We start from the raw sequence: 72,089 nt of genomic DNA, 5'->3' as shown, positions 1-72,089 counted from the left end.
CATATGAGCTTGTGCCCGAAGCTTATAGGCAGAGGTTTCGCAGTCACAAGAGAGCTGTCAACCAGACCTTTGTAGAGTTTGCTAGAGAGAAGGGAACTCTCTTTGATAAATGGTGTGCAGCAAGCAAGGCCTCAGATCTTAACTCTCTCAGAGAACTCATTCTATTAGAAGAGTTTAAGAATCGTTTGCCAGAGCGTATTGTAATTTACCTGAGTGAGCAGAAGGTGTCCACTCTGCAGCAAGCTGCTGTATTAGCTGATGAGTTTGCGCTAACCCATAAAACTGTGTTTGTAGATAGGCGTGACTCGTTTCCCCCCCATGATTTCTCTCAGAGACCTTCTGTCCCCAACCATTCAGAATTCACACACCCCCGACCAAAAATGTCACCTCCACGCTCAAAAGATGAGCGGACATGTTACTACTGTCATAAATCTGGTCATGTTATTTCTGACTGTTTAACATTGAAACGTAAGCAGCAACCGTCCTCTCAGAACTTTAGGCAACCCAAAGGGGTTGGTCTGATTAAAATGGCACCTGATTCTGATCAACAGATGCACAATGATCAGGATGTTCTCGATCCTTGTTTCAGGCCATTTACTTCCAAGGGTTTAGTTTCCTTGACAGGGGATCCAAAAGATCAGTGTACAGTTCAGATCTTACGAGATACTGGAGCCTCACAATCCTTTATCCTCTCTGATGTACTACCTCTGTCTGAGAAATCTTCCTGTGGTTCTAGTGTCCTAGTTCAAGGTATTGAGATGGGTTTTGTGCCAGCCCCGTTACACTGTATTCATGTACAATCTGATTTGGTCACTGGTTTCTTTAAAATAGGGGTGAGACCTTCCTTGCCAGTTAAAGGCATTTCCTTTATCATGGGAAATGATTTAGCTGGAGGACAGGTGAACGCTGTGCTGGAAGTGTTGGATCACCCAGACACAGATTCTCTGCCTGATGACTTGTCACAGAACTTCCCTGAAGTTTTTTCTGCAAGTGTTGTCACTCGGGCTCAATTGAAAAAGAGAGGTGATGAAATTAATTTGTCTGACTCTGTTTTTGCTTCAGCCTTTGTCAGGGAGGAGTTGCTGGCTCCAACTTCTGATACCGCTGACAAACCACCGACTCATAGTAAGGTACCCCCACAGACAACTGTAACTAGTTCCGACGCTTTGAAGTTACCCGTTACTCGTGAAATGCTAATTACTGCCCAGAAGGCTGACCCTTCTCTTGCAAAATGTTTCTCTTCTCTTGAAACAGAACAGAGGAGAGAGTTGCATTCTTATTTTGTGGATGAAGGAGTTTTGATGCGTACATGGAGGTCCCATGGTACTAGACTGGCAGAGCATGCACAATCGGAGATAGGGCTACCAGATCAGGTACCAGACTGGAGCACTGTTTATCAGATTGTTGTCCCTGCAGTTTATCGTCAGCATGTACTGTTCTTGGCCCATGACCACCCTTGGTCTGGACACTTGGGAGTCACTAAAACATACAACAGAATACTTCAACATTTCTTTTGGCCCGGTTTGAAGTCCGATGTAGCACAGTACTGTCGTACCTGTAGTACTTGTCAGATCACCGGAAAGCCAAACCAGGTAATTCCACCTGCTCCCCTCTGTCCTATACCAGCGGTCGGTGAACCATTTGAACATGTCATAGTTGACTGTGTTGGTCCGTTGCCAAGGACCAAAGCCGGCAATCAGTTTTTGTTGACCATAATGTGTACCGCCACCCGTTTCCCTGAGGCTATCCCTCTTCGCAGAATTACAGCGCCTGTAATAATTAAGGCTTTGACGAAGTTCTTCTCCACGTTTGGACTGCCTAAGGTAGTACAAACGGACCAAGGCACCAACTTCCTGTCTAGGTTATTTGAGCAAGTGTTACAGTCCCTGGGTATCCGACATATAGTGTCCAGTGCCTACCACCCTGAAACTCAGGGGGCTCTAGAACGTTGGCATCAGACCTTAAAGTCCATGCTGCGTAAATATTGCTTAGACACAGAGAAAGATTGGGATGAGGGTGTCCCCCTTGTTCTATTTGCTGCGCGAGAGACCATACAGGAGTCTCTTGGTTTCAGTCCTGCTGAGCTCGTTTTTGGGCACACTGTTAGAGGGCCTCTGAAAGTTCTTAAAGAACGGTTCATGTCAAAGGGTGCCAGCACACCCACTAATGTGCTAGATTTTGTTAGCCAGTTTCGAGAGCGACTGCATCAGGCGTGCTCTCTCGCAAAAGAAGCGCTCTCTTCTTCCCAGAGAACTATGAAACGGCGCTATGACGAGAAAGCTGTTTCTCGATCTTTCCAGCCAGGTGATAAGGTTCTAGTCCTGTTACCTATCCTTGGTTCTGCTCTTTCCGCTCGTTTTTCCGGACCGTATGCAATAGACAAGAAGATAAGTGATACAGACTATGTGGTTCGCACCCCTGATCGTAAACGTCACTCTCGTGTTTGCCACATCAATATGCTTAAACCATATTTTTCCAGAGATAGTGTGCAGGTGAAGACCTCAGACCAGACAGCCGGACTGGCCGTCTCTGCTGTTGCCTCAACTCCAATAGTTCCGGACTCTCCTGACGTTAGTGGTGAGGACGTAGATGGCTTGGAGTTGCGCAATGCAGCCCATCAGGGTGCTAGATTGTCCAACACTGAGATGTTATTGAACCTGCCCACTCACTTAGCACACTTACCTGAGGAGCAGCGAGAGGACATCACAAATTTGATTCAGGCCTACATGGCTCTGTTTGGTGATGTTCCCTCCTGTACTTCTGTATTGGCCCATGATATTAATGTTAACAATGCTGTGCCTATCAAGCAACAGGCATACCGTGTTAACATCACCAAGAGGGCCATGATGCAACAGGAGGTTGACTATTTGTTAAAACATGGTTTAGCCAAGCCAAGTTGCAGTCCCTGGAGTTCACCTTGCTTGTTAGCTCCCAAATCGGATGGAACTCCTAGATTTTGTACTGATTTCCGAAAGGTAAATGCTGTCACCGTGCCTGATTCCTTCCCACTGCCCCGCATGGAAGATTGTATTGACAACCTTGGATCTGCCACCTATGTTAGCAAACTAGATTTGTTAAAGGGTTACTGGCAGGTCCCTTTGACCCCCCGTGCCTCGGAAATCTCGGCGTTTGTTACTCCTGACAATTTTCTGCAATATACTGTAATGCCTTTTGGAATGCGTAATGCCCCGGCCACTTTCCAGCGACTGGTGACCCTAGTCCTGGCTGGTGTTCCAAATTGTAATGCCTATCTCGATGACCTGGTTGTCTATTCGACCAACTGGCGTGACCACATGACAACCTTGCAAACTGTCTTTGACCGCTTAGCTGGAGCCTCCCTGACCCTTAACCTTGCCAAGTGTGAGTTCGGCAAGGCTACGGTTACCTATCTTGGTAAGCAGGTAGGACAAGGCCAAGTGCGTCCGGTGGATGCAAAAATATCTGCAATCACAACTTTTCCAGTGCCTACTACTAGGCGGGAATTGCGTAGATTCCTTGGGATGGCTGGGTATTACCGTGGTTTTTGCCGGAACTTTTCTTCTGTCGTCACTTCTCTCACTAGCCTGTGTAGCCCGTCCAAACCATTCATTTGGACAGCTGATTGTCAAAATGCATTTGATGGTGTTAAAGCTCTCTTATGCAGTTCCCCTGTTCTCTCTGCTCCAGATTTCTCCCTGCCGTTCCAGCTGGAGGTGGATGCCAGCGGGGTGGGAGCTGGAGGGGTGTTATTACAGGAAGATCACGATGGTGTCAGTCACCCGGTTTGTTATTTCTCCCGGAAGTTTAACAAACATCAACTAAACTATTCCACTATTGAAAAGGAGACTTTGGCTATGTTGTATGCGTTGCAACATTTTGAGGTGTATGTCGGTTCGAGCGTATTACCAGTGGTAGTATACACCGACCACAACCCATTGGTTTTTCTGTCGCGGATGTACAACCACAATCAGCGCCTCATGCGTTGGGCGCTCATAGTGCAAAATTATAACCTCAGCATAAAGCATAAGAAGGGGTCTGAGAATGTGTTGGCGTATGCTCTATCTCAGAGTTAAATCTCTCGTGCTGTCGACTCGTTCTACTGTATATTGCTGTCGACTTGTTCTATTTTGCTGTCGACTCGTTCTACTGTATATTGCTGTCGACTTGATCTATTTTTGCTGTCTACTCGGTCTATGTTGCTGTGGACTCGTTTTATGTTGCTGCTAGTTTTTTCATAGCTCTTTGTTTTGGAGTGCATGTTATCTCGGGGATGTTATCTCGTTGTTAAAGAAAAAAAAAACATGTTTAGTTGGTAGTTTATGTAGGCATGTTTTTTGTCTTATGTATGGGGGTGTTACATCCCAATGTATATATTCCCCAGTGTGTGTCTCCATGTGTGTGTGTTCTACATTTTGTTTGTTTCCTCCCTCCAGCCATTGTTCCCTTCACCATTGGTAAATTCTTCCATTATTGCAATACAGCACCGATTGGTGGATGGCTTCAGACTCCAACACTCAATCCACACCACCCAATCATGGATCACCCCACACCTGTTAAAACATGGCTTCTCACTTCAGTCTTTCTCTCTCTCTGGCATGAGGCTAGGCATGTTGTTGTCATTTTGGTAAACCTGTAACTTTGACAGTATTGCATTTCGTTTATTGCCTTTGGTGCTTAGTAGTAATTTCCTTGTGTGTGTATGGCCACAGAGAGAGCATTGTTTAGCCATAGTTTGTTTTTGTATATATTCTGCTTTTGTTTCTGTATAATTAATGTGTTTTTCTCTCTTTCTCAGGAAGCACAGATGGGGTGAGCTGCCATTTCCTTTGGACATTGTTTTCTCCTGTTTTGGTTAGGTAAGAGTAGTTTAGGTAATGTAATCTCTTTTACCATAGATTAGATTGTGTTTATTTGGAGTATAGTGGTGTTTGTTTGTTGTTTTGGCCTGGGCTCACCCCTGAGCTACATGTGCTTCCTTTGCCTCTATTCAATAAATATCATTGTTGTTTACAAACCTGGTCCATCTTTTCTGTCAACCAACTGTTATGTTACAGCCCTTTACCCTTAGACACACAGGGGTCGTAACACTTACGTTAACCTTTCACTACCACACTACAGACGGTTTAGTGAAAGGGTTAACCGTCTAGTGTGGTTATGAAAGGGTTAACACCTTTGTTGTGTGGCAACCGTCTAGTGTGGTTATGAAAGGGTTAACACCTTTGTTGTGTGGCAGTGAAAGGGTTAACCTGGATTGTCACAGTGAAAGGGTTAACCACTTGGTAGTGAAAGGGTTAACCTGTATTGTCACAGTGAAAGGGTTAACCCTTTGGTAGTGAAAGGGTTAAAGGAATGTTCTCCCAGCAGAATGCCAGCAGGAGCTGCAGCCTCAGTAAGAGACACAGGGACTGTTCTGCAGAGCTGAGTGATGTTTATGGTGGACATTTAGAATATCATATTCTTTCCTTCAGAAATTGCTGTACAAGTAGAGGTTGAGTACTTTATTATCTAAAGATGGTAAGTTAGAGTGTTGTGTTTGTTCATAGTTAAAGACAGTAGAGGTTGAGTACTTTATTATCTAAAGATGGTAAGTTAGAGTGTTGTGTTCATTCATAGTTAAAGACAGTAGAGGTTGAGTACTTTATTAGCTAAATATGTTAAGTTCTGTTAGAGTGTTGTGTTCATTCATAGTTAGACATTAGAGGTTGAGTAAATATCTAAAGATAAGTTAGATGTCAATGTTTTGGTTTGATTGTTTGTACTAGTAGAATAGACACAACGAGAGGTAATCACCATCCAATTTAAACCGGTTATTACCTAATGCTAACGTTAGCAGATAGACGCGAGACTGGTAACGTTACAGCTTGGCGTTAGTCTAATGCTAACGTTAACGTTAGCAGATAGACACGAGAGCCTAGGTAACGTTAAAGCTTGTAGAATAGACACAATGAGAGGTAACGTTAGCGTTAGCAGAATAGACACAACGAGAGTCTCGTTAATGTTGTTATTGATTGATTGATGAGTCGGCATTTAATACAGAGGTGCTTCACAGCGCGGCGTTTCCAATATTATAAATACGGAAACAGCTGTTCTGCGAGGAAGTCACGGAAAGAGCTGTAGAGCGCCAGATAACTGGCGGCGATAAGGGGGGCGTAATAGCGTAGGGTCACGTGGGGTCAGTGGCCAATCAGAGCAACGCGGAAGGGCTTGTTGCTTGCCAGAAGGATACAATCCGCCCGGTGGCCCACCCCAAAAGCGTGAGACCCCTCCGATGCTCTGATCTATTCCGTTATCTCCCCCCAGAGATGAACGAGAATTCATCGAGACTAACCCAGTACACAGGCGCTCGGAAGAGACAAACTCCATCCCTGTTGCCCCATGAAAACGCTGTTACAATGAATGAACAACCAAGGCGCGCAAGCCCATACGTGATTCCACACAGAAGCACTATGTACACGTCGAGACCCAAAACATATCAATGGTAATTCTAACAAGAACCCAGATAACGTTCCCTCCAAGCCGCCTGGGAGAGCGGCAGGAAGCCGGCCAAAAGACACGGATATGGGTCTCATATGACGCGTCTGAGGGAAAAACACCCCTGTCAAACCTGCTCTGTATAAAAGAGAGGAGACAGGGAACCCCCAGAGAGACTTCCCACGTGAGTAACAATTTGAAAAGATATATGTAACATTGAGCTACGTGACCAAAAGCTCAAGACATATGCAACAGAGCGCACCGCAAAACCCATCTTGACAGAGGTCCACAACATGGAGCCTGAAAAGAACTCACGGAAGTCTCACAACCAATAGAAACGTGCCCAGTGACGTACTCTATGGCGGGGGGAATTCCGTGACCCACCTGGAACTCCCTACCCCCCCCCTCTCCCTACCCTGTGACGTGCTGACCAAACAGTGCGACAGGAAGCCCGAAGGACAGAAGGCCCAACCCCCTGACCAATCAGAAAAGAGGGGAGGAGGGGTTTATCAGTTCACCCCCTCATGACCCCACACCCCAGATACGATGAAAAATAACCAGCAGCGATGATACCCGCGTAGCCAGCATGCTATATGATAAGCGTATATCCACAAGGATAAGCTAAACCAATGCACACCAGCCACAGACGATAACTCGTCTGCGAACGGGTTTTATATACAAGGCTGTAGGCTCATGTGCGAACACGACACCCTTGTTTCATGTTTTAAGAAAAAACACATACGTTTAAGAGAGGGTCAAGACCACGGTACAAGCTACATATACCGTTTTGCCGTTTGAAAAAAAGAAATCTTTACTAGTAGGCCTACTAGTTAAATGATTGCATTCCTTAGGAAAGTGAGAATGATGGATGTTCCCTGACTGAGACTCGCTGAGAGTTCAAACTAGGTTGTTTTCCTCTTTTCTGGAAACCCAGAAAGGATTTCCAGTTACATAATGTGTTGACACTGACAGAGCGATCCAATTACACAACCAGTCCAGTCCCTCCCCTCCTACATTCCTGCATTCCTGTGTGTTAGTTGGTTGGATCCACTACACTCCGGTTACTACTGAACGGACGTGTTTTTGCGGACCTCCCAAACTTTCAAAACTTTAGACTGTTTTCTTTCTTTCTACCATTATTTAACCAGTGATCTTAACTGATCACTGTGACTTTTGCTCTTATCGTTTATGCTGTTGGATTTATTGGTTTTATGTGACTTTTTACTGGACGTGACCTAAAGCTATCGGCGCTTGTTGTTGCCATAGCTACAGCTATACACGCTACAGTACTCACAGTGTTTTGACTCTCTCGAGGAAATGGCTCCAACATCAGATGTCGCAGAAATGCGAACGGAACTGAAGACCATCGAGATACTAGTAATGGATCTTCTCAAGCGTCAAACGGAGCTCATGTCCAAGCTGGCTAGCATGGAACAAACGGACGCAGGCTGCACCAGTAGTCCCTCCTGGGCGACAGTGGTGAGGGGCCGAAGGAAGCTCTCCCTTCCTCTCTATGATCCCTTTGATTCGCCTCAACTATCCAACCGATTCAATCCTCTGCGTAACGATCCCAGCCTCCTAGGCTCTCCCTCGTTTCCGTCTCCTGTTGCTAGTAATGTAGCTTTGCTCAAAGACTATCCGATGCTAGCTACTAGCCTAGCTACTAGCCAGGCTCCAAGCGAAGCTACCAGGACGGCGGCCAGCTCACAACTCAACCATGGAAATATATCTACAACCCAGAGCAGAAAGCGCTCTGCCCTGTTTGCTCTCGCATCGCCAAACTCCCCAGACTCACGCGATGGGTCCGACTCCCCAAAGTTTAAACGTCCTCGTCTGCGGTGCTCTGCAGCCCATACCAGTATGAGCATTCAAACGGCGAGTGTCATCGATGGAAATGCCGCTGTGAACGAGCCCCTCCACACGGCGCTGCTGCTCGACCAACCATCAAACCCCGCCAACAATGCAGACGCTACTCCTGCGGCTTTTCACCATAGAAACCTGGCCATCTACGACGGGGAATGCATCCAGGAACAGCCAGAGATCCTACTCATCGGAGATTCCATCACCAGGTTTTTGCAAATACCACACGGCATTACGTATTGTTTTTCCGGTTTAAAAGTTACTGACTTACTTGAGTGTACTCCCGAAATCATCGAGAGATATCCGTCCGCCCACACCGTTATCATTCATATCGGAGCAAATGACGTAATGGCTAGACAATCCGTTAAACTCCAATCTGACTTTGAATCACTAATACTCACTATTGAAAGCCTGGGTAAAATATGCATTGTGTCTGGCCCCATTCCATCCATAGGTCGTGGATCTGAGCGATTTAGCCGTCTGTTCTGGTTGCACAAATGGCTACAGACCCACTGTACTACTATAGGACTTTGCTATATAAATAACTTTGATCTGCTCTGGTCCAGGAAAGACCATTACAGACCCGATGGCATCCATCCAAACATATCAGGGGTAAATGTGCTAATACATAACGTCATACAAAGTATAGCATCACTGGCCTGACAACCAACCATATCTAGCTCTGTAGACTATATACAGAAGCAGCCTAAACTACAAAAAAACACGTTGAGTGTCATCCCGATTCTGATCACCAAAAGACTAATCAATTACTCATTATCACGTCCCATATGTAAATCTAACCTTATCAATATCAGTGTTCAACCACAGACTATCTCACACCCCACTACAGAACCCGTACAGCTAAAACTAGCACTGTTCAACATTAGAGCGCTGAAACAAAAATCATTTCTGATAAATGAACTCATAGTAAAACATGGTGTACATTGTATGTTTTTAGTAGAGACATGGTTAGACAATATCACTGGAGTAGCAACACTGATTGAGACCTGCCCTTCCAATTTTAAATTCTATCAATCAAACAGACAGAGTGGGAGGGGAGGCGGAATAGCAGCAATCATCTCCACTCAATTTGTGTGCAATGATATTGACCTGGGAACATTTTTATCATTTGAATACCTTGCTATTGTATTGAAAACAGAAATGCCAGTAATATGTGTGACATTGTATCGACCACCAAGGTACTCGCCACTCTTCATACAGGAATTTTCAGAACTCATATCGATCTGCATTGGTATGATAGAATCATTCTTAATGGAGATCTAAACATTCATATCAACAAAAAAGATGACCCCAGGGGTTGTGAGTTTCTGAACCTACTGGACAGTTTTGGACTGATGCAACATGTTCACGAGGCCACCCACCAACATGGCAACACTCTGGACCTACTAATAACAACAGGGCTAAACATTGAGAATGTATCAGTAAAACAAATTCCAATTTCTGACCATTATTGTGTGTTCTATGGTACAAGCCTAATATTACATAAGACCAGAAGCGAATTCATAGTTCACAGAAGGCTTCTGGACGCTAGAGCTGAAGCAAAATTCTCTAGTATGATGAAATCATATGACCAATGCAGTGAATCCTCCATAAATCAGAAAGTGCAAAACTTCCACAGCACCTTGTCAACAGTGTTAGATACTGTTGCCCCTCTAAAGGTTAAAAAGGTAAAAACTGATAGAATCTCTCCATGGCTAAATAAAACCAATGTTAAAGATAACAAGAGAAAATGTAGGATAGCCGAGCGAAAATGGAGGAAACTCAAACTCACAGCTCACTTTAATTTATACAAAGACGCCATGGGCGCATACAATAAAGCAATACAACTTGCGAGAAAGGAATATTTTTCCAAAATGATCTCAGAAAATATGGGTAACTCCAGGGTACTTTTTTCCACCATTGACCGGCTGATTAACATACCACCCCCCCATATACCGCAGCAATCCGCCACAAAATGTGAAGAGTTCGCAGTTTTCTTTAATGAAAAAATATCATTGATTAGAGCAAGCATTACCGCTGATATAGATCTGGCTGTGAGTGAAAACCCACCTGAGATAACAATGGGGGAATTCACATGTATTACATTACCTGACCTCTGTAAGATTGTCTCTGAGTGTAATTCCGCCACCTCCTGCCTCGATCCTATACCAACAGCATTTCTCAAACGGGTGTTTGATAGTGTCTCAAATCATGTCCTTGAAATCATAAATATGTCTCTTCAAACAGGCACTTTTCCAGATGCATTTAAAACGGCTGTAGTAAAACCACTACTAAAGAAAACAAACTTAGATGTAAACGAACTAAAAAGCTATAGGCCAATATCGAACCTTCCATTTATCAGCAAGATATTAGAAAAGATAGTCTCAGTACAAATAAACTCCTTTCTCAAAGATAATAACATCATGGAGGAACTACAATCAGGCTTCAGAACAAATCACAGCACTGAAACTGCCCTTACCAAAATAGTTAGCGACCTCAGGCTAAACTCCGATGCTGGCAAAGTCTCAATTCTTGTCCTATTGGACCTTAGTGCAGCGTTCGATACGATTGACCATAATATCTTGATCAGTCGTCTTGAAAGACTGGTTGGCTTTTCCGATCATGTACTAAATTGGCTCATAACATACATTAAGGGGAGAAGGTTCTATGTTAAGCTTGGAGATAATGTATCCGAGGAATATGACAGCAATTTTGGAGTTGCACAAGGAAGCTGTCTTGGTCCATTACTCTTCTCACTATATATGCTGCCCCTCGGGGACATCATTCGAGACCACAATGTATGCTTCCATAGTTATGCTGATGATACACAACTATATATCTCCGCAGAACCAAATAACACTACAGCCATACAGTCCATTACAAATTGTCTGTTAGCAATAAACAAGTGGATGAACAATAACTTCCTAAAATTAAACGAAAGCAAGACCGAAATCCTATTGATCGGCCCAAAAGCGAAAAGGGAAGTGCTTTGTAAAAACCTGGGGAGTCTGTCATCCTATGTAAAGACTGAGGTTACAAGCCTAGGTGTCATCTTGGACTCAGACCTGACCTTTAAATCTCATATAAATAAGGCCATGAAAACGTCATTCTTCCACCTAAGAAACATAGCGAAAGTAAGACCTTTCGTAAATAAAAAGGATGCAGAGAAACTTATTCATGCTTTTGTATCAAGTCGGCTTGACTATTGTAATGCACTGTTCACTGGTCTTCCCAAAGCAACCATTGGGAAGCTTCAGCTTATCCAAAACTCTGCAGCTCGATTACTAACTCATACAAGGAGAAGAGAACATATCACTCCAGTCCTGGCCACTCTGCACTGGCTTCCAATAACTCATAGAATTGATTTTAAGGTCCTTTTCCTAACATATAAAGCTCTTAATGAGCAAGGCCCAAAATACATAGCAAATTCCCTAGTTAGTTATCTGCCCTCAAGAACGCTACGGTCATCCACTACAGGTTTACTAGACACGCCCAGAAACCAAAAAAGGATAGGAAGTATGGCATTTGCCAACTATGCCCCAAAACTATGGAACACACTACCAACACACATCAGAAACGCCAGCTCTATAAAAAAATTTAAAGGAAAATTAAAAACGTACCTATACAGTCTAGCTTACAAATAGTTATGGCTTGGAAAAACCTGATGGATCCATGAGGCTAGGATAAGCCTTGTGGACCCAACTTTTTAGATGAAGGAACGGGTACATAGGAGACACGCCTCCAGTTTTTCAAAAGTTTTTGACACGCCTCAGCTTCTGAGCTGAAGGCATGTTTTTGCGGACCTCCCAAACTTTCAAACTTTTTAGATGAAGGAATGGGTACAATAGGAGACACGCCTCCAGTTTTTCAAAAGTTTTTGACACGCCTCAGCTTCTGAGCTGAAGGCGTGTTTTTGCGGACCTCCCAAACTTTCAAACTTTTTAGATGAAGGAATGGGTACAATAGGAGACACGCCTCCAGTTTTTTCAAAAGTTTTTGACACGCCTCAGCTTCTGAGCTGAAGGCGTGTTTTTGCGGACCTCCCAAACTTTCAAACTTTAGACTGTTTTCTTTATACGTTTTTCTTTTTCTTTCTTTCTACCACAATACACGGCCACTGATGGATCCATGGGACTTGGTAAAGCACTATGGACCCAACTATGACCACTGATAAAAACGTAACTACACTAGCGTTATAAGAGCTAAACATTGCTACCATACAAGTGCATTGGTTTAGTGCACTTCCGGTTGCCACTGAGCGGAAATGTTTGTGCGGACCTGTTCTCCCAAACTGGTAAGCAAATGACTGTTTTTACGTTATTTTCATTTTTACGTTACTATTATTATTATTATTTTTTTTTATTTTGATCTTAACTGATCACTATGACTTTATTGCTTTTATCGTTATATATGCCTATAATTGTGTACAGCACTTTGAGCTACATGACATGTATGAAAGGTGCTTTATAAATACTTACTTACTTACTTACTTACTTACTTACTTACTCCCTTGTGCATTCCATGTATTTACACTACTACATCCAAACTAGAGCCTTCTAAAAAGAGGCTCTGATCCAAACCATGTGGTTCTTTCATGCAGGGGAAGTATATTTTATTAGTAGAAATGTGTACTTAAGTACTTTTCCTGAGGTCACTACTGTAACTTGGTCATCTATTCAATCTGTGCATATCAGTTTATTGCACTTCTGTTCATTATGGCGGGGTTCTCTCTAGAACTCCTCAGAAACTCCCGCAAACAATGGCGTAGTCGGAAAAAGTATGGTTGGTGTTATTTATTTGCCGGCCTCCCAAGGTACAGAGGTGACATTAATTTACAAAAAGTGACACAAGCGAAATAACAAAACAAAAATACACTATACTTACAATACAAAATGAGTTCCACAATAACTGTACAGTGTCACCCTTGGTTGTGCTGCTAATGGTAAAGGAAATTAATGATGTGGGGGGGGGGGGGTTTGACATTCTCAGAAGGGAAGGGTGAGTGTTTGGTGTGTGTATGTGTGTGCGTGTGTATGCGCGCTGCTCGCAGTCCGTGGTGGAGTCGCTCCGTCACATTCATTCTCTGGTGCCTCAATGAATACAATGAAGGCTATTTGTTTAAAAGATGGACAAGGAGGGAAAACAGAGAGGCGCCCCTGTTGCGTAACATGAGCACTTTAAAGTACATTTTCTCAGCAAGTAGCTCCACTGCTCTCAGAGCCTCCTCTCTCAGACACACCAGACAGGGAGGGGGCACTTAGATGACCATCACAATATTCAAACTGTGATTATTATCATCATGATTTTACACACTCTATTTGAGTGTCTGGACCTCAAAAGCTGGCTGGTGTTGGTCTTTGTGTTTCTGCTGGTGAACGATCTGGTGAGAAACAGGTGCCCACCTAACTTCCCACCTGGACCCCTGGCTGTGCCTTTCCTGGGGAATATGTTCACTGGGGTGGACTTCAAAACCATGGAGAATGTCAGATGAATATGTATTATGTCCTTAGAGACACTTAGGCCATGGTTACACTGGGGTAAAACAGCACCGTTGTATTTTCGAATGATTACGTTTGCATGTCCAAGTTAAAAAGAAACGCAGTTTTGGCAGGAAAACGCGTTTTCCTAGTGGCAACGCTGAAAGGGTGTTTTCGTTTTGGAAACTCACCGAAACTCGCCGACAATGGTGCCATGTAATTTGCGCGAGCCGGATACGGAGCCGTTTCTTTGCCAACGCCCATGCGCAGTAGTAAACCGTATGTTTGTAGAGAGAAATATACATCCCCACCGTATGTATATTTCTCTCCCACCCACCCACCCCCTCCTAATGTACAGTCCCCTCCCCATCATACTCTGTCAGGATCTATGGGTAACAGTACAGTACAGTATATTTGAATACCGTATATATGTCACAAATGTATCAGTACTAAATACCTGTATGTCCCTATGCCATAAATGTCATGTATGTTGAGTATGTCATAAATGTCAATATGAATTGAAAATGGGGGACCCTGATGTAAACAAGACAAACGTCTTTCTCTGGTCTGCATCGCCTTAACAATTGTGTTTATTGAGCCGTACTGTATTGTACCCATTCTGCAATCTGTTAAATAAAGTTTTCATTCATTCATTCAAACACCGACGCCAAATTCTCCCCTGGCTGGACCTATACATATTAGCTGCGTCCTCCTCAGATTGCCTGTAGCTGCGGCTAAACTAAGATCATGTGTTGTCAAGTTATTGTTATAAGGAACCCAGTCCAAAACTACAACAGTCTGCATTCCCTAAAAATTGTTTGTATTGAGCCGTATTGTATTGTACCCATTCTGCAATCTGTTAAATAACGTTTAGATCCATTCATTCTGCTAGCATTACCGTTACTACGCTGCTAGCCACAATGCTATACTGTTATAATGGCATATCCCAATCACGTTAGCACGTAAGCTGTCAAAATCGGCGATCTTTTTGTGAGACTAAACTCCGCTCTTGGTGGTCATTTCTTCAACAAATCATCAACAAATGAGGCAGAACACAGTGAATGTATCCGTTTTTGTTTATTGCACACTGAAAAAAAAATGCTAAGTTGCTAAATGGCTCATGCGAGGTATTTAAAGATGGTGACTTTGTTGTTTTTTTAGCAGGAAGTGTAGTGACACGTTCAACCTTTTCTGATTGGTTGAAAATGGCCTCTAACGACAAAACGACATCTAACTTAACTCTTACTTGCCTGCTAATACGCAGCGTTCTGAAAAGCGAAATTAAACTAAATGAAATGGCCCTAATGTAACCGCAGCCTTAGATTCATTCATTTATCCCCTTTACATTACAGATCACAATAATAATTTTTCTATTGTTTGACTGTTAGAATTAAGAAGACTGCTTAGACATAATCAATGGTCTGCTTGGACACCACAAATGATTTGATTGCCAAGCATTTCCTGTTTAAAAAAAATTATAATAAATTGTGAATACATGTTTTATGGACACAGTAAGCTTTTAAATGAAAATTCTAGTGACAAATAATTTTGAAAATAATTTTCCAGAGACCCCCCTCCACCCAAAAGCTTGCTGTTAAGGTTTTCAGGGGGTCTCAAGTGTCAATCAAGGGGTCTGAGACCCCTCATATTTCATAGTTCTTACACCAAAGTGAGGTCTGCATATCTCTGTTTCCTACCACCTATAAAATCCAGGCTTAAATATAGTAACTGGACAGTCCCACCAGCCCAGTGGAAAAGGCAAGTTCCTCTCTTTCCCACGATCCTCCACATACTGCATGTATGCTCCATTACCCCATGTAGTCCATGGGCCAGACCAGATATCGGTGCCACTCAGGGTAAATAAACGTACATATAATTTTTTCAAAGATCTATGTCTGTAGATGATATTTTGTATGATATGATAGCCCTTCCAGAGTCGTACTTACTTACTTACTTACGCCTTTTACCCCGTTTGGGGCATAGGCCGTCAACAAGGGTTCTCCAAGCATCCCGATCCTGAGCCAACCTCTCAAGCTGGCCCCAGGTGTGTCCCATCTTCTTGGCATCGTCTTCCAAGTCTCTGCGCCAGGTGTTTCGTGGTCGGCCTCGCTTTCTTTTCCCTTGGGGGTTCCACCTGAGAGATTGTCTTGTGATGCTCAGGGATGGTTTACGGAGTGTATGGCCAATCCATCTCCAACGCCGTTGGAGAATCTCTTTCTCTGCTGGCTGTTGTTGTGTTCGTTGCCACAGGTCTTTATTGCTGATGGTGTTAGGCCAGCGAATCTGGAGGATTCGGCGCAGACAGGTGTTTAGGAAAACTTGTAATTTATTGGTTGTTGTGACAGTGGTCCTCCAGAGTAGGACTGACTTCACGTTGGTGTTAAATATCCTGATCTTGGTTGTGATGGAAATGTCTCTTGAGCTCCAGATGTTTTTTAGTTGGAGAAAGGCTCCTCTGGCCTTGCCAATCCTGGCTCTCACATCAGCATCTGTTCCACCTTGCTTGTTAACCATGCTGCCCAGGTAGGTGAAGTTGTCTACCTCTTCCAACGCTTCTCCTTCCAGAATGATGGGTGATGTGTTGTCAGAATTGATTCTCATGACCTTGCTCTTCCCTCTGTGGATGTTAAGCCCAAGCCGAGTAGAGTTGTCAGCGATGGTACTGGTCTTTTCCTGCATCTGCTGCTGGGTGTGAGAGAGAAGGGCCAGGTCATCTGCAAAGTCGAGGTCTTCTAACTGCGTCCATAATGTCCATTGTATGCCATTTCGTTTCTCTGCCGTGGATTGCTTCATGACCCAGTCTATTGCCAGCAGGAACAGAAATGGTGACAACAAACAGCCCTGTCTCACTCCAGTTTTTATCTGGAAGGCGTCGGTGGGTTGACCGCCATGAATTACCCTGCAGGTCATCCCCTCATAGGAGTTCCTGATGATATTTCTGTACTTCTCTGGCACTCCGTAGTGTCTGAGTAGCTTCCAGAGGGTCTCTCTATTTACGCTGTCGAAAGCCTTTTCATAGTCAATGAAATTAATGAATAGGGGTGAATTCCACTCTAATGACTGCTCCAGTATTATCCGCAGTGTTGCAATCTGGTCTGTGCAGGATCTGTTTTTGCGGAAGCCCGCCTGGTGGTCTCGTAGCTGTGGGTCGACTGCGTCCTTCATCCGGTCCAGTAAAATCCTGTTGAATACTTTTCCTGGGATGGAGAGTAATGTGATCCCTCTGTAGTTTGCACATTGGCTCAGATCTCCTTTCTTCGGTATTTTGACGAGGTAGCCCTCCTTCCATTCTGATGGGATGTGTTCTTCTTCCCATAGTCGTAGCTTTATCATAATTATCAAGTCATTAAGTATACCTATACCCCCTCAGGAAATTGCATTTCAGATGCTGGTGCATATCCTGCTTTAGACTCACGTAGAGGACATCTGTCAATGTTTCACAATATTGTGTTTGGTATCATTTTAAAGGGGACTATGTAATCTTTCATTCAAGCTAAGATGTGAATTTTTCTGACCAATATAGAGGTCACTGGAGCTCTTTGAACAGTCAACAACACACATTTCTACACGATTTTCGCCTAAATTATATATTACCTTTTAGCCTTGTGTCATCTAGGAGCAACAGAGACACAAAATACAATATCTACAACACTCTCAGGACCATAAGGATTCAGGAAATGTATAATATGCATATACTATTTCATTGTTACAGGTCATTGTGAGCCTTAAATTAGAAAAGCAGTATTAGGCTCCTATTACAGCCACTAGTCTAGAATGGAAACATAGGTCCACCTGCATAGGGTGGATTTTTTTTCACCACCCGTTTTTTATTAATCCTTGAAGTGTCTATTTTAAGATTCTGACAGGTAACAGGTTGGAATAATGTCCCATGGGGTTTATTTTTAACCCTTTATAATTTATAATTGTTAGACTAGAAGTCTTTATTTGTCATGCAGTTTAACACACACACGCGAGATGGGCGACCCACAGGAACACACACACACACATGCACTGAGTCGCCGATGAAATGTCTCTCTGCACTTTTCCCATCCCGTTGTCCTTCCCCCCATGGGCAGCCGGGAGCAGATAGGGCGTCAACGTGAGCCGCGCCCCGGGGACCAATCCAAGTGCTCCTGTCCGTCTTCGTCAAGGACGCCACAGCGTTAGCGATCTGTTGTGCATGTTTTTCCATTGGGTTTATCTTATCGGGGGGGAAACCCTTGCGAGCACGGGGAGAACATGCAAACTCCACACAGAAAGGCCTGGGAGATACCCCACCTGAGTACCTGGCATCATGGAAACCTGGTCCCCAAGTGGGAATCGAACCCTGGACCTTCTTGCTGTGAGGCGACAGTGTTAACCACTACACCACCGTGCCGCTTTATTACACCTATCCTGAACCAAAACCTGAAAAAATAAACAGCATAACTTTTGAAGTTAACAACATATGGAGACAAATTAAAACATTTTCCCAAACAAGTTTGACCCAAGGAATTCAGTACAATTGTTATTTTTAAGATTCAAACACATCTTGATTAAATTTCAGGACAGAAAACCCAAAAAACGCTGAAAAAACCATATATCACATCTCTATTTTCCCTTTTTACTGAAATGTAGTCCATTGGACAAGATTGATTTAGGTTAATATTGGAAATAATATTGTAATAAAGATTGTCTCCATGCTGTTATGCCCTAAATATTATAGTTTTGCATAAACAATTATATAGAGACAAATTAACACATTTTCCCATGCAATTTTGATCAGTGATTTATTTATTGTTAAGGTTCAAACTATATGTTTTCATATGCACTGGATATCATGGACTGGATATCTTCTTTGTTGACACAACATTTGAGTATTTTTTTCTATTTGTATTTTGTACCCTAAACTACTAATCATCATCATCAGCACTAAAACTATTGTCAAAGTCTATCTCTTCGATCACCATCTCTTCCTCCGCCTCATCACACTCGTACTCTCCATCCTCCTTATCCATGTTATTTTTTGCGTAATCTGCCTCCTTATCAAGAGCTTCTTGCTCTTCTGACTCCACTTTCTGGGCCAGTACCTCAACAAGACAAGGACAGAGGATGGGTCCAACCGTCCAGACAGGTTATAGAGGTTGGTCATACTGGCATGGTAGAGGAGGATCAGCAGTATATAGAGAGGTTGGTCATGCTGGTAGAGGAGGATCATCAGTATATAACTCAGGAAGGGCTATCATACAAAAATATCATCTACAGACATAGATCTTTGAAAAAATGATATGCAAGTTTATTCACCCTGAGTGGCACCGACAAGTGACATGTTGGCCTCTGGCCCATGGACTAATGTACCCTGACATTTATTAACATCCAACCCCTGTACACATCACACCACATGATTCACCAATTAAGGGAAAGTGTACTTTATCTTCTAGATAATAGTAGAGCTGGGTTGGTTAGAGACTCACTGAACCACAGCTCAGGAGAAATGTAATCATGTAATGATGTTGAGAATGGTGTTGCTTATGAGTTGTGCTGAACATGCTGTTGATGTTTAAAAAGAATGATGACCATTGGAATGTTTGGATATTGTTGTAATATATTTGTCATATGACAAAGATCTGTCTTTTATATAAGAGTAAGCAGGTGTGGCCAAATGGATTCACTCCAAGTACCTTTTTTTTATCAGTTAGTTGATAGGTTGGCCTTTGTCCCTAAGCCCCTCCCTTTTCTGTTGTGTAACGTTTTTTGTGTACAGTATGTTGAGTGTAGGCTATCGAATATCACACCACAAGTGTAACTGTTGGAGTGAGAGAAGAAAACACTGTCTTTTCATCCATTAGTCTGATTCTGCTCCACCATGTGGCTTTATAACTTTTTGTTGGAGCTCGACATCAAGGGAATCCTGCTGTTTATGACTGCTTTTCTCCTGATAGCTGATTTCCTCAAGTACAAGAACCCAGCAAACTATCCCCCAGGACCACTGGCGCTCCCCCTGGTGGGGAGCATGTTCAGTGTTGACTCCAAACAGACTCACATTTATTTCACTAAGGTAAGCAGCAGATTGACCTGGATAAGATAATAAACCACAAGGCTACGTTCTAAGTCATCGAAGTATCACACTGATGTGTGGAAACCAGAAGGCAGAAAGGACTAAAATGTTTGTTCTTCTTTGGTGTAATGTCCACAGCTAGCCAACGTCTATGGGAATGTGTTCAGTGTGCGTCTGGGCAGTGATAAGATGGTCTTTGTGTCTGGATACAAGATGGTGAAGGAAGCCATAGTGACACAGGCAGAGAACTTTGTGGACCGGCCCTACAGCTCAATTGCTGACAGAGTTTATTCAGGAACCACAGGTGAACCCGTCTCATTTTATTTTCTCAATCCATAGTTTGGATTGTTTTACATAAGAGGTACTGTATGAAATACTTGTCAGTAGAGTAAACAATGCACATCAGCTGACTTACCGAGTCCCATGGTCAGAGTTCTGACTGTGTTCGAAGAGAGCCAGACAGCCAGCCAGACAGGCAGCACACAGGGATCCAGCAACAAAGGAGTTTGCCACACAACAACATGCAAACAAAGGTCTTAACCTTTCACAACAGACAACAGTCCTTTTGTATCTTGATTTACATCAACATAAACATTCACAAAACATAATAACATAACATAAACATGATATCTTGCAACTATTGCTTCATGAGGAACCCAGTGTATTACTACGCACAGGGGCTAGATAGCTAGTTCCAAAATATCACGTTGGTCTGAGAGAAGATTGAAGCATTGGACTGTTGTATTCTATTGTGGATGGTTAAAACATTTCTTTATGTGTTGTGGTACATGGCTTAAAACCTTCTGTAACACTTTATAATACAGCCCGTGTTGTACAGTATTACCCTGAACTTACAGTGTAACTTCCTCCTATGAATCAATACATAAATGTAGGTGCAGCAGACAAATTTAAGTACTTTGAATTTACAAAAGTAAGAACAGGAGAACATTGTAAACGTCATAATCCAGCCTGTCCCCTGTTGTTACTCTGCATTTACAGAGTAATACAGGTGAACAGTGTACAAGTCATAATACAGCCCAATCCATGTTGTTACTCTGTGTTTAGAACGGGAGAACAGCACATACCTAACCTTGTGTTTTCTGTGTAATTAAAGAACATACAACTCCTTGCATACCATATTAATGTGTATGGGCATAGCTGTGCCCTTGAGAGGTAAGTTTACTTTCTACTCCAGCCTGTCTGTTATGAGCTGCTGCAGTGCTGGATGAACATGTCTGTTATGAGCTGCTGCAGTGCTGGACAGGCCCGGACTGGCCATCGGGAGCACCGGGAGTTTTCCCGGTGGCCTGGCCTGCACAGATTAAAAAAAAAAAAAAAAAATTATTATTATTATTATTATTTTTTTTTTGCCAGACCATTGTTTCTAGTTGTGGCGGCGGCGCTGCGCGATAGTTAGATGCGCCAGAGTTGGAGAACTATCAGACTCTCTCCCTCACGCGGACACACACACAATGGAGCCGTGCTGCCGCTTGTGATTGGTGGAGGCGGGACCAGGCGATACAACTGATTGACAGCGGAGGCGGCGAATGGAATGGCAGACGGCACTCAGATGCAGAATAACAGCCAGGCAGTGAGCCAGGTAGTGAGGGACTCGGGAGAGATACAGTAGAGCGAAAGTCAATTAACGTTGATGTCAAGATGGACAGTGGAAGAAAGAGAAAGGGTGGAGGAGAGAGGGATAAAACAAAGAAAAAGAAAGGCCCTTACAGGAGAGAGTGGTTAACTGTATTATAATAGTAAATAGAAAAATATGTTGTGCTCTTGCTTTTTTCTTTTTGAAGGTGGAGAGAGTAGCATTGCTAGTGCCACAACAGTTTTATTTGAGGTCCATAACAGTACATTGTACTAAGCAATTGTTGGCTCATTAGTTTGTGATTCACATGCACTAAAATTCACCAGAATGCAGGAAATTAAGTCTTTGTAACAAAAAATGTCCTGGTGGGGGACCCCCAGACCCCCCGCTTAAAAAGTGGCCTGATTGGGGCTATATTTCGCGCTATATCTCCCGGTATGAATTATTTCCCCAGTCCGGCCCTGGTGCTGGATGAACATGTCTGTTATGTTACGTCATAGCTTACGCTCTGCGCTCTACTGGACTATACCCTCATATCAGTCTATATACTGAATAAATTCTCCACATGCACCTATATACACCCATCCGTCTGGCCACACCCCCATCCGCTCCTCTACATAAGCAGGGGTGTGGCCATACTAACAGCTCCTTCCTTATTTTCACCACGGCGAGTGTCTGTATACACCACTTGAGTTTAGTGTAAAATAGTTGGAAAGGAGCTACTTTGAAGAGAAGGAGCTGCGTTGACATTATATCTTTGTTTTCTCTCTCACTATTTTTCGAGGAAATACAGCGATAATGTCAAGTCAAGTCAAGTCAAGAGTTTTATTTGTCACGGCATACAAGTATACAATGAAATGCGGGTGGTCTTGCCCGCAACGATGTGCAATACAGTGGTACAACATATAATAGAATCCAATAAAACAACATTGTGCAATAAACAGGTAACAGGTAACATGGTGTGACATCTCGGTATCTGTACATAGTTATTTACAGAGCATATAGGACATGCTAGGTAGCTTAGTGCGCCAAAGGAGTGTCTAGAAGATGATGATCATTCTGACCTCCATTGGAGCTTCTGAGCAATCTCCGCCGACATTACCTCCGGCTCTGCAGTTGGACACGTTGCTTGAGAGGTGCTCGGCTGTGTGGGGGCTGACGGCCTCTCTGGGGCGGGTGATGTGTTTGCAATGCGGGCGCCAGGTGTGTTGTAGTATGTGACGATTCCTCGATTTGCATCGGTGCGCCGGCATAAACGTTCACGATGCGAGTGCACCGGTGGAATAAGTCCGCATCGGCTACAATTCAGGCTGAACTCGCGACGCATCTTGTTGTAGCGTCTTTGCATCGGTCAAAACCGATGCATTCATATAATTTCCTCTCATCCACTTCTGTCAGCAATGCACTGTGACTGCACACAGCAGATACTATTGCTTCGCTACTACAGAAGGCAAGAGCCGCGTCACAGTTATCAACAACAAACAGTGGAAGTCGAGGAGGAGACATGAATAGAATTGATCAACTGGCTAACGGCAGTTAGCCGTTCAGCTAACGCTAAACTACAGTGTCTAACTAACTAACTAACTAACTAACTAACTAACTAACTAACTAACTAACTAACTAACTAACTAACTAACTAACTAACGTGACTCTGCAACACCAGTTCCATTAGTGAGGGGGGGGGGGGTATATTGAAGACACTTGACAACAGGTTCAAAGATAACTTCACATTTATTGGCAATTCGTTTCCTTATATCGCTTCCTCCAGGTTCCAAACTGTGTTGACAAAAGGCCAAAAATTTCCCCCCCACATATGTTTCCCTAAGTCTTATATCATATGTGTACTTTACGTTTTTGTCCATAGCTGGTCTGTTCATGAGCAATGGGCAAATGTGGAAGAAACAGCGGCGTTTTGCCATCTCTACCCTACGTAACTTTGGTCTGGGTAAGAGATCCATGGAGCAGAGCATCTGTGAAGAGAGTTGTTATCTACAAGAGGAGATGGAGAAGGAGAAAGGTAGGAGAAAGAATGAATTCAGAAGGTGGTGCAGATGAAGTAACAGTGACAATAGACCTTTTTAGACCTTCCCCATGGGGTATTCCCAGGCCGTTGTTCATGTCAAATCTCTATACCTTTATCTCTACCTGGCGGAAGCCTGGGGAGATCATGTAATCGGTTGAATATGTGTGTGTTTGTGTCTGTCTGCAGCTAATCTTGCAAACTACAGGGCCAATTTGGATGAGATATTACTCAGGCTGACAGCAGACCAGGGACTTGGATTCTGGAATACATTTTAGATTGGTCAATGATAAGTATTTTATTTGAATCAATTTCCATGATTGTCCATTCTTCAGGTGAAGCTTTCAACCCAGCACGCCTCCTCAACAACGCTGTGTCAAACATCATCTGCCAGATAGTGTTTGGGAAGCGATTTGACTACAGTGACCACAACTTCCAGATCATGCTGAAGTACATATCTGAAGCCATTCAGATAGAGGGCACAGTGTGGGGTTTGGTAAGAAAGAGTATTCATTCAATTCAGCTGTCTCCTTTTGAAAAGAAAAATGGAGGTCCATTCAAAGGTTTTCTTATGATGATTCTCATAGGAATCATCTCTACGAACTGCTGTAGAAATGAAACCTTACAGACCATTTTTATCCTGTAGATGTATGAGGCATTTCCTGGAGTGATGAGGCACATGCCAGGGCCACACAACACAATGTTCACCTATTACAAGAACCTGGTGGACTTCATCATCCAAGAGGTGAAGAGGCACAGGCAGGACCTGGACCCTGGCAACCCACAAGACTACATTGATGTCTTCCTGGTGGAAATGGAGAAGGTATGTGATCAACTACACTACACTTCATATGGAACCCTTCAGTATAGTCACTGTTGCTGTATGCAGTAGGGAACAGAGTCCATTGATTTTACATCTTAATATCCCTTTCAATTAATCGTATTAATTAAAAATGAATTAAGGTAAATTACAAAAGAAGTTAAGTTGCTTGATGACCAACTCGGTGCACAGTACTGCTGCTACAGCCACACAAGGTGTCCCCGCCACCCTAATGGACCACCGTTTGATTGGTTTGAACCTGGCAAGCAGACATGGGGGAACACGGAAAACACACTAGGAACTCCCTGCTGACCGACCTTTCCATCACAGTGGAGAATGTAGCCGTGGCCTTGTCCCCGACCACCAAGAACCTTGCTGTAGTCCTTGACAACCGGCTGAACTTCTCCGCTCACATCGCCACAACAACCAGAACATGCAGATACCTCCTGAGCAAGAAGAATCTGCCCCTTCCTGACAAAAGAAGCCACTCAACTCCTTGTGCAATCAACAGTCATGTCTCGCCTCGACTGAACGCAGCCGCCCCATCTCCAACCTACCAAAGTCAGCGCATGTTACCCCACATGTTACCGCACTCGCTCTCCATTGCCATTCGCCACACAAATCCACTTCAAGGTCCTTGACCTGGCATATCACGCAGTGAAGGGAACGGCTCCCGCCTACCTCCGGTCAATGGAGCCGCCTATTCTCTGTCCTTGTCCTTGGTGGAACGAACTTCCCAACACAGTCAGGACAGCTGAAACCTTCAATCAATATCTGAAATGATAAAAAAAAAAAAAAAATTAAACACTACTAGTCTGTAACCATCTTACTGTCTTCTACTACCATGCACTCTTCCTAATATACTAATAGGTCTCTACTACTATGCACTCAACACTGAAGTTTCAACACTTTGATGAACATTGTTACTCAGCTGAAAGAGTTGTACCCTTCCTGCTGACTTGTCGCACAGAACTTGTAAGTCGCTTTGGATAAAAGCTTCAGCTAAATGACAAAATGTAAAAGTAAACGAAGATGGGGAGACAGCCTGGGGAAAGGGCAAAATAATAATAAAAGAAAGGAAAATGATGCTGCTGCCTTGGGGTGTAGAGCATCCATACAGTAATCCAATTGTGGAATTGGGGTATTCCACATGATATCAGCAAGAAAGTGCATGTTAAAATGACATTAGCTTACCAGAATCTGCACACAAGACCACCGGCCTGGGGCAGGCACAGTGTCTGTACTCACCTGAGTAACGTGAAACTAGCGGTGGTCCAGCCAACATATTTGTCATAGATCAAGTACATTTAACCTGGACTAGGTTTTGTAGTTTCCCACACAGTAATACAGCACAACATAAATTATTATTATTTTAATATAAAAAAAAAAGTATTTAATAAAAATGGGATTTGGGGTACAAAATGGAGAATGTAGGTGCCAAAATGGCATCACGTACACATTGGTGGAAAGTATACACAAAATGAACAGGGCCAAAATGGCAGAACGTATACACACAGTTTCCAGATGCCAAATGGCAGAATCTGTACACAACACACAGGTGCAAAGTATACCATCCACAAAGGAAGATTCTTTGTCTACTGGTCTACTACTATTTTGCCACACAGGTGCACAGGTTTTACACTCCGTTTCACTACAAGCAACAGGCTAAACAAAAGAATGACATGCACAAACAAAGCTCTGCTTGATGACTGATTAGAATGGGGTTCAGGGTACTACTGTTACGGTCAATAGGGAGGTGTAGTCTGACGTCACTTTGGACCGTCCGTGCGGTCCACCCGCTTAGGGATTTATCATTGGGAAAATGTATTATCGGCTATTGTAATAATTCTGCCTCATGAACATTGGCAAGCTTTCCATTTTTGCACAAAATGAGTTCCCTTCTCTATCACTAACATCATTGTTTAAGCATTTTTGGTTGAAATTAAATTCAACGTAATTATTTTACGATTAATTGCTAATTGTTTCATGTTGAGCTATAGATTGAGGATTAATACACACAGAAAGGTACACCATGCCAATGTTCATGCTTTATTTGTTTGAAACGAGACGATTTACAAATGTGTCCATTGGAAATACATCGCAATTTCAAGCGAGGTGGACCGGCCAGAAACAACAATGACGTAACCACTATACCTCCCTATGGAGGTGCCCCTCCACCCTATGGACCAACATGGATGAATAAACAGGGAAGACAACTAATAAAAAATGTATGCCGCTGCCCTGGTGGTATAAATAATGTACAACACTGACACAGCTGACTATAAACACACTGGGCAGACAACCAAAACAACAGGTCTGTTGATCTCCATGTGAAAATAGGAAGAATCCTCTGTTGGTTCCAGCCCACCTGGTCCCACAGAGATGAGCTAGCTGGTGGAGGAAAAACCTTGATCATCAGTCCTTGGCCATGCAGCTATGGGAAAACCACAGTGTCATTCCATTAGGACAAGTGAAAGAAGAAAAAGACTCAATATTACACAATATTCCTGACAACCTGCAACACGTTTTTTTATTAGTTGGTTGGTCTGGTTTTTCTAAAATAACAATGTTCATGGGTGTTTACGATGAGTAGATACTTGTGTCATGGTAAATGGCGTTTCACTTCCTCGTCCCACACTCTTTGTGTTGTGAGGACTGCATCTGAACAGGTGCCTCAGCCTGGTAGCTCCCCTCGGAGGTCGCATGGCGCTGTCACACCGTCCCGACACACACTTACAAGCGCTCGGCCCACACCGGCAACTAATCATCAATCAGAGGCTCCTGTCTCCTTGCCAGTGACGGAGGGGAGTATAAATGTTTGACCTGCCCTGAGGACAACGCAAGTTTGTTCTACCAGGAACAGTAGGTTTGCGTTGTTACCTTTTGACTATTCTGTCTACCTTTGAATTGAATTGCATTTTGTACTTACTGGCTGGTTGTTTAAATCCTTGTCTTGTTTGATGCGCGTATTGTATTTACCGGCTGGTAACCTAACCCTAGTTTTCTCTCCTGTAGCTTTTGAAATTATTGGCTGGTTAACTAACCCTCGTCTCTCTCTCTTTTTTTGTCTAGTGTGGGGACGGCGTTCCTGAACCACCCACACTCGTGTTTTTTCCGCTCGCTTACCCCCCCGTGTTTCCCCCCCCCCCTCGCCTGTCCCTCGTGTTAAGACCCCCAGGACTCTCGACTATTTTCCATGGAATTGTTTAGACAACCGTAGCCCACTACATATACAATACGGTAAGACCCCATCTACATTGTTAATACAGACACACATAGTCACCAGCTTCCTGACACATTTATTAATTACACACTTCATATCCCAGGCTTCTGCCTGCCCACACTACACCACCACAGTCGTTTTTGTTGTTGTTCCGTTTTGTTTTGTATCTTGTATAAATAAATACAAATTTCCCTTTTGAAACTGTTGTGTTGCCTTTATATGGGTCCCGTTCCTCTGTTCCCATAACAGTACAAACTCGCCACTATGGACCCCGGCGATACAGCAGGTTCAAAGGGAAAGACCACCTCTATCGAGGAATTAGACGCCAGTGTTACGGAGCTGGTCACCCAGTTGCACCGTGTGTTTAACTCTAGGCTGGCAGGGTTGGATAGAGCGCCGTCCTCCCGTGATCCCAGCGCCCCGCCGAGGGATTTAGAGGCCGCCGAGCCTGCAGGCCAATAGGAATCTCATTTCCACCTACCTCCACGTTATGATGGTGATTTTGAGGAGTGTAAGGGTTTTCTCCGACAGTGTGACCTCGTGTTTGAGAACCAGACTCGCAGGTTTCGGTTAGGCAGTGCTAGAGTGGGGTTCGTGGTGGCTCTTTTAACAGGGAGAGCCCTTAGATGGGCCACGGCCACGGTAGCACATTTGCCACTGACTATGTTGCGTTTACTACCGAGTTTAGTTTTATGTTCGACTCGGCTCGTCTTCATAGCCTACAACAGGGGGCTCGCTCTGTAGCGGAATATACGGTCGGGTTTCGCACGTTGGCTGCGGGGAGTGGGTGGAACGATGTGGCCTTACAGAGCACGTACCGACAGGGTCTTAGCAAGACCCCCGCAATTATCCGGAGCTCATTACCCTTGCGCTGATGATTGACCAGTGTCAGCATGAGCGGCGCATTGAGCGGGGCAGTGAAAGGGGGTCCCAGCCCTGATCAGGCGCTCCTGGTGTGATGTGTCTTGTCTAGCTGCAGTTCTCTGTCGTGGCTTAGTAGTCCTCATTGTTTTTCCCTCCAGCTGTACCCATTTGTAATTAACCCAGGTGTGACTTGTCTCGTCATGCCCTCATGTATAAGTATCCTGCCTTTACCCTTGTCTGGTGCTGATCCCGTCTGTGTAGTATGTGTTCTTGTCTATCGTTACTTTAGTTTATTCTTCATTTCAATCCATGGTAATTATTTCATTAAATATTTCTTATGACTACTTTGACTACCATCTCCTTATTATGTTACATTGACTCGACATCGAGCCTGTAGAGTGTAGATTGTCAATGATAACGTAATAATGGCCCAATTTTACACGGCCATCATTGAGTCCATCCTCACCCACTCCATCATCTCCTGGTTCCCCGCTGCAGCAGCAAAATATCTCGCCAAGCTGCAGCAGGTGATTCGCTCCACGAAGAGGGTGATCGGCTGTCCCCTGCCCTCCCTCAGGTCCCTGCACGACTCCAGGGCACTGAAGAGGGCAAGAAAGATCATGGCCGACCCCTCCCACTCCGGACACAGCCTCTTCACCCTGCTCCCCTCTAGGTGAAGGCTGAGGATCCCAAAGGCTGTGAAAGCTCGTCATAGACTGAGGCCCTGTCCACACGAGAGTTTGGATTTAATATGACCGAAGTTTGAAAAAATAAAACTCCGTCCACACGGTGAACACAGGTGGACAACCGTGTATAACTGCGTACTCACGGGCAGAGCTGGAACCCAGCAACCGATACATTTAGTACAATGTAATACAATGCCAAAGCAGTAGGCGGCGATGTTGTTCAGACATGAAGGCCATTTCAACCAATCAGAAAAGACTGAACGCTCACTAAACTTCCTGTTGGGTCGCGATCTGCCATTAATTAACTGAAGAAGAAGAAGTAACGTTACCGATATGAAATGGATGTAAACGTTATTTAACAGATTGCAGAATGGGTACAATACAATACGGCTCAATACAAACAATTGTTAAGGGGATGCAGTCTGGACTGGGTTCCTTATAAGTTATAACAATAACTTGACAACACATGAGTTTAGTTTAGCTGCAGCTACATGTTTACTCTGAGCGTCAACAGACATCAGTCGATCACAACACTCTTCAACACAGACGATACGTTTTGAACAAAAGTTTGTTACAATCATTTTCATATAACGCTACTTGGGACAGCTCTGCTGTAAACACTGGTGTAGTTGGCTCTGCTCTAATCTCTCTACCCCGCGGTCTGCCGTGAACATGGGGAATAATTGCGACAGCTCTGCTGTAAACACTGGGAATAACCTCGGTTGCTATGCCCACACGCAACTGCAAAACCGCACAACTCCACCCTGGCCACCGGTTTCAAAAGACCGCGGTTGCAGTGTAGCAAATCCCCGGTTGTGTGTGGCCGAACAGTGCAACTGCGCACATATAATCACGGTTACATTAAACCCAGCGTTCGTGTGGACGGGGCCTAAGTTTCTTCCCCTCAGCCGCCAGGCTGATCAATGCCTCAGGACCCCCCCCCCCCCCCCCCTCCGCCCCCAAGTGACACTGGCACAATAATATCAATGACACTGGCAATAATTCTGCACTGGGACTGACCTGGAACTCTGCACTGCACTTTACACTTTATACACTTTATATATATATATTTATTCAAATGATAAATCCTGCACTGCACTGTCTTTGTCCTGTGTCTTGTTGTTATATGAAAAGAAAAATTGATGGAAAAATGCATACACTGTATTGCTGTGACAATTACCAATGTGGTTACACATATGGCTTAATAAAGGAATCTGAATCTAAATCTGAATGCAATTGGGTTGCTCTGGGCTTTCCACGGAGGAGCGCGAGCTGCGCGTAAGGAGGGGGTTATTATGCCTTTGTTGTGGGAGGACGGGTCACATGGTTTGCACTTGTCCAGCGCGGCCAAAAGACCCGGCTCACTAGCTCGAGGGGTGCTAGTGAGCCAAGTAGTAACCGATCAAGGGAGGACCCCTCTAAATAGACTGTTCCCGGTCACGCTGGCATGGGCGCGAGAGTCATTGTCTATAGGCGCTATGAATGATTCGGGGGCTGACGTATGTATCATTGACGCCGTGCTGGTTAGACCACTCTGAGATTATTAGTTTTTTTCATTTCATCCGCACCGTCCGCTCCCCTTATTTTAGGTTGCCCCTGACTGGAACTCCACAACCCTCATATCTGTTGGTCCACTGGGAGGATTCTCGGTAGAGCCTGTCACGCAAACTGTTTGTGTTCGGCCTCGACTCCTCCCAGTGGTTCAAAACCCGAGCCCGCACCTCTGGATCTCCAGGGTGTTCCCCGGGAGTATCATGACCTTGCCGCGGTTTTTAGCAAGGAGCGCGCCTTGTCCCTGCCTCCTCGGCCTTCCCTATGACATAGCCATCGAGCTCCTCCCCGGAGCCCCCCTTCCATCTCATCGTTTGTATAACCTGTCTATTCCTGAGAAGGAGTCAATGCGGGAGTACATTTGTGAGTCCGTGGCGTCGGGCCTCATCCATCCTTCTTCCTCCCCGGTGGTAGCAGGGTTTTTCTTTGTGAAGAAGAAGGACGGAGGGCTCTGCCCCTGCATTGATTTCCGGCCATTGAACGGTATCGCGTGAGGAATAGTTATCCTTTACCCCTAATGAGCTCTACCTTTGAGCCCCTTACGCATGCAACCGTTTTCACTAAGCTTGACCTCCGTAACGCTTATCACCTCGTCCGCATTCGGGAGGGCGACGAATGGAAGACTCACTAATGCCCCTGCAGTGTTTCAGGCGTTTGTTAACGATGTCTTACACGACATGATTAATGTGTTTGTCGTCATTTACCTTGACGATATACTTGTGTTCTCCCGTACTGCGGCCGAGTATCCTCAACATGTTAGGCTAGTTCTCCAGCGCCTCCTGGAGAATAAGCTTTTTGTAAAGGCAGAGAAGTGTAGTTTCCACACCGCCTCTGTGGAGTATTTGGGGCATATTGTGGAGCGGGGTCAGGTGCACGCTGATCCCCGTAAGATCCAGGCAGTGGAGGAGTGTCCCCAGCCCGTTTCCCGCACCCAGATGCAGAGGTTTATGGGGTTTGCGGGATTCTACCGTTATATTAAGGGGTTTAGTTGTTTAGCCGCACCACTAACCGCACTCACCTCCACACTCCGGCCTTTTGTTTGGACTCAGGAGGCGCAAGCCGCATTTACTGCCCTTGAGAGGTTATTCGTCACGGCACCCGTGCTAGCTCATCCAGATCTGACCCGTCCCTTCATTGTGGAGGTAGACGCGTCGCGTCGGATACCGGGGTCGGAGCCCGGGGTCGGAGCCCGGGGGCGGAGCCCGGGGGCGGAGCCGTCCTCTTGCAACGGTCCTTAGAGGATGAGACACTCCACCCCTGCGCTTACCTATCTTGTAGGTTCACCCCAGCAGAGCGAAACTACGATATCGGTAACCGAGAGCTGCTGGTGGTTCACGCTGCATTGGAGGAGTGGAGACACTGGCTCGAGGGGGCCAGAGATCTGTTTTTGGTGTGGTCAGACCACAAGAACCTCACCTTCGTAAAATCCACCCAGAGAGTAAATTCTCTGCAGGCACGTTGGGCTCTGTTCTTCAGCCATTTTAATTTCACCCTCACCTATCGCCCGGGGTGGTGGAACGCTCTCCAGGTTATTTCCTGAGAACCCCGCGGAGGAAGGGTCCGACACCATCCTTCCTCCCGTCCGAGTGATAGGTGTGGTGACGTGGGCGCTGGAGAACAGGGTCCAAGCCGCCCAACACGCTCAGCCCGACCCTGGTAATGGACCCCCGTACCAGTTATTTGTCCCCGAACTGGTGCGGTCTGAGGTAATTGAATGGGGACACACCAGTCAGTTCTCTTGTCACCCCGGCATCGGGAGAACACTATCTTTCCTGCGGTGGAGTTTCTGGTGGCCTACCATGGAGAGAGACATTAGGGAGTTCGTTGCTGCTTGTCCGGTTTGTGCCCGCAGTAAGGCCGTTCACCGGACCCCGCGGGCCTCCTACGTCCGTTACCTGTGCCCACCCGTCCATGGTCCCACATGGACTTTGTTACTGGGCTTCCGGACTCCCAGGGAAAGACTGTTATTCCATTTGTGTGTCACAAGCTTCAATCCCTGTCTGGGAACACCTGCTGAGCATTGTGGGGGATTCGTTCTGGCTCCCAGGGTACACATGCGCACTCATTGCTTAACCCAGATATATTTCTCTCAATGAAAACAAGACAAAAGCCTAGAGAAAAGTTGAATCAAAGGAAAGAAAATAAAGAAGCCCATTCTATTCCTCTCATCCCAACAATAGGGGGTGTGTGCATATATAGATTCAAGGATAAAGGCATTCTTTTTGTCCCTTTTAATTAAGGGATGATTATTCACAAGTGATACTTGCACAGATCATAGCATAATTATCTACATAGAATTTCTGTCCATCTGTCCAACTATTCATCTGTTAATCTTCTTTTCCTGACAGTACAAAGAAGAGCCTGGTCTGGGCTTTGATGAGACCAATCTGGCTCTGTGTTCTTTGGACCTGTTTCTGGCTGGAACTGAGACCACCTCCACCACCCTGCAGTGGGCCCTGGTCTTCCTCATCAAGTACCCCCATATCCAGGGTAGGTGACATCCTTGGCCCTGACCCGAGCTTTTGTGAAATAGTATAAAATAGCGCAGGTGAGAGGGGCAATCATTTCTTCTTTCTCTGTTTTTCCACCACCCAGAGAAAGTCCAGGCTGAGATAGACGGAGTGATCGGACAGTCCCGACAGCCCACTATGGCCGACAGACCTAACATGCCCTACACTGACGCTGTCATCCATGAGATCCAGAGGATGGGAAACATTGTACCTCTTAATGGTCTCAGGATGGCCACCAAAGACACAACACTTGGGGGTTACTTTATACCAAAGGTCCATCTAATCATAGAACACTGATTATGACTTAAAATAGTCCAATCTGGCTTCCTCTGTTTGGCAGTGTAAATCTTTCAAAATAAATAAATAAATAAATAAATAAATGTATATCTATGATGAAATCAGAAACTGTGAAAATGCCTTAAATTTTAAGAAAATTACTTTGCCAATGTTTGCCTGGTGTTAACCTTTTTTCTGTGTAGGGAACCAGCTTGATGCCCAACTTGACCTCTGTGCTGTTTGACAAGACTGAATGGGAGACACCAGACACCTTCAACCCTGCACACTTTCTAGATGCTGATGGCAAGTTTGTGAGGAGAGCAGCATTCTTGCCCTTTTCTGCGGGTAAAAAAACACTTTTTAATACTTCTGTTTTACGGGAGAGTGGCAGGAAAGACAACGGGAGGGAGGGAGGACGGGTAACATGCATGAATCAGTTCTCAAACCACAACATCCAAAGTACTGTATGTATGTCCAAAAAGGTCACCTGACAAATCCAGGCCTTTATGATCCTGACCTTTTGTGTGTGTTCCTCAGGTAAGCGTGTGTGTCTAGGTGAAGGCCTAGCCAAGATGGAGTTGTTCCTGTTCTTCATCACTTTATTCCAGAAGTTCAGTTTCTCCACTCTGGATGGAGTAGAGCTGAGTGAAAAAGGAATGGTTGGAACTACACATGTACCGCATCCCTTCAAGATCTACACCAAGGCTCGCTGAACCCATGCAAGATCCCACGGAATCTATTCAATCCAACCTCTATGTGACAATTCCACTGTTGGACAAATAATAAACATTGAATAAAAAGTTCGGAAATTTGTGTTTGGTATATTATTTCTCTGTTGTAACAATGCTTCTTGGCAATACATTTTATACCATTGGAAATCCTGTTCATTTACCTTTTAAATGGTGCCCCATTTGTAAGGAACATGTATTTGTGGGATGAGCAGCACAGCTGAGTATGTGGGTTGCGCCCATGAAAAATGTGCCAAATCTTCTCTGCCAATGCCAAACAGCTTATTCTGCTGTTGCTATTGACTCTTGTTTGGTGTTGTTTGGTGATTTGGGTGATTGAAGTCTCTCAGTAACAAGGAAGAAACAAGACATATTGGCAATTTTACAAACAGTCAGGAGCCTCAGTAGCGTGTGGAAGAACCATATGCAGCCTGGCATCTCCTCATGCTGGACCCCAGCGTGATCACATTGCTGTTGGATGGCATTCCACTCCTCAACCAGGATTTGTCACAAGTAAGGTTGTTCAAGCAGTGGTCGGTAAAGCCACAGGGATATTTGTACTGTCCAGGGGTTATGAGAAGGAGCGGGGTAGGCTCGTCACCAACGCACGAGACACCGGTATCGTATTGCCTCCGGATTGGGCCGGCCGTCATACTAACTCAATTGGCAGAGTTAGTGCGTGGGAAGTCGATGGGTGGTAATCTGGACGTTGTAAAAAGCGACTCCTACAGGTCGGTCCTGGAATGGCGGGGGCAGTGTGAGCCTCCTACACGTTACTCCTCGCCAAATGAGAGTCCACGCTGGCAGGTGAAAAGATGCGACTGGCTGCCTACACATGTATCGGAGGGGACATGCGGTGGGCTTCTATCCTCCCTACAACCGGCCAGTGGGGGGCACATGCGAGCAACGTTCAAGACAGGGGAGGGGAGAATTGGCACGGCTAAATTGGGATGGGAGGAAAATAGAAAAAAAATAGGAGAAAAAGTGGATAGAAACTGTACATTGAAATATCGACGAAACCTTACTTGGTCCCAAGAAGAGGGTCTCGTGTATTATTGGGTTAGGACATTTACTGTACATTGGAGGGGGTTCAGAGCATGTGAGCGGCGCGGAGCGGCAGAGAAATCCGCTCTTCGCTCTGGACGGCTTAGTTCCGCTCTCATTCGCTCGTGTTGTCCCCCCCCACACGCCACTCTACGCTCGCTCAGCGATCACCTTCATTTGCGCACCCAATCACGTTAGTATGTAAGCTAACAACATCAGCGCTAATGTACGCTAGCCTAGCCACAATGCTAACGTTTATACTGGCAGATCCCAATCACGTTAGCATGTAAGCTAACAACACCAGCGCTCTTTTTGTGAGACTAAACTCTCCGCTCTTGGTGGTACATTGTGTTGATGTTGGTTTTCTTTCATCAATAAATGAGGCAGAACACACAGTGAATGTATCCTTTTTTTTATTGGACTTTGTTTCTTGCTGAAAATAAATGCTATGTTGCTAGTTCACGCGAGGTGATTTAAAGATGGCGGATTTTTGTTTTGACTGAGCAGGATGTGTAGTGACGCGTTCACCCTTCTGATTGGTTGAAAATGGCCTTCATTTTTGAACTACATCGCCACCTATTGCTTTGGCATTGTACTACATGTATATTACATCAGTTTAAACCACTGTGTGTCGTGTGCACTGAGCGGCTTGGAGCGGCTCGGAGCGGAGGACAGCTCTCGCTCCGGAGTCACTCTGACCCACCCACTCCACGCTCACTTCAAAATCCACCCGCTCCGCACACATGCTCTGAGGGGGTTGGGTTAGGACATTTACAGGGGCCAGTTTAGAATTGCAGTCTCCCGTAGGTGCTCTTTGAGAGTGGTTTTGAAAGTGGGTAGTGATTCACATTCCTTTACAGCTTTGGGTAGGGCGTTCCACATTGATGTGGCATAATTGCGAAACGTGTTTAGTCCCTTGTTTGAGCCGAATCTGGGTTTAACATGATTTGTGGAGCTCCCTCTGGTGTTGTGGTCGTGGTATTCACTGACCTTTGGGAAGTATTTTGGCGTGGGTACCTTAGTTGTGTAGTGTATCTTGTAGACCAGGTGCACACACTTTTTACCTTCAACAAGGTCTTCCAATATAGATTTATGTCTCTAATAAGGCAGGGGATTGTGATTCAAAGCGGGAGTTTATAATTATTTGTTTGCCATAGGTGGGACTGCACTGGGGCTTTGAGATTATATTAATTAATTAATTAATATTATTGACTAATTAAAAAGATAGTGTATATTACAAAATATAAAGTATTGTTTTTGTATTATGTATATTATTTGATGTGCAATATTGTGTGTTCATGTCGTTACTGTGCTAATTGTTTTATTTTAATAAAGGTAACCCACATAAAAGTAATGTTTATTTGGTGATGTCACATACAACCTGTAGGGGAGCGTGTTGCGCCTTGCTTGTCCATTACAAACTTGGACTTGAAGCCAGCAACACCTTCATTTATTTATATCTCCCCTTTACAGGGGCGTAAGTTAACACTATCATATGAGGTTGTTATGAGCTTGTTGTTGTAGAGCCACCATCTGGCCAAATGGCACCAGCTTCGACACTGCACTCCCCTGGGCCAGTGGAGAATCCTTATGGAAGCCAACGGAAGCCAGGCCTCCCTATTAAAATATGAATTAATATCAAATATCAAATATGAAAAAAAGAAAATATATATATATATATATAATTTTTTTTTAATATAGTTTACATTCTTTTTCATCTGTGCATCTGTGTTATAATTTTTTAAATTTTTTTTTAAATGTCTCCCTCTTCTCCTTCTCACTCCCTCTAACACACTGTCAGACTCACTATGCTCACTGCAGCTATAGGAGAGGAGGCAGGGGGTAGGTCTCTTTCTCAAGCCTCAACCATGTGATTCATGTATGTAGAGTCCAAAACCGATCCTAGCCAATCAGATTCGAGCTGACTGCCACACCTTAAAAGTTTAAAACAGGGCTGTGAGCAGAATCATGAGTGTGGCATCCCCTCTGCACACCTCCCCTCTGCACTCTGAACATTGTATTAACCCGTGACTGCTCCCACGGGCCGAATATTGCCCCGATCCTCGCAAGATTAAATCCACGGGTACCTCTCGGCGTGCCGAAGCTTTTCCTAAATCACTTCCATCATCGAAAACGAGAGGAAAAGGTCGGCTTGCGACCCTGAAAATGTCGCGTGATTTTAAAAACGCTGTATTAAGTGAGCCTATTATGGGATCCACGCGAGATTTCTATCGTGGAAACATCTGGGCGTCCCGCAACTTTTACTCATTCACATGTAGCCCCGAAAATGCTTAAAAAAGGAAAACCGAAAGCGTGGAATAAACTCGCCGAAACGGAAAAGTGTCCCACGGGCGCGCCGTGATTCCGATCCGCGTGAAAATATTCACGGCCATAGAGGAGACCGTGGGACACCTGAATGAATATGTGTCTCGAATTTGCTCCCACGCGGCGCGCAAAATCGTGCAAGGAAAAATCTGACCAAAAATGAACCAATGCTCCAGCAGTATTAATGACCCTGAGCCGTACTGTATTGTACCCATTCTGCAATCTGTTAAATAAATAAAAAGAAAGTTTGACTGGCCGCCGAGCCATACTGTAGTGTACATGGTGACTGCTTGACTTAAAAAAAATAAAATAAAAAAAAAATATTAATAAAAATATTTCATAATTTTATTTTTAATAAAAAAATATTTGGCTTCCCCTGTTATTTTACCCACGCGACGCCACTGCCCTGGGCTCGCTCTCAGCAATACACCCACCAAGCGTGAATGAACGATTATTAAGATATGCAAAGGACAGACATGCGCTATAGCACCACCATCTGGCCAAATACGACACTGCACAGTGCACACCCCTGGGTCCTCAGCAAAAAACACCTTTTCACCTGAAGAGCGCAATCTCTCAGTGGCGAGGAGTAACGCATGGGAGGCTCACGCTGCCCCCGATACTTCCTGATTCTGCTGTACAGGCGCACCAACCGACCTGTAGGAGTCGCTGTCCACAACGTCCAATCCCCACCCACCGGCTTCCCACCCTCTAACACTGCCAATTGTGTTAGTATGAACGACCGGCCAAGCCAGTAGCAACACCGAGAGCTGGGCTCGATACCAGCATCTCCTGCGTTAGTGGCGAGCGCCTTGCTCAGCCGCCCAAAACTAGTTAAAGTTAAGGTTTTGTTATATACATTTAAAGTACATGTACATCACAGTGAAATGCTTGGTTCTGTATGAGCCTTGTTGAGTTTATGTGTTATATATGATTGCATGTAACTGCTTAACTGTTCCACAAGAGGGCGCTATAGGCGCAAGGAGACGTAGCTATTGTAGCTGACGTCAGGTAAGAGGGTATATAAGGGATTGTTCCCTCCCCCTCTGTCTCTTTCCCATCTTCCCCATCTTCCTCATCTACCTCTCACAGAGAGAGAAGGTCTCATGGTGCATATACAATGTGAAATAAACCACGCCGATTAAAGGCTGAAGAAGGACCTTGTCATCATGAACCCATTATTGTTGCTCCCCAGGTGACTCTGTCAACAAGCCTCCTGGGATTGTGCTTCATACAGTAAAAAAAGTTTAAAAAATTTATTAAATAAAAAGACACTGTACAAAACACACATACAACGTACAAAAATGCAAACAAATGGAAAAATTAGGCACAGTTTTAACACTAGCCACAACAACAGTAGCATCAGACCAACGAGCAGCTCAGTGGCCAAATATCAAGGATTACTGATTCTGAAGAATGAGATATAGCTCTACTGATGAGCAAATTGTAAGTCCAGGTGTGGGTCATGATCAGGTGGGCGTGGAAAACCTGAAAACACAGAGACACAGCTTTCTTCCAAAAAGAGGCCAGAGGAAAGCCAGTGAACGTAACATGCACCTATTGCACTCTAGTACTTGAAATGTGTTCTTAAAGAAAAGTGAATCAAAACGTATGATAACTATTCTTCTTCTTATTATTATTATTATTATCCCACCTCTGCATACCTCAAATCACATAATAAAGACCATTCTTTAACTACGTGTATTTTTTTTTTTATTTTATTATTATTATTATTATTATTATTATTATTATTATTATTATTATTATTATTATTATTATTATTATTATTATTCATTGCATGTTCGAAATAAAGACTTCAAATCAAATCAAAAAATTATTATTATTATTATTATTATTATTATTATTATTATTATTATTATTATTATTATTATTATTATTATTATTATTATTATTATTATTATTATTATTATTATTATTGTTATTTTCACACCAGCATCATGAACTGGGCCCTGGTCTCCAATCTAACAAATAAAACACACAAAAACAACAACAACAACAACACATCAACCCACCCCTATCCCCTTCAACTTCCACCCACCCCTCACATACCCAACTGCTTACATAAACGTATACATTACACTAGTAACAGACATAGTTATACCACCAGGCATGTAATGATGGATGGATTCACAGTGCCCAGGCCTAGATCAAATGCAATGAGGAGAACAGTGATGTAGGCCTACAGAGCAATGTCATTTTGGAACAGAAATTAAAGGTAAAATGCACAAAAATGGATCTTACAAACCTTTATGATAATACATTTTATTAATCAAATAAAATGTATTAAAATATAGAGCTATTCAGGAATGCCCCTTCCACATCCCTTTCCACCCTTGTCCCTTGGTCTCTGGTGGGGGGGGGAAGCACTTTGATCATATATAGAGAGAGGAGCTATGTAAGATGATCACTCACTCATTACCAGTGTTAATTTGTTTTACTTTCTTTAATATCATTATTTATATTTGTCTCTGTTACCTTTACCATGTATTTTGCATTGTGACACTAACACTTGGTATCCAGCCTTCTTATCTGAAGTCCAATCATCCTAGCTAAGTTATTTTACTTTGCCCTACATCCAGTATGCATTTCATCAGTATGGTCAGAGGTCAGGGTTTGCCTGCATTGCAAAGGTTTGCCTGCAGGGAAGTGCCCCATGGGGCAGATTGAGTCAGCATGACAGTTTGTCAGTTGTGAGCATGCACTACTCTCTCCTAATCCTAGAAATCAGAGAAAGAATCCTCCAATCGGTGATGTCACTGGGGCATAAAAATCTGCTCCATAGAAAATGAATGGGGCTCTGCAGTGTGAAAAATACCCAGTGGCGATCAGGGGGTCCCCAACCTAAACATATAGTGCTAATGATAGGCTGCAGTCTTCCACAGATTCAATATGCAATACAGAAGGCAATGGACTACTAGACTATACACACTTTGCACACACATCAACAAGGCCAATAGCATCGTACAGACGTACACAATAAGGACAAGTCTCAAGCGACAACACACAACAACTATAGTTGCAACAAAATCCACACGCAAGTGATGAGAGGAAACAGCACGACAACAATATTTTTCTGTTTTCATATTTGTGAATAAATGTTTTGTAATTGAATAATGGACACAGTAAGCTTTTAAATTAAGATTTTTGTGCACAAGCATTGTTACTTTGACTCCTGATCGTGATGTTTTGCACAGTTGTTTTGGTGACTTTCGCCGATATGAAATGTAAATATAATATATTAGATTATGTCTATAACATAACGTACATTATGTACCCTTTTCCTGTGGTTGATAAGTACTTCATATACGTATTTTAAGCGAGATCGGGCTGGAAATAGAATAACTGGACAGTGGAAAAGGCAAGTTCCTGTCTTCCCCACGAGTCCACGACCCTCCACATACATGTATGCTCTCTTACCCCATGTACCCTGACATTAACATCCAACCCCTGTACACATTACACCACATGTTTCAGTAAGAGACTCACTGTGAACCACAGCTGAGGACAAAGTCATGTAATTATGTTGAGAATGTTGTTGCTTATGAGTTGAACTTGTGCTGAACATGCTGTTGGTGTTTAAAAATAACGATGATCATTGGAGTATTTGGATATATATTAAATTTGTCATATGACAGAGATCTAACATAATATATAACTACACATAGTACGGAGAGGTGTGGCCAAATGGATTCACTCCAAGTATACAGTACCTACCTTTGTTCTCGGTTAGTTGATAGGGTGACCTTCACTGTCCCTAACCCTCCTTTTTCTGTTATGTCAAGTTATTTGTGCCTTTTGGGTGTGGTTGAGTGTAGGCTATATATTATGTCAGAAGAACGCACCACAGTTTAACTGTCGGAGTGAGAGAAGAAAACACTGTCTTTTCATCCATTAGTCTGATTCTGCTCCACCATGTGGCTTTATAACTTTTTGTTGGAGCTCGACATCAAGGGAATCCTGCTGTTTATGACTGCTTTTCTCCTGATAGCTGATTTCCTCAAGTACAAGAACACAGCAAACTATCCCCCAGGACCACTGGCGCTCCCCCTGGTGGGGAGCATGTTCAGTGTTGACTCCAAACAGCCTCACATTTATTTCACTAAGGTAAGCAGCAGATTGACCTGGATAATAATATACAGGGTATCGGCGGGGTTCGAGTTTAAAAAGTATTAAATGCATAATTCGCTATTTAAGGCCTTACAAGGAATTTAAAAGTCTTACATTTAATTGGCATGAAATCCATGGGGGGGGGGGGGGGGTCGGCCCGGAGGTCTTGAGATAATAATATTAAATATATGAAATGCTTTTATGTGGGCAGCTACCGGGAGTTTGGTGCGTCTGGCGAGAGCTTGTATGGGACGCGCGATAGGGGCGCGCAGCGCAGACGTGCTTTCGTTCCATGATTCCAGATTCGGGATTGGCTCCACATACAGTCTAGATGTAGCAGAGACAATACCGATCAAAAACAAGATTCCAATCAGCGTCAACCAAGCCAAGCCGACTCCTTGGCCACCATGTTCAACAAAGGCAACAACAAAACAAAACAACTAGAGCAAATTTGGACCTTCACGTCCGTTTCTGGGTGGATGACCACGTCCAATCCTGCTACTTCGGATCTCAATTCATGGGCCAAAGCGGTGGATCTACTCCAAGAAGTCAAAGACGTTATCATAACATGCAGGGGTGCAGTGCAGTCGTAATATCAGAACTGCCTGGACGCGTGCCACGCGCGCGCATACATGTTCCCTGCCGTGCGCACTGCGCACAGAACAGATGATTATTATGCATAAATAGTAGGAAAAATAAAACAGCATAAAACAGGAAATTACTAGTTTTAGTTTAGTTTTTGTAAATATTCCCTTGAAATAGAGAAGCTGAAAAAGGTAGCAGCTGATGTAGCCTAAATAAATTATATTGTCAACAGATATCAAAGTCAAAGTCAAAGATTTTATTTGCCATGTATGGACGAATCCACATTGGAATACAGGTACAGAGCAAACACTGTGTGTCTACAACTAATCCAATACAGGAGCAGAGTAGAAACAGTACAGGAAAAATATGTAAAAACACAGACAGTATAAAAGGACAAATGCTAAAATTGATATCAACATCCCCTAAAAGTGCATAATCATAGTTAAGTGCATAGTGGCACAAATGACAGTAAAAGTGCATATAATCAAAGTGCATGATGCACAGACACACAAAAAACAGCCACAAACCTGACTAATAACACTAATAAAAACACAGAAACAAAATAGGATAAAATACAAAACTAGCCTTTGAAGTCATAGGATAAAATACAAAACTAGCCTTTGGAGTCATTCAGGCTCCGCGCAGCACTGGGGAAAAAGCTCTTTGTAAACCGAGAGGTAGAGCATGTGATAGAGCGGTAGCGTCTGCCCGACGGGAGGGGGACAAAGAGGCCTGCGGCTGGGTGACCCGAGGGGTCGTTGATAATGCCAGAGGCACGGGAAAGCAGCCTGCCACCATAGATCTCTTCTAGAGCTGGCAGGCTCTAGAAAAACAAACAATGTTTTAAATGTAATTGTAGATACAATATTGTAGTTACAATTTCTTTAATTGAATTAACTTAACTAGAAAAGTTAATACAAACTAAATTAACAATGTAACTTAGTTTACAGAAGGACAGTTTCCTTCTGAAGCACAACTTAATGCCTCATCCTTCCAGTCGGGACCATTTGTCACATAGAGCTCCACAGATCAAGCAAACCCCCACAGGGCTTGTATTTTGGTTTTGCACTTCTCGTTCTTTGTTATGTTATTGGTATCCTATTATTATGCAAAGTCTAGGTGATAGATAAGGCGCACGGCGCGACGAGTCCAGTGAAAGTTGTGAACGCATTTGTGTGTGCGCGCGCGTGCACATCCGTGCGTGTACTTCTGCTCAGAAAAAACTGCTGGGACGGCGTGGTACCGCGTGGGACCACCACTGCACCACTGATAACAGCCACATCGCATAATAGGTAGCAGATTAGCAGTGCCCTAAAAACGTAAAGTTATAGGCAGAAAGATAAAGCGCTCTGTCGCTTATCTTCAACGAGAGTAATGTTATCTACACTGTCAGGAGTGATTTTTAAGTATAATGCAGTTGTTTGATTGCGATGACAGACACATATTTAATAGACCACAGATATAGCAACAATTAAATGTCAGAGCCTGTAGAAAAATATAAATAATTAAAAGAAATGTAAAAAAAAAAAAAAAAAACTTTTCTACCAGCCTAAAACTCAACCTTTTTTTATTCCCAGGAGTTTGTGCGTGTGTCGCTTTTTTTGCTAGTATGGTGAAATTGGTATTACATTTAGCTCCAAGTGGTGTTAAAAAGGTATTAACAAGCGGGCAGAAAAGTGGCAATTTTTTTACTTGAACTTGAGGACTGCATACTTTTTTTGCAAACCAAAATAACATTGTTGTAAAAAAACTTGTAAAAAAAACTTGCTACTCAAGTTTTTCTGTCATAGTTAGTAGTCCAAAGGTAGTATTTCCCCAGAAGGTGGTATGGCTTACAAATCCAGACGGAGCCATAGCCTGAAGCCTTATGTAGTACATATCCAAATTTCATAAAGATCCATTCAGAAATGAGTGATTAGGAGTGATTTTGGTAAACTGTGTACAAAGAAGTTTTTCTCAGTTTTCTCATAGACTTCAATTCATTCGGCTGTTTTGCTCTTCCTGTTTTCGTGTTTCTTCGTGTTTTTTGTTTTTTTTATTTAGATCCCCATGTGGGGTATCATTGGAAAGCCACACTCAACGATCCACAATCATTTTCGAGATCGGATCTAGATTGACGGAACTACTGCAGCCTGAGTCGGGAGTGGTACTTTGCACAAGCCTCAAATACCGGCATGTAACTCGAGAACCACTGAGCGGATTCTGTCGGATTTTGTCGCTATCAACAGGCAACAAATAAGCCTTCAATTCGATATATATATTGTATTACAAAATATGCACACCCGAGCCACTAGGGGTCGCCAAAGTGCCGGTTGCAAAAAATCTGAAAAACGTCCCATATGAGGGACGTTGCAGCTTAAGAGGTAAAAAGTCTTACATTTAACTTGTTGATACATGCAGATACCCTGAGATAATAAATCACAAGGCTACATCCAGATCCGCCTGGGTGTGCAAGTCATTGAAGTATGTTGTATGTATCACACTTGTGTATGAAAACCAGAAGGCAGAAAGGACTAAAATGTTTGTTCTTCTTTGGTGTAATGTCCACAGCTAGCCAATGTCTATGGGAATGTGTTCAGTGTGCGTCTGGGCAGTGATAAGATGGTCTTTGTGTCTGGATACAAGATGGTAAAGGAAGCCATAGTGACACAGGCAGAGAACTTTGTGGACCGGCCCTACAGCCCAATCAATGCCAGAGTTTATTCAGGAACCACAGGTGAACCCGTCTCAGTTTTTTTCTCAGTCCCTTACAGGGATAGTTTGGATTGTTTTACATAAAGAGGTATGAAATACCTGTCAGTAGAGTAAACAATGCCCATCAGCTGACTTGTCCCGCTAGTTCCGTGGTCAGAGTTCTGACTGTGTTCCAAGAGAGCCAGACAGCCAGCCAGACAGGCAGCACACAGGGATCCAGCAACAAAGGAGTTTTAAGCCACACAACAACATGCAAACAAAAGTTTTAACCTTCCACACAACAGACTACAACAGTTATTTTGTATCTTGATTCTTTCCTCAGTCCAACATGATATCTTGGAGCTATTGTTTCCTGAGGAACCCAGTGTATTACTACGCACAGTCAGTCTGAAAGAAGATTGAAGCATTGGATAATAAGAGGACTGTTGTATTCTATTATGAATGGTTAACACCTTTGTTGTAGCATGTTGTAGTTATATTTCGTACTGGCTTTGCGTTCTGTTCGCTACTGGACAGCTCGTTCATACGCTAACATATACATTGAAAGTATTTCCCACATGCACCTTATCTACCCAGCCACGCCCACTCACGGGCATGCATATAGCCCGGTGGCGTGCTCAGCCTCCTTGTTTCTTTCATTCGAAAGTGTTGCTACATGCGCTCTGCACCTTGAGAGATAGAGATAGTTATTAGTGTGAATTTTGTTTGGAGATGACAACGCCGCCAGCACTTCCATCGCTTGGCTCCCACCGCTCATTGCGCGGGTTCCCTGGACCGGCATCCGGTTTCCTCGCTGGCGTGTCGGGCCTAGCAACCTCGACGCCATGAGATGCAACTGGACGGACTAAGGAGAAGCAAGGAAGTGCTTGGTGCTTGCCGCGCGTCACAGAGTTTTCTTCAGACCCGCCGAGAAAGTTCCTCCGGCTGAAGAGTGACAACTGACAACACGCGGCGGGTGGTGGCGAGCTGCGCCGCCCTCAGGTGAGGCCAGTGGCGCGGTGGCACTGGCGTTTTTAGGCTGTCACTGTCGCCCGTCGCACCGTTTAATCGGAAGCGCGAGCACCGGACAAGCCTGTATTATGTTTCGCTTGGCGCGCTCGGGTTAAACCAAGAGCCTCGTCGAACATGAAGATACTGCTTGCCTCTCCCAGTTGTGTTTGATTGATTGACCTAAAATTGTATTAACAATGCAGTGCGGCTCTATACACGCAGTTGTTGCAGGGCGGACCGGAGAAAGACTTTCGTCTTGTTACATCAGAGTCCCCCATGTTTGCAATTGATCATAAACGCTGTTTGGCTCAGCACGGTCCGAGGCGTTGTGCAGCACGCGACCCCCGACCCGCACGAGGTAGGGGTTGCGGACCAAGCTAAAACGCTGGTGATTCCCCCTCAAACCTCCGTTTGCATATGTTTTTGTTCAATAAAGAGACCACTCTCGGAGAGAGCCGCGTTTTTTGGTTGAAGCAAACGTGCAGTGATGTCATTCAAATGTGTTTAAATGTGTGCCGTGGTGGTTCGTGTGGGGTTTTCAAAACGATAAAGAAGCATATGCATTCAGCTTTTCACGTCCTCAGCATCAGAGCAGATATTAACATATCCTGCTTGTCGCAGAGGGGGGGGGGGGGGGTTCGCATGCCCGCCGACTCAAAACAGTAGGGCTGGGGGTGGGTCTCTGCCATAACGATGTCACAGGGTGCCAGGTTTTAATTGACCCGAGGGGTATGCCCGTGAATTGGGGCCTGCGTAGTTAAGATCCCAACTCACGCTGTCAAAAGAGGTCTCTGCGGGATAAACTAGCGTCTTCCCCCTCTGAGTGTATAGTCCACCACAAGCAAACACAGGTGACGCGCTGACCAAACTCCATGACGAGGTAAATAGAATCCAAGCAGCGAATGTTGACGCTGCTATTGTGGTTGTGGGTGATTTCAATAGCGCAAACTAGGGATGCCGAGATCGATCGGCCACCGATCGTTATCGGCCGATAATCAGTATAAATATGCGACCGGTGATCGGTGATAATGCTTTATTTTCGCCGATCGTCAAAACCGATCGAAAAACATGATCCAATTCTTAGCGGAGATCTCACTCGCTGAGTTCTGTCTCAGACACACGGAACTGCAGCGTCTTCTGCTCCTCCTCCTCCTCCTCCTCCTCCAGCCCCTCCCGCACCCATGTAAACACAGGTCTAGTCTAGGACCTCCGTGAGCTAACGTTAGTATAGTATATAGTATATTATATTGTATGGTAACTCAGTTACTTCTACTCTACATAGAGCATTGTATATATGTATATACTGAACATTTTTGTCTACGTACTTGACTTCTATTTTATACTTGCTATACTTATTTTATTAACTATTTTTGCCTAGCACAGTCTCTGGAGCGAAACAGAAAAAAGCATTTTGTATAAAAGTATTCTGTACTTGTGTATGACAACTAATAAAGAAACTTGAACTTGAACTCTCAAAGAGAGCGGAACTAACGACAGGTGTTTTTTCCCAGGTTCTGTGTATAAATCCCGTGTCAAGGGCCCTTGCGGGGGACCGAGTCTCCCTCCTTTTACCTGAATGGGGGGAGAGACGATGGGTTGGGGCTTGTCTTATTGAAATTCACCCAACACCGTTCTCAGGTTTTACGAACCAAGCGCTGTTATCGGGGCCGCGGCTACGAGCCCTGGCCAATCAGAGACTGTTCTTTTTCTTTTTCGAAGCAGGACAGTCACAGCCCATTGAATGGGCATAATGTAAAAGTCTGTTCCCTATCCTTCGATATCAGCACCTGGTCCCGGGCGTCTCAAACTATCTGGTTTGAACTGGCTATCTTAGGGACCGATATCAGCGCCTGGTCCCGGGCGTTTCAAATGATCTGGTTTGAACTAGCTATCTTAGGGACCGGCGCGCCCTGGTCTGTCCGAGCAGCATAACGGTGTTTATGTGGTCAGCCAGGAGGGAGTTCATCTCTGCTGAGCGGCAGGTATCTGTCGGCTTGAAGGCTCCCTACATTTCCGGGGGGAAATGACGGGGCAGATCGAGCGTCACAGGGGGGTTTCACACCCAGTGGGTGGGCCACTGTGGAGCTGTTTTTTGGCAGTCAGTCTCGGTGGCGCCCCCTGTGGTTTTTGATCAAAGCGTGTACCCCCCCCCCCCCCCCCTGGGGTAACCGGACGACTCAGCGACTTGCGGACGACTCAGCCCTGCTGGTCTCTGACAAGAACAAGTTGCAGGTTGAAAAAACCCTCAGCTCGGAACTAGGCAAAATCGGCATATGGCTCGCTGATAACAAACTATCATTACACATGGGCAAAACAGAGTCCATTCTCTTTGGTTCAAATAACAAACTCAGCAAGACCGACGGCTTCTCAGTTACATTGGGTGACAATATTGTCACAAGGAAAGATGAAATTACCTACCTGGGTTCCATCCTAGAGGCAAATCTTTCCTGTGACAAAATGGCATCCAATGTAATAAAAAAAGTCAACCAACGAACTAGATTCTTGTACCGGATCTCCTCTCTGGTAAACAAGAATACCCTGAAGACTCTGGCAGGAGCACTCATTCAAGGGTACTACGACTATGCTTGCACCTCATGGTACCAAAGCACCTCAAAGGCGCTAAAAACAAGATTACAAACATCACAAAACAAACTAGTCAGACTACTACTTGACCTTACCCCTAGAACCCACCTCACCCCTGCACACTTTGACAACCTAGGATGGCTTAGAGTAGACGACAGAGTACAGCAACTTGCAATGGGCCTGGTCTACAAGATACACTATACGACTAAGGTACCCATGTACATGTCAAAATACTTCCCAAAGGTCAGTGAATACCACGACCACAACACCAGAGGAAGCTCAACAAATCATGTTAAACCCAGATTCGGCTCAAACAAGGGACTAAACACGATTCGCAATTATGCCACATCAATGTGGACCGCCCTACCCAAAGCTGTAAAGGAATGTGAATCCCTATCCAGTACCCACATTCAAAACCGCTCTTAAAGAGCACCTACGGGAGGCTGCAATTCGAAACTGGCCACCGTAAAAATGACCAAACCCCCCACCCCCACCCCCTCCTAATAGACCAGGGGTGTCAAACTCATTTTCACAGAGGGCCACATCAGCATTATGGTTGCCCTCAAAGGGCCAAATACCGTATAAATGTTAATGTAATGTAAAATAAATGTAGCTACTCATTTACATATTGTTAAACATGTTGTTTCTGTATTTATTACTTATTCAAGTTACACATATTGCATATGCATTTGCATAGATGTAAAAAATATGTTAGCTTATGTTATTTTAACAAATAATTTTAGTTTATCAGAACCCCATATTACTCCATCAATCAATGATCAAACCATTCAAGTAAATAACAAAGAAGAATATCATCAAATACAAGCTATGACATTAAGTTTGTTCAAAACCTTTTTGTCACAGTCAAGAGGGGCAGAACTAACAACTGTGAGCTGCAAAGAACACGTGGGACAGATGTAGCAGATGTTACAAAAACAAATGGCTGCACTCAACCTTGCAGAGGCCATACATCCAACTAATGGAAGATAGTTTAATTAACTTTAATTACCAGATTGCAGAATGGGTACAGTACAATACAGCTCAATACACACAATTGTTAAGGGGATGCAGACCAGAGAAATACTTTCGCCTTGTTTACATCAGGGTCCCCCATTTTCAATTCGTAATGAAATTGCTATTACTGTATGTGTCTGCATGAACACACAACTGTAACTGTACTCAAAAATAACAAAATAAGGGTTGTCTCAGTTCACAACTATATTGGTCAAATGTTGGGTGGGACTTGTTTGCGTCCCTACAGCTTCTTATTCAATTGAGCGAGATGCTCGGTTATGTCACACAGCCAGTTTGCATCTGACAGTTCAGACAATATTTCTTCAACCCTTTGTTACCTATTCCGCCTGGATCTTTTTTGTATTTTGGGCTGTAAAATTGTCAAAGAATGTCTGAGGAGTAAGTGCTTTTGGCTTTTTTCCTTTGTTACTTCATCAATACCTCAGATGTTCAACATACATGTATGTGTAAGAATGTGTAATAACTAAGGCTGTCAAAGTTAAAGCTTTATTAACGCATTAACCCACAATTCTTTTAACGCCACTATTTTTTAACGCAAGATGAATGTTTAAAAACTAATAATAAAAAGGGTGGCTACGTGGCGTAGTGGGCAAGGCGCTCGCCACAAATGCGGAGACGCTGGGATCGCCTGTTCGATCCCAGCGCTCCACATTGCTTTCAGTTTAGCTGGTCGTCCGTACTAATACACATTGGCCGTATTAGGGGGTGGGAAACTGATGGGTGGGGATCGGGCATTGTGGACAGCGACTCCTACAGGTCGGTTGGTGCGCCTGCGCAGTAGAATCAGGAAGTGTCGGGGGCAGCGTGAGCCTCCCACGCGTTACTCCTCGCCACTGAGAGATCGAGCTGCGCAGGTGAAAAGATGCGACTGCTGTTACCTCAAGTACCGGAGGGGACTTGTGCTATGTATGACTTAGTCCACATTGCAGCCGGCTTGTGGGAGGCAAGAAACAGCGTTTGTGACAGGGGAGGGTTGAATTGGATGATATGAAATTGGGATGGGAGAAAATATAGAAAATGGGAGAAAAAGTGGACAAAAAATAAATAAACTAATAATAAAAAATTAAAATTAAATGTTACCAGAGCTCTTGTGGGCCACATGAAATGACGCGGCGGGCCACATTTGGCCCGCGGGCCTTGAGTTTGACACCTATGTAATAGACAGTCGCCTCCCCACCGCATGTATATATTCTCTCCCCGCCGTATATGTATATTTCTCTCCCACCCAACCACCCCCTCCTAATGTACAGTCCCCTCCCCATCATATGTATATACTCTGTCAGGATCTATGAGTAACAGTACTGTATATTTGAATACCGTATATGTCACAAATGTATCAGTACTGAATACCTATATGTCCCTATGCCATAAATGTCATGTATGTTGAGTATGTCTTAAATGTCAATATGAAATGAAAATGGGGGACCCTGATGTAAACAAGACAAACGTCTTTCTCTGGTCTGCATCCCCTTAACAATTGTGTGTATTGAGCCGTACTGTATTGTACCCATTCTGCAATCTGTTAAATAAAGTTTTCATTCATTCATTCATTCAACCGGTTTTAAAAGCGGGGGGGGGGGGGGGGCAGCGTTGGGGACCCAGGACTCGTTCTGGTCGCGCCGGACCAGATCAGTCCAGCCCGGTGTTCCGCCGGGTGACAGTTGAGCTCTGCTCGTGCAATGTATCTGTCAGCCTGAGGGCCCTGTGATTTTCCAGGAGGAAATACCGGGGCAGACCTGACATCACGGCCCCCCCCCCCAGGCCATCGAGGTACTGTTCACTGACTCATGCCCTGTTTTCCTGTGTGCTTGCCTGTGTGCCCTCCCATAAAACGGAGTTGTGATTGTTGTCTATATGTATCTACCCTCTGCACAGCACTTTGGTTGACACGTTTCATGTTAAATGTGCTATATAAATAAATCTGATTGATTGATTGATTGATTTAGCAGTCAGCCCCTCTAAGCGCCCTTGTGTAGTTCATGGTCCTCCAGGCACTGGTCGAGCCATGCTCTTGCTAAGGAACCTGTCAGCCTGGGTTAAAGGAGCAACCCTCTTTTGAGGAGTGGTTGTCTCCCCGGTGTGCCAGTGATCGCACGGCGTACCAGACGCCCCCCCAGTGTGCCAGTTTGGGAAGGGCGGCTGCGTCAGAGACTCAGGACTCCCACCTACCAGTCAACGATTCGTTAAAACATGGAACTTGGTGGTTCTGACGGGGGGACGGGGGGGACGGGGGGGGGGGGGGTGGTGTCACAAGCAAATGCCTGGGGAGGTCTCGATGCCACGGCCTCGTTGTCCTCACCAGGTCCCTTTGGTCGGGTCCTAGCTCCTGGACTCAACAGAGAGCCCTGTTCCTCGGGCGGTCCATGGGGCTGGGATCTCCTCCGCATCCCACCGCTAAGGCCTCACTGGCGGAGTTAGGGTTCAAAACCCCGACCCCACGAGATGCCTCGCTGGCAGATGCCCATGTGCCCATGTGATATGGAAGCGGTAAAGCGAACATATGCTTCGCTTATAGCGAGCGGGATGCGTGGTGAGGTCTACTCGCCTTGTGCATCTTTTTGGGTGCTGCACCCTTTTTCGGTGTTCTATCCCTCCGCCCCTCACTAGGACCGGACCCTCCCCATTGTTCTGATGGTTGTAAAAGGGGAACTCAGCGGGTACATTTATCGGGCCTTCATGTCTTGCTCCGCTCCTTTTGTCCAGTAGCGAGCAGAACGCAAAGCCAGTACGAAATATAACAAAGGTTATCCTATAACCCTAGTTATATGAGTTCTGGCGAGGACCCCTGACTTTCGAATGAAGTTCAAGACTCTGGAGGATAAGCACAGCACGCCACCGGGCTATATGCGTGCCCGTGAGTGGGGGAGTGGCTGGGTAGATAAGGTGCATGTGGAAAATACTTTCAATGTATACTAAATGAGCTGTCCAGTAGCGAGCAGAACGCTCGCCAGAACTCATATAACTAGGGTTATAGGATAACCTTCGTATGTGGCTTAAAACCTTTTTGTTACCGGTCTGAAGCTGAGCCATCTCACTCGCAGCACAGTCAGAACTATTAATGATAAGGATAATAAAGCAGAATTAGCTAGTGGCTATGTATCGATTACACTACTGACATACCACTTTCATACCACTTTATGTAAAAAGAAAAAAATATCCCTTTAAATAACATCAGACACATACACAAACATAAAGGTTATGCCACCACATGACTTACAGCCCTTAATATTCCCTCACAAGCCAGCACTTAAATATCTCCAACCAGGGGCGTAGCTGGGGGGGGTAGCTTAGGATGATTCCAAGGGCCCAGTACTGGAAGGGGGCCCAAAAAAAGTTTTTTTTTTTTTTTTTACTAGACATCACTCAGGTGTATTATTGATGCTCTCATTGATACTATGTTTGTTTCTGAAGTGTGTGTGTGTGTGTGTGTGTGTGTGTGTGTGTGTGTGTGTGTGTGTGTGTGTGTGTGTGTGTGTGTGTGTGTGTGTGTGTGTGTGTGTGTGTGTGTGTGTGTGTGTGTGTGTGTGTGTGTGTGTGTGTGTGTGTGTGTGTGTGTGTGTGTGTGTGTGTGTGTGTGTGTGTGTGTGTGTGAGATATATAGAGAGAGGGGGGGGGGCTTTGGTAGACTATTGCATTGGTCCATTCATTGAAGATGAACGCAATGCGACATCCTTTACTAGGCTCACCCACCAACAGTGCAGGTGCTGAACTGCTGATCCGAATGTATAGGTAAAAACCATATTATGCGTTTTCATCAATAAAAAAATGGGCAAAAAAAATTCCGCTTGGGCGCTTACGCGCGCTCGCATTCACTGGGGGCCTACAAATACATTCTTTCATGGGGCCCAGAATCTGGAGCTACACCCCTGTCTCCAACACTTCTCCAGTCTCTCCCAAGCCAAGCTTACCCTCCCTCACCTTGCACCCTTCCTGGTCCTACTCACCCCCAGCCAATGGTACCATACACAACCGCCTCCCAAGCAAAGCCAAAGTCCCACACGACCCATTCCTCACCAGCCAAAAATGTCCCTCCCACATATGTTTCTCTAAGTCTTATATTATATGTGTACTTTCCATTTTTGTCCATAGCTGGTCTGTTCATGAGCAATGGGCAGATTTGGAAACAGCGGCGTTTTGCCATCTCTACCCTACGTAACTTTGGTCTGGGTAAGAGATCCATGGAGCAGAGCATCTGTGAAGAGAGTTGTTATCTACAAGAGGAGATGGAGAAGGAGAAAGGTAGGAGAAAGAAGGTGGTGCAGATGAAGTAACAGTAACAATAGACCTTTTTAGACCTTCCCCATGAGGTTTTCCCAGGCCGGTGTTCCAGTCAAATCTCTATACCTTTAGGCTTTATCTCTACCTGGCGGAAGCCTGGGGAGATCATGTAATCAGTTGAATCTGTGTGTGTTTGTGTCTGTCTGCAGCTAATCTTGCAAACTACAAGGCCGATATGGATGAGACATTGCTCATAGGTTGACAGCAGACCAGGGACCTGGGCCCTCATTTATCAATAATGCGTAGAAAGTGTTCTATTTTTGTTCCTACGCACGGAATTTAGAATGTCTCTACGCACAGAAAAATCGGGATTTATCAACCGTGCGTGCACAGGTCGTACGCACACTCCATGTTGATAAATACCAATGTTCTTACCGTCTATGCTCGTGCATGATTGTAAGCATTTGCATACTGAACCGCCCCTAATTAACCATATATGGTAATGAAACACCCCCATGGAATGTAGAATAATGGACTAAGCAGACTTAAAACTTCACTGAGAGCGACTCCTCCATGATCAATCTCGCTCTCAGTGAATTTCAATGGAGGTCATCTATTCTAACCAACAAATTGAAGCTAGAAAGATTTTCGTTGTGACCAATCTTATTTGGAAACATGACACACAAAATAATAGTATTTTGCTTTTTATTTTAAACAATATTTAATCGTGTTTGGATGTGGGTGTTCTGCGTCCAAGTCCGAAAGTCCGTCTCATGTTGCGGTCTTCATATTCTACCGCTTGGTTACATGTACGCACGGTCTGAGCTGTGCGTAGATATATACGCACAATCTCAAGTACACGTTAATTTTGATAAATCCCACACTTTGCATAGAAATGATCGTACGCACGGTTTACGCACGTCACACATATCTGTACGTACGCAGCATTGATACATGAGGGCCCTTGATTCTGCAATACTTTTCAGATTGGTCAATGACAAGTATTTTATTTGAATACATTTCCATGATTGTCCATTCTTCAGGTGAAGCTTTCAACCCAGCACGCCTCCTCAACAATGCTGTGTCAAATATCATCTGCCAGATGGTGTTTGGGAAGCGCTTTGACTACAGTGACCACAACTTCCAGATCATGCTGAAGTACATATCTGAAGCCATTCACCTAGAGGGCTCCATATGGGGTTTGGTAAGAAAGAGCATTCATTAAATTCTTCTTTTTAAAAGAAAAAGGGAGGTCCATTCAAAAGATTTCTTATGATGATTCCTGTAGGAATCATCACTATAAAATACTGTATCTTGACACAAATTTATCACAGACAGTAAAATGCTGTAGAGTTTAAACCTTACAGACCATTATATCCTGTAGATGTATGAGGCATTTCCTGGAGTGATGGGGCACATGCCAGGGCCACACAACACAATGTTCACCTATTACAAGAACCTGGTGGCCTTCATCAGCCAGGAGGTGAAGAGGCACAGGCAGGACCTGGACCCTGGCAACCCACAAGACTACATTGATGTCTTCCTGGTGGAAATGGAGAAGGTATGTGATCAACTACACTACACTTCCTATGGAACCCTTCAGTATAGTCACTGTTGCTGTATACAGTAGGTATGTCCAACTATTCATCTGTTAATCTCTTATATCATTTTCCTGACAGTACAAAGGAGAGCCTGGTCTTGGCTTTGATGAGACCAACCTGGCTCTGTGTTCTTTGGACCTGTTTCTGGCTGGAACCGAGACCACCTCCACCACCCTGCAGTGGGCCCTGGTCTTCCTCATCAAGTACCCCATATCCAGGGTAGGTGATCCTTGGCCCTGACCCAAGCTTTTGTGAAATAGTATAAAATAGTGCAGGTGAGAGGGGCAATAATTTCTTCTTTCTCTGTCTTTCCACCACCCAGAGAAAGTCCAGGCTGAGATAGACGGAGTGATCGGACAGTCCCGACAGCCCACTATGGCCGACAGACCTAACATGCCCTATACTGACGCTGTCATCCACGAGATCCAGAGGATGGGAAACATTGTACCTCTTAATGGTCTCAGGATGGCCACCAAAGACACGACACTTGGGGGTTACTTTATACCAAAGGTCCATCTAATCATAGAACACTGATCACAAAATAGTCCAATCTGGCTTCCTCTGTTTGGCAGTGTCAATCTTTCAAAATAAATAAATGTATATCCATGATGAAATAAGAAACTGTGAAAATGTCTTACATTTAAAGAAAATTACTTTGCCAATGTTTTCCTGGTGTTAACCTTTTTTCTGTGTGTAGGGAACCACCTTGATGCCCAACCTGACCTCTGTGCTGTTTGACAAGACTGAATGGGAGACACCAGACACCTTCAACCCTGCACACTTTCTAGATGCTGATGGCAAGTTTGTGAAGAGAGAAGCATTCTTGCCCTTTTCTGCAGGTAAACAACCACTTTTTAAGACTTCTGTTTTACTGGAGAGTGGCAGGAAAGACAAGAGGAGGGAGGGAGGAAGGGTAACATGCATGAATCAGTTCTCAAAGCACAACATCCAAAGTACTGTATGCTATGTATGTATGTCCAAAAAGGTCCCCTGACAAATCCAGGGCCCTCATTTATCAATAATGCGTAGAAAGTGTTCTATTTTTGTCCCTAAGCACGGAATTTAGAATGTCTCTACGCACAGAAAAATCGGGATTTATCAAACGTGCATACACAGGTCCTACGCACACCGGCAAGTACTCCGTACACTTGTTCTATGCTCCGCGCTCGTGCACGATTTTAAGTATTTGCATACAGAACCGCCTGTAATTAACCATATATGGTAAGTTGGTAACGAAACACCCCCATGAAATGTGGAAAAATAGACTAAGCTGAGCGAACGCGTGTTATGGGAGAAATATGCGACAGGCTGACAGACTTGTACACGGTGATGTCGGATATCAACGACTTCCTAAAGACCATTGCTGCCTGGGCAGCGCAAAATACGAATAAAGACCATTAACCACTGTTTGGCTTTGGTGTCATTAATAACCATGCTGGAATATGAATGCCTTTTTTCGTTTCGTTCTCGATTAATACCCAGGGATTAAAGTTCATCAATTTGATTCCAAGTCGCGACGGATTTTCCGTCAATTGACTACCTGGTATAATATGCTTTGTAGAGGCATACAATCTATTTTGATTATATATAATAGTATAGCCCAGTGGCGGCTCGCCACTAGGGGCGCTCGGGCGCCGCCCCCCCCTGGTTAAAAGAGAGAAGAACAAGAAATGTTTTGTTTTGTTTTTTGTTTTATAGCCCTATAAATAATATAAACATGTTTAAAATGAATAATATTTACTCATTTTAAGTATGTTTGTGTTTCCAATGCACAATATAACGTTAATATATCAAATAAAAAATAATCGTTTTTCCTGAACAGGAAGTGACTCACTCCTGCCGCATTTCTCCTGCCGCATTTCTCCTAGCCGTATTTCTCGGCCCGGGCTAGACGCAATAGCGCTCTGAGTGCGCGTCACTGTTTCATCGCTGTATCCGTCGCAGCCAATCAGTGCGTAACGCGATGTGCGTTGAAATATGATGTTTATGATGGAAGCCGGGCGCGATTTGAAGCGGTCTAAGCAGCAGCGTCTATAATTTTTTTCCGTAGCCGCATTTTTTTCCGTAGCCGCATTTCGCGGAGACGCTCTCTCTGATTGGCCAACGCCAGTTTCTAGGTTTCTAGGTTGGTTTCTAGGTTGGTAGACTGTTGTTGTGATGCAGCTATTTGTCTTAGAGCGTGACGGCAAGTTCTTTCGACGGTTAAGCTTAGGCACTCTTTCAAAGTTGGTTAAGGTTAGAGTTTGTCTTAGAGCAGGGCGATAGAACACCAGGTAGTTTGCAGGCTGTTTGACGAGGAAATGGGCAAAGACACAGCTCTTCACAGTACTTGTTGGTTAACAACAAGCTATATATGGATGCAGTGTGGACAACTGGACATGCATGGACAATGGACATCAACACAGTCTGGACAGTGGAGTGGATATACTTTATCAAGCCCTTCTGCCTGCTGGACCACTGTGCGTTTCAACTTAACAAGGTATAGTTGCGATCTCTCTCTCTCTTTCTCTCGCTCTCTCTCTCTCTCGCTCTCTCGCTCTCTCTCTCTCTCGCTCTCTCTCTCTCTCTCTCTCTCTCGCTCTCTCTCTCGCTCTCTCTCTCGCTCTCTCTCTCTCTCTCTCTCTCTCTCGCTCTCTCGCTCTCTCGCTCGCTCGCTCTCTCTCTCTCTCTCTCTCTCGCTCTCTCTCTCTCTCTCTCTCTCTCTTTCTCACTCTCTCTGATTGTGTAGGGCATATTGGAAGCGTGGCTGCATTTGACTGACTGTGATCATATTGATTGATGGCAATGGTGATAGTTAAATATTAAATAATGCGTGGTACATGTTTGCAAAATGTTTGGTATAGCGCCCCCCATGGAGAAGAATGTACGGGCCGCCACTGGTATAGCCTACATATGCAACAGTAACTTGCGCATAACACATGGCACAGACACGGAGCCCTGCGAAGCCTGCATACACTAACTTGATCATTCATCTAACTGTTGTCCTTGTATCTTTACGATTATGAGGGCTATAGGCCCTCGTTTGACCATAATAGCCTATTCTCAAATGGCTATCCGCTGTGGGCTATCTCCTCGCTGACGGACCAGTACCAATATCATATCATATTCCTATGTCTCCAACAGTGGCGATTCTATGAATTTTTAAACAAGGGGGCATAGGGGGACCAAGAGCTAGTATGAAAAAAAAGAGAAAGTAAAAAGATTTGCGATTTAATATATATATATATATATATATATTTTTTTTTATTCTTTTGTTGTTGTTGTCGAATCAGTTGTGCAATAGTCACTTTTGGTGAGTTATTTCTATACAATTCACTTATATGACATTTAGGTATGACACAGGACTACAAAAGCATTTAGTATAGAAATGTGTCAACAGACTAAAGCAGGGAACCACAATATTTTGCATACAAATTATGCTGAGCAGAATGTAATATCATAACTGTCTATTCCTTTTCTTGCAATTGAGCCAATTTTCCTTAGGTACGGGTTTGAGGTGTGTGTTCAACAGAATTTAGTATCAAAAACACGTTCACAAAAAGTATGGGTTACTGAATGCTGAACTGCATTGTTATAATCACTAAGCAATTGTAAGACCTTGCCTTTTTGTCCCTGTATCACTTGTCTCTGCTGCCCTTTGACTAAAAAATTTCTGTATGTCCATTTTCTTTTCTGGCGGCATATTTGAGTTAGTCACCTAGTAAAAGTCACCTAGTAAAAGTGAGATAATTTACTATATCAAAACATGCTAGGGATGTACCGAATAGTTCGAAGCTTCGTTCATAATGTTACCTTTTTCCCCCTTCTTTTTCCGTTTTTTTCTCCCATCCCAATGTTAGTCGTTATGCCAATTCCCAATCCCCTTCCTGGTCGTTACGCACTCTACCCCCTACCGTCGGTCTGGGAGGGCGGAGACTATCACATGCTTCCTCAGACACATGTGTAGCCAGCCCACCGCTTCTTTTCACCTGGCAGCGCGGACTCTCACTGGGAGAGTGTAACGTGTGGAAGGTCACACTATCTCTCCTAGATCCTTCCCTTGCTGTGCAGGCGCCCGACCGAACTGTAGGAGTCGCTGTTTACAACGACCAGGACCCACCCCCACGCCGGCTTCCCACCCGCTAACACTGCCAATTGTGTTAGTATGGACAGTCGGCCAAGGCGGAGGCACCACAGCCGGATTCGATCCCACTGGCTCTGTGGTGGTAGACAGAGTACAAGTGTACTGTACAAGTATTTTTTCTTTTTTTCACATGAAAGACACAACACAATACAATAATAATAACACATAAATAAGACATCACAGGACAGTAAATTATTACAATAACGACAAGACAATAGAGATAAAATAGAATAAATAAAATAAAAACAGAATATAATTTTTTTTATTATATTGCCAGACATTACAAAAGACATTCCTTGTCACTGACCAGTGAGGTAAATTTGTCTTCTTGATGAAGTTGTTCTTCTGCAGTCCAGTGCACACCCTTCTCAGTCTGTCGTTGCACTTGCAATCATCGCTCGAGTTGTCTCGGGTTGCTTCTTGAAGCAGTTAAAATGTGCTCCTTGGCTACAATGGTTGTCAATCATTTCGCCATCAGCTGTGACTGGTTGAACTTGAGAGGTTATGTATCCTTCCGTTATAGTCCCCTGTCTAACTAGCCAGAGTGCTACGGACTGGTTTAAATTTGCATTATACATTATTATTAATTATACAGGCATATACATATCTTCTGTCTATTGCTATACAGGCATGTGCTACCCTACACGTATACATCTTCTGTATTGGCTGATGTCAGACAATCACGTCGGGTTGTCAACAATTGAATAGACCTGTTACTGATATTGGGAGTTGTGCCTATAATTGACTCTTTGATACCGGCTCTGAGCTTTTTGATTGATTGATTGAAAACTTTATTAACAGATTGCAGAATGGGTACAATACAGTACAGCTCAATACACACAATTGTTAAGATAAGATAAGATAAGATAAGATATTCCTTTATTGATCCCCTTGGGGAAATTCAATGGACAAGGGGATGCAGACCAGAGAAAGACTTCCGTCGTGTTTACATCAGGGTCCCCCATTTTCAATTCATAATGACATTTATGACATACACAACATACAGATATACAGATATATATCATGACATTTATGACATACAGATATACAGTACTGTTACATTTGTGACATACAAGATATGCAAATATACAGTACTGTTAAACAGAGATACTAACAGAAAATATATACATACGATGGGGAGGAAACTAATAATAATAATAATAATAATAATAATAATAATAATAATAATAATAATAATAATAATAATAATAATAATTGTAACTGAGGGGTACAATTCCCTGACTGTATTGATAAGTATGGTATCATTAAACCACTACCGATTATGTACTTTAACTACTGGCCACACAGTACATGATATAGATATGATGAACACTTTCCCACCTGATGAAACGAAGTCCACACAAATGTATAAATCGAATATTTTATATAGCAAAGGGTATATACAACGTTCACTTAATGACATTTATGATTTGAATGCACTTGTAAGGCAAATGAGTATTCGTAGGCAAATCAACATTGAATGTCCAATCTCTGGTTACGCAGGGAGCAAGTATACAACCTGGTTCTTTAGGGAACTATAGCGATGGTACTTAAATGATTATAGCTGGATACACTAAAGGGGGGTCCCGCTGGTTGTAAGTCAGTAGGGGGGGGGGGGGGGTTTGGAGAGCCGCCGGCGATATCCCATCTGGCCAACGATTTCTTGGGAGAATTCAGAGTGCTGAACACGGTGCCCACAGAACCTCGGTCCACAGATGAATACAGCTGGGCCCTCTTGTAGACGGTAGCTGCCGGTCCACAACGAAGAGACGTGAGGCGACCTCACTCGGGGTAGAGCGCCGTCTCACCTGGACTCCTCTCGGGGGGTAGTTCCAACACTCAGCAGTGTTGGCTGTTATCCATGGCATAATCAAAGCACCCAAAGCAAGTAGATAATCCAAGCCGTGTAGGGCTCGCCATCGTCCGGGTAAAGTAATCCAATGTACAGGTCCACTCGTCCTGGCCCAGAACTCCTCGGATGAAAGCACCACACGTGGTCTGCCCAGCCTGGTTAAGACTCTAGATAACGCCAGGAACGATGGGGGTACTGCTCACTTTATAACTCTAACCGAACGATGCACCATACATAATAGACTATTATTAACTTAATAGAAATACGTCCCACTCGACGGTATAGTGCCAAACTATGACAATTCAACTATTAATCCACACGATGTCTCAATGCCTATTCTGAGGCCAAGTAGGCCATACTGCACCACACGTGGGTCGTGGGTGAGGCTTCACGTCTGTTACTAGGTTGGAGGGTAAAGGACTAACGGACTAAAAGAAAGTTCTACTTTACTTGCGCCATATATATATGCGCTGTGAACAAATAGTACCATTCGTATTTCGCCAGACGTATTCCTACGCGGAACCGGGCTTGTAACGACATGTTCGTCGGCACGATTGAACTTGAACCAAGGGGCTTGGCTGCTGGCGCCAGGTTCTTGTCCAATGGTAGAATGAAACTATTATGGGCTGTTAGTAGACTAAAGGGATATTCAGTGTATATGTACAAGGAATATACAAGGGATATCAAACGATATACAAATACTATTAAATATATATCCATAAATAAATACATATATTCGGTTTAATCTGATCCTTCACAACAGCCGCCCCCTAATTAGTCCCACCTAATTAGCTAAACAGAGACAGATTAACCGCACTGTCTACCACTCAAGGTCCGCTGTAAGGGTCAGTCAACTCACAAAGTCGTGGGGTCATGGTCGTCATCGATAGTGTCTGGGAGTCTGGGCAGTTCTATTAGCCTCGCCACGGGTCGTGTGTAAGTTCGCCCTTGGACGAGCACCTCGGCTGCTCGGACCTTGCCATCGGCACCGGTGATCACTTTGCTTACGCGGCCAGCCGGCCACATAGCTCTGGGTAGTGACTGGTCGATAATCATGACGACTGTTCCTTCTGTCAAATTGTCTCTCTCTTTTACCCACTTCTGGCGGGTCTGTAGAGACGGTAGGTAGTGGAGTAGAAAGCTGTTCCAAAACTTGTCAGCTAGTACTTGACTGTACCTCCACATTCTTCGGCCGTTCGCTTCTTCAGGCCTGTACATTGTCTGGGGTAGCGCGGGGTCCAGCCGCGCCATCAAGAGTGTGTTGGGGGTGACTGGGTCGACATCTGCTACATCACTGGAGACGTAACCGAGGGGCTTTGAGTTCAATACTCCCTCGATCTCCGTGAGGACTGTCATTAGGACTTCTTCCGCCACAGTCTGGGCCCCAAGCACGGCGTACAGGGCTGTCTTTATAGAACGTACTTCTCGTTCCCAGGTTCCACCGAAGTGGGGTGCGTTCGGGGGATTAAACTGGAAGTCAATCTGGGATGGAGCGAGGTGGGTCTTAAGTTCTGGGCCCATAGCTTGGAAGCTCTCTCTCAGCTCTCTTTCTCCGCCTTTGAAGTTTGTCCCATGATCAGACAACAATGTAGACGGTTTTCCTTTCCGTGATGTGAATCTTCGGAAGGCCATAAGGAATGAGTCTGTGCTCATGGTCGGAAGGAGTTCGATATGTATCGCTCTGGTGGTCATGCATTTGAATACAATACCCCACCGCTTCTCGGTTCCTCTTCCTTTCTTTATATACAACGGGCCAAAACAGTCCATGCCTGTGGAGTGGAATGGCTTGTCGCCGAGTCGGAGGCGACAGGGAGGTAGGTCAGCCATCCGGGGTATGCTGGGCTGCGCGCGCCACTTTCGGCAGTCTAGACAGGTTCGCTGGAAGCGTCGCACTGCTTCTCTTCCTTGAAGTATCCAATAGCGACGTCTGATCTCCGCGAAGACTCTCTCTGCTCCTGCGTGGTGTACATCCTCGTCGTATTTCTTTATGATCAGCTCTGTGACCTTGTGTCGGCTGTTCAAGACTATCGGGTACTTAACGTCATCCGGTAGATCGGGGGCTCTCCGCAGACGACCACCCACTCTGATGAGATTATGGGCGTCGCTCTCGGGTGCCAGGTGGAGCAATCTGCTGTCTGATGGGACGGGCTTTCCTCCCTGTAGACAGTCTAGCTCATCGGGGAACGAGTCTCTCTGGGCTCGTTGTAGTAGAAGAAGTTCTGCTTCTTCGTAGTCAGCTGCTGAAATGTCGGCAGTGGACTGAATCTCTGGGTGGTGCCACAGGAATGTCTTTAGCTGCGCACTCTGTAGGGTAATGCAATCATCTATGTTGGGGTCTGTGGAGGCGACTGTGCTCAGTCCACAGAACATAGGTTTCTTGTTCTCAGCCTCCTCTTTACTTGCTTCCCGTGGGGTGGGCGTAGGCCACTCTTCTTCTGGGAGCTTGAGGAACTCTGGTCCGTCACTGTAGATGTTGCGACGGGTGAGGTCATCTAGGGACATTCCCCGGGTGATGACGTCAGCTGGGTTGTGTTTGGTGTCCACATACCGCCAGCTCGCTGCTTCTGTTAACTCTTGAATCTCGATGACTCTGACTCCCACGAAGACCTTGTATCTGCATGAATCAGACTTGATCCATGTGAGTACTGTCGTGGAATCTGACCACAAGATTGTTCTGTGCACCGGAATGGTGAGTTCACGTTGGATTAACGTGGCTAGATGCGCTCCTGCTAGGGCTGCGCAGAGCTCTAGACGCGGGATAGATTGTTGCTTTCGTGGGGCTATTCTTGAGCGAGCCAGGATGAAAGCAGTGTGTATCTCTCCTCCCTTCTCTTGGGCACGCAAGTAGGCCACCGATCCATAGGCTACTTCGGAGGCGTCACTGAAGACGTGTAGATCCATCTTGCATGTCTCTGGCCTCACTGTGGGTGGGAAGTAGCTGCGGCGTATATTGACGCCTGGGAGTGAGCGGAGCTCCGTCTCCCACTCTCTCCATGTGGAGGCAAGGTGTGCGGGTATTGGGTCGTCCCAGCCCTGGTCCTTGTCCCATAGTGCTCGTACAATCATCTTTGCCCTGGTGGTGTAAGGTAGAATACATCCCAACGGGTCATATTGTCTGGCGAGTGTTCTGTACACACTCCGTCTGGTGGTCGGTATCGCCGTCGACCTTCCCTGCTCCGTGGTCAGGGGTTTGTGTCTATAGTGGAGCGAGTCTGTTTTGAAGCGCCAGACTAGTCCTAGTGTCATTTCTTGGGCTTCTCCTGGGATTGTCGCCATCCAGGTCTCGCTGCTGGCAGCCTTGTCTGCGGGGGAGAGGCTGCGCAATACGTGCGGGTCACTGCTGGCCCACTGCCTGAGATCAAAGCCGCCTTTGATCAGGAAGGCGCGTAGCTTGAGTAGGAGAACCTCGGCTTCTTCTTGAGTCGAAACGCTTTGTAAACAGTTGTCCACGTAGAAACTGTTCTTCACACTGTGTCGGACCTCTTCATCTGCTGCTGGGTCCTCTGCGACGTGTTTCTGTAGTGCAAATGTAGCACAGCACGGGCTGCATGTGGTTCCGAAGGGGAGGACTTCCCACTGGTAGATGGCTGGGTGCTCATCTCCGATCCTCTCTCTCCATAGGAACCGCAGCAGGGGCTTGTCCTCCTCCACTAGTCTCACCTGCAGGAACATCCCTTTGATATCCCCGCTGATAGCCACCTTGTCCTGGCGGAAGCGTAGTAGCACGCCTAGTAGAGAGGGGCCGAGTGTGGGGCCGGGCAAGAGCTCTTTATTCAGATTTTGGGATCCGATCTGGTAGCTGCAGTTAAACACAATGCGATCCTTGCCGTTGTGGTGGACCTTGTGGTGCGGCACGTACCATGATTCGGTCGTCTGATCGGCCTCTTTAATGTCAATCTTTGTCACGTGTCCCGCTGTGATTAGCTTCTCAATCTCAGCGCGGTACACACTCTCTTGAGCGGGGTCTTTGGCTAGGCGCCGCTCTGTGTTCAATAGATACCGCTCCGTGGCGTCTTTCTTTGCGTGAAAGGTGGGCATTCCCTCTCGCCTCAGGAGTGGAGTTGCGTATCTCATCACTCCGCCGACTGTGACTCTCTTTGTCCCTTGCTCGAGGAGGTTTATGGCGTAAATGTCTTCTTTAGAACGAATGTCTTTCTTTTCGTTCTTAAAGGGCATTGTCTCTAGTGTCCATAGCCTCTCGACATGCTGCAGGAGAGTGGTGTCTTCTTCTGTCGCTCTGGAGTGGAGGCAGCTAGTGGCTGCTGTTCGGTTGAGAGATTTAGCGAGGGGGCCTTGTAGTGTCCACCCTAGGCGGGTTTCGACTGCTGCAGGACAGCCTCGGGGTCCTGTATGGACCCGGTCTATCGGGACGATGAGGTCTGCATGGTCGGAGCCTATCAGCAGGGTCGGGGTGGCGCCGTCTATGAGCGGGATAGGTAGTTGACGCAGGTGCACATATTTATCCATCAGCTTGGCGATGGGGTAGGTGTACTGTGATAGTCCTATTTCTTGGCTGGTGAAAGCATTTGTAATCCTATACCGTCGCTCTGGCTGCCCGCTTGCTGCGATAGTGAAGGAGACATTCTCGCCCTTTATCGTCTTTAAATCTCTTCTTATTGTCCGAATCGTCATTTGGTTCTCGCTCCCCCGCAGTCCCAGCTGGGCCGCAGCGGACGCGAGCAGAAGGGTCTTCTCTGACCCGTCATCAAGGACGGCGTAAGTGTCCATGACTTTATCTTGGTAGCTCAATGTTACACGGACTACCTTTAAGAGCACTTGGGCGCGCCGCTGCTGCTGGCGGGGTCAATGTACATGACACTTGCCTTGGTGCTGCTCGATGATGCAGGTGCAGGCTTTCTTCTGTTACTGTCGTGTAGTACATCTAGATGGGCTCCGTCACACCGACTGCACCTCTTCTTTAGGCGGCATTCGGCTGCCATGTGACTGCGCGCACATCGGTAACAGCGCCTGTTGGACTTTATCCATTGACTCACTTCTTCTGCATTCATCTTTGTGAACAAGTCACATTGTGACAGCCAGTGTTCCTTCTCGCAGTACGGGCACACCATCTTCCACTTCTCTTTTCTCGAGGGGGTACTGTGGTTCTTACTGCTCGGTACTGATTCTGATTGGTGCATGACAGTCACCGATCTTCTTCCATCGTTTATTCTCCTGGGTCCCTCCCTGGAGCTTGGTGTGCTCCGCACGAACGTATCCAGTCGTAAGCTGCTGACTTCTCTCGCCAGGAAGTCGGCTAGATCGAGGAGGGATGGTTCGGGACCGTTAGGATCACGGTGGTCTCTCTGCCGCCTGAAGCGCTCTTGTCTGGCGGGTGGCAGCTTCTCTAAAATCCTCTCGACGTTAGAGTTGGCGTATAGCTCGTGCATACCCTTTTCCCGTTGCGCTCCCAGCATCCCTACCAGGGACTGCACTTTTATAGACAGGTCGTCTAATGAGCGATTGTCTGTTGCTGGGGGTAGGCGATCAATATGCCTTATCTCTTGGATTACGTAATCCCATATACGTCCATATCTCTGGTCCAGCGCTGCTAGAGCCGCGGTGTATGGGGTCGTAGAGGTGGCATATGCTAGCGCTATATTGTGCGCTCGCGGTACTTTCAGGTGCTTCAGTAATATTGCATACTTGTGGCGTTCATCAGCGACATCCACCATCATTGTCTCTAAGCACATCCGGAGCTCCGTGTACTGTGCTCGATTCTCATAGGTGAAGTCTGGAAACGTCGGTGTGGCAATGTATGACGCCGTGGATGGCTGATACATCGGCGAGCGTTGGGGGAGAGACCTCCTAGGCGAGTCTCCTCTCGCGCCTCTCTGTGGGCTGGTACCGGCAGGGTACCATGGCCCGCTGGTCCAGGTGCTATTCCTCGGGGCTGGTCGTGCGTCATGCTCACCCGTGAATAGAGTCGGGGGTCTGTAGCGCAGCGCCGCGGGGGTATAGCCTGGGCTGTACTGGACCTCCTGGTCCGGTGGAGTACTGTGCTGTCGTCGGGCTTGGTTCTCCTCCTCTCCCTCTTCTTCTTCTATCAGGTCCTCTAGATCCTGTAGTCGTTTATTTAGCTTCTCCGCAGTGTATGCCGCTCCTTCCTTGTAGCTGGGTCTCGCTTGGACCGGTCTGGGAAGGGGGTCTGCGGGGGGTATAGGCTTGGTCTGTTGGTCAAGTTCAGGGTCGCTTGCTCGGTTAGGAGACGCTGCCCTTGACTGTTGTCTCGACGAGTTCCTTGAACCCCTGGCGGAGGGAGAGGGTGTTGCCTTGAGGATCAGCTGCTCCATTAGCTGCGCTTGTAACTTGTCGCGCTCGGCTTGTAGTCTGTCGCGCTCGGCTTCGCGCTTGGTGAGATCTGCTTCTCTTTGGGCACCGGCAGCGGCGCGCTGGGCGTCGGCCCGGTCTCTTGCCATATTCTCTTCCGTCTGAAGGCGTCTCATCTCCAGGCGTATGCGCTCTTCTTCGCTCCGTTGTTGCGCTTGGAGTTGTTCGCGTTCACCCTGAAGTCGATCGCGTTCGGTAGAGGCTGTCAGGCTGACGAGGAACGCCTGTGATAGCATCCTCTCCGCTTCGCTGGGGGAAGACGATTGTAGAGGTGAGCCGCTCCTGGCGGTACTCGTTGGGGAGTCCTGGAGCTCTATTTCCTCGGCGCTCTCCTCCTCTTCTTCCGTGCAGAGTTCTCTCTCTGTAGGGTTGTCTTCCTCCCGGGGCTGGTCGGGGACTACTTCTTCGGTATTGGCGGGGGGTAAAGGCATGTCAGTTCCCTCCTGGTCCCCACCGTGAGCTTGGTCAGTTACATTAGAACCCACTAGGGCCTCTGTGGTCGGGGTAACCTGGTCGTTAAGGTCAGACATAATTTTACTTTCTACTTTTACCGCGTTTACCGTTTGTCGAAGGCTAGGTAGTTGACTGACAGCGTAATCCTCTAAGTACTGAGGTGTCTGTCGTCTGCGCCGCGGGCGTTCTACGTTAGGAGGACCGTTTCGTGGAGTGTTCATCATAGGCCATTTCAATATTAATAACACTATATTAATATTACACTAGTTACCATCCGGCTCGAAGGACCAATTGTAACTGAGGGGTACAATTCCCTGACTGTATTGATAAGTATGGTATCATTAAACCACTACCGATTATGTACTTTAACTACTGGCCACACAGTACATGATATAGATATGATGAACACTTTCCCACCTGATGAAACGAAGTCCACACAAATGTATAAATCGAATATTTTATATAGCAAAGGGTATATACAACGTTCACTTAATGACATTTATGATTTGAATGCACTTGTAAGGCAAATGAGTATTCGTAGGCAAATCAACATTGAATGTCCAATCTCTGGTTACGCAGGGAGCAAGTATACAACCTGGTTCTTTAGGGAACTATAGCGATGGTACTTAAATGATTATAGCTGGATACACTAAAGGGGGGTCCCGCTGGTTGTAAGTCAGTAGGGGGGGGGGGGGTTTGGAGAGCCGCCGGCGATATCCCATCTGGCCAACGATTTCTTGGGAGAATTCAGAGTGCTGAACACGGTGCCCACAGAACCTCGGTCCACAGATGAATACAGCTGGGCCCTCTTGTAGACGGTAGCTGCCGGTCCACAACGAAGAGACGTGAGGCGACCTCACTCGGGGTAGAGCGCCGTCTCACCTGGACTCCTCTCGGGGGGTAGTTCCAACACTCAGCAGTGTTGGCTGTTATCCATGGCATAATCAAAGCACCCAAAGCAAGTAGATAATCCAAGCCGTGTAGGGCTCGCCGTCGTCCGGGTAAAGTAATCCAATGTACAGGTCCACTCGTCCTGGCCCAGAACTCCTCGGATGAAAGCACCACACGTGGTCTGCCCAGCCTGGTTAAGACTCTAGATAACGCCAGGAACGATGGGGGTACTGCTCACTTTATAACTCTAACCGAACGATGCACCATACATAATAGACTATTATTAACTTAATAGAAATACGTCCCACTCAACGGTATAGTGCCAAACTATGACAATTCAACTATTAATCCACACGATGTCTCAATGCCTATTCTGAGGCCAAGTAGGCCATACTGCACCACACGTGGGTCGTGGGTGAGGCTTCACGTCTGTTACTAGGTTGGAGGGTAAAGGACTAATGGACTAAAAGAAAGTTCTACTTTACTTGCGCCATATATATATGCGCTGTGAACAAATAGTACCATTCGTATTTCGCCAGACGTATTCCTACGCGGAACCGGGCTTGTAACGACATGTTCGTCGGCACGATTGAACTTGAACCAAGGGGCTTGGCTGCTGGCGCCAGGTTCTTGTCCAATGGTAGAATGAAACTATTATGGGCTGTTAGTAGACTAAAGGGATATTCAGTGTATATGTACAAGGAATATACAAGGGATATCAAACGATATACAAATACTATTAAATATATATCCATAAATAAATATATATATTCGGTTTAATCTGATCCTTCACAACAATAATAATAATAATAATAATAATAATAATAATAATAATAATAATAATAATAATAATAATAATAATAATAATAATAATAATAATAATAATAATAATAATAATAATAATAATAGATTGGATTTGTAATGCACTTTTTGTTCGCTGGGATCCCCAAAACTGTACATTAGGAGGGGGTGTGGGGGGGGGGGTTTGGACATTTACGGGGGCCAGTTTAGAATTGCAGCATCCCGTAGCTGATCTTTGATAGCGGTTTTGAAGGTGGGTAGGGATTCACATTTGTTTTACGGCTGTGGGTAGGGCGTTCCAAATTGATGTGGCATAATTGCGAAACGTGTTTAGTCCCTTGTTTGAGCCGAATCTGGGTTGAACATGATTTGTGGAACTCCCTCTGGTGTTGTGGTCGTGGTATTCACTGACCTTTGGGAAGTATTTTGACATGTACATGGGTACCTTAGTGGTGTAGTGTATCTTGTAGACCAGGCCCATTGCAAGTTGCTGTACTCTGCCGTCTACTCTAAGCCATCCTAGGTTGTCAAGATGGGCAGTGGTGAGGTGGGTTTTAGGAGTAAGGTCAAGCAGTAGTCTGACCAGTTTTTTTCCCCGATGTTTGTAATCTTGTTTTAGTGCCTTTGAGGTGCTTTGGTACCATGAGGTGCAAGCATAGTCGTAGTACCCTTGAATGAGTGCTCCTGTTAGAGTCTTCAGGGTATTCTTGTTTACCAGCGAGGAGATCCGGTACAAGAATCTTGTTCGTTGGTTGACTTTTTGCCTCTAGGATGGAACCCAGGTATGTAATTTCATCTTTCCTTGTGACAATATTGTCACCCACTGTAACTGAGAAGCCGTCGGTCTTGCTGAGTTTGTTTTTTTAACCGAAGAGAATGGACTCTGTTTTACCCAGGTGTAATGATAGTTTGTTATCAGCGAGCCAGGTGCAGATTCTGCCGAGTTCCGAGCTGAGGGTTTTTTCAACCTGTAACTTGTTCTTGTCAGAGACCAGCAGGGCTGAGTCGTCCGTGAACAGGAACAAGTTGCAGTCACAAGCTGAAGACATGCCATTTGCATTAGGAACAGTAACGGTCCTAGTATACTTCATACTTCCTTGTGGAACACCACAGCTCACTGGGAGGGGGGGTAGAGTACCGTTTACCTCCACCATCTGTTCTCTCCCCTCCATTTAAGTGATATTTTAATTACAGATACCCCAGTAATAACATAATTTAATGAAATACAATTAGGCCTGGGTCGTGCGTTCCTCCCGGCCACCGGCAATGACTGATCAGCCAAATGCAACGATAAACCATGATGCATTCATTCGGAAAAACCTATTCCAAATTATATTTATAGGGTTTGACAATAATTACACTAATGTTGCTGAATTACGGGTCATACCGAACACGTCAGTGTTGAAACTAATGCACGAAAGCTTATTTACGCGTTGCAGTTTTCTTATTCTACCGATTGGCACCATGTGCGCGCGGTCGAGCTGTGCGTAGATATATGCACAATCTCAAGCACACGTTCAAATTGATAAGTCCCACACTTTGCTTAGAAATTATCATACGCACGGTTTACGCACATATCTGTGCGTATGCACCATTGGGCCTTTTTTATCCTGACCTTTTGTGTTCCTCAGGTAAGCGTGTGTGTCTAGGTGAAGGCCTAGCCAAGATGGAGTTGTTCCTGTTCTTCATCACTTTATTCCAGAAGTTCAGTTTCTCCACTCTGGATGGAGTAGAGCTGAGTGAAGAAGGAATCGTTGGAACTACACATGTACCGCATCCCTTCAAGATCTACGCCAAGGCTCGCTGAACCCATACATACAAGATCCCACGGAATCTATTCAATCCAACCTCTATGTGACAATTCCACTATTGGACAAATAATAGTTGTTATTTTAGTTTAGTTAGTTATTTTTTTTACACCCTCCTATTTTCTTCTGTCATACAAAATGTTTACTGACTGCCATGTCAAGAAAGACACGCATTATAGCACCACCATCTGGCCAAATACAAACACTGCACAGTGCACACCCCTGGGTCCGCAGCAAAAGACAAGTTAAAGTAAAAATGTTGTTATACATTTAAGGTACATGTACATCACAGTGAAATGCTTGGTTCTGTATGAGCCTCCTGAGATGGTGCTTCATGCAGTAATTTTTTTTTAAAAAGACACTATACAAAACATACAATGTACAAAAATGCAAACAAATGGAAAAATTAGGCACAGTTTTAACACTAGCCACAACAACAGTAGCATCAGACCAACGAGCAGCCAAATATCAAGGATCACTGATTCTGAAGAATGAGATATAGCTCTACTGATGAGCAAATTGTAAATCCAGCCCT

General features: G+C 45.0%; 1 protein-coding gene across 1 annotated transcript; it reads left to right on the top strand.

The window, feature by feature from the left end:
- Nucleotides 1–19,587: 19,587 nt before the first annotated feature.
- LOC311223647 (uncharacterized protein) lies at nt 19,588–71,553 on the top strand (the record flags this gene model as incomplete). Its single annotated transcript, XM_084308420.1, is given in 19 exon segments — nt 19,588–19,824; nt 19,963–20,128; nt 23,283–23,435; nt 23,774–23,934; nt 24,085–24,261; nt 32,931–33,072; nt 33,178–33,365; nt 33,572–33,713; nt 33,906–34,072; nt 41,393–41,590; nt 44,729–44,894; nt 53,570–53,719; nt 54,742–54,902; nt 55,083–55,259; nt 55,378–55,501; nt 55,504–55,518; nt 55,622–55,809; nt 55,997–56,138; nt 71,378–71,553. Coding segments are annotated over 19 exon segments (2,985 nt in total). The 5' UTR covers nt 19,588–19,632.
- Between the last annotated feature and the right edge of the window lie 536 nt (nt 71,554–72,089).

Source organism: Notolepis coatsorum (assembly GCF_963971535.1).
Source record: "Notolepis coatsorum genome assembly, chromosome: 2".
Taxonomy (NCBI): Eukaryota; Metazoa; Chordata; class Actinopteri; order Aulopiformes; family Paralepididae; genus Notolepis; species Notolepis coatsorum.
The sequence above is the reverse complement of the archived record's forward strand: the minus strand, read 5'-3'. Positions and strand labels throughout refer to the sequence as shown.